We start from the raw sequence: 55,987 nt of genomic DNA, 5'->3' as shown, positions 1-55,987 counted from the left end.
AGATACCCAACCACCTGAGAAAGCAAACTGGCTTCTAAGGCAGTCGTTCCCAGCCTAAGCTCCCTAAATGGCATGGGGATGGACAGTTAGGTGTTTCTTCTGTTTCTAAAAGCCTGATGAAAATCGAACATTTGCCTGCCACAGTGCTGCATAAGCTACTTACAAAAAATCTTCATAAGCTGAAAAACAAAAATACTGTGGTTTGAAAAAAACCCTGGTGGTCCAGTGGTCAAGAATCTGCCTTGCAACAGAGAGGCGTGGGTTTGATCCCTGGTCTGGAAATCAAGATTCCCACATGCCCCAGAGCAGGTTTAGCTAAACCTGTGCCCTATAACTACTGAGCCCTCAAGGATCTCGCGTGCTGCAACTAAGACCCGACACAGCCAAACAAATAAATAAAAGACGTGCACAGTGTAAAAGACTGAACCACACCCCCCAACACACACACACACCCCATTATTCCTATCCACCTCCTTAGAGCAACCAATTTGGTGCATATAGCACCAGACTTTTTTCTAAAAATATGCAAACAAACGTACAGAATTATTAGCTCATATCACTGTTTAAGTATGGCTGTATCATAATTTAACTTCCCTTCTTGATGGATATTTAGATTGTTTCCAATTTGCTCTATTACAAAAATGTTTCATTGGATACCATTGCATATGTATCTTGCTCAAGTGCCTTTGCTTTTTTTGGTATTATAGTAAATTGGTATATTAATTCTAGCTATTTCATGAAAAAGTAAATTAATTCCTGAGCTTATGAATGTCATTTGGCAGAAAAAGTCTTTCAAAACAGTTGCACGGTTTGAAGGGACACAAAGCGGGAAAGGGGCACAAAGAGTGTTCAGGAGCACTCTGTGGTTTCTCTTGGCCCTTTCCTTCTTCACAGCAACTGGAGGTTAGTAGGCAGGAACTTCTCTGTTGTGGAGGTGAGAGGGGAGGGCAAGCAGAGGAGCTGAGTGAAAGCTGAGGGTTAGCATCTTGGACCTTCTTTGAACCTCTCCCCTTCACATTTTCGGAAAAGATTTGTCATTACAGTCTCTCCTTCATTCTCTCACACCTCTGTCTCTCTTGACTTGCCTTTTACCATATCTGATCAAGAACCAAGGATTCAACTTATCATGAATGAGGTTACCAACCTGTAAAAAGAGTTTACCCTAAAGAATCTTTTATATTCTAGTGGCCAAGGTCCAGCCACAAAGTGGCTAAGGCCTGGTCTCAGAAAAGTACAAGTGAAATGTAGAAAAACCTAAATGTACTATGCCTGTTGAAGAGAGAATGCAAAGCAAACGCAAATGATTAACCCAGAGTTTGGAAGAGGGTTATCCAAAGAACAAGAGCAGTGCTCTCCAGAGACTCCAGACCACCCAGCTGGAGCCAGGCCCTGAACCAGATCTCCCCAGAATCCTGCCACCTTGTGAGACCTGTTGGCATGCCTGACAGGCACCCTTCCCCTGCCCCTGCCCCCCCCACCACCCTCCCCCAGCCCCGACTCAGGTCCTCATTCTGTGTCCCTGCAAATGGTCCTAACTCTTCCTCCTCTCATACAACACTGCCAGGTTAATTTTTATGATTCTGATTTGCTATTCACAGGTAGTTCGTGATTTTCACTTCATGTTGTCATTTATCTGTTGAACTATATCAGGTCACCCTGCTGCTGCTGCTGCTGCTAAGTCACTTCAGTCGTGTCCGACTCTGTGTGACCCCAGAGACGGCAGCCCACCAGGCTCCCCCGTCCCTGGGATTCTCCAGGCAAGAACACTGGAGTGGGTTGCCATTTCCTTCTCCAATGCATGAAAGTGAAAAGTGAAAGGGAATTCGCTCAGTCGTGTCTGACTCTCAGCGACTCCATGGACTGCAGCCCACCAGGCTCCTCCGTCCATGGGATTTTCCAGCCAAGAGTACTGGAGTGGGGTGCCATTGCCTTCTCCCTACTGTGCACCAAACATAGCACATGTGGCTGAGCTGGGGATTCAAGCCCTCACGGTGCAGCTCCACTTTGCAAACTTTTCCCACCACACACATTTTCTACTCACCCTAAGCCGCCTCCCCAGTGGGCTTACTCACCCTTCCATGCTTTTCTGTGCTTGCTATGATTCTATCTACCTGGCTGGTTCTATCCTCTGCTGGAAAAATCCTATCATTTTGGAATCTCTAGTTCTGTTTCCCCATTATCATTCCAACTAGAAAAGGTCTCCGTGTCATTTTACATCCGCTTCTTTAAGGTGCCTGTCATCCAGGCCTTGAATTTCATCACCCTATTGGGCAGCATGTTTAATCCTATCTACAATATCAGAGGGCTGCTGGTTGTAAAGCGTGTGTTCTCAGGCTTTGTGGAGTCCTTTACTCTCTATGATTTTTAAGGACACCCAAAGAGATTTTATTTATGTGAAGCTTTATGTATAGATATTTCTGATATTAAAAATTGAGAGACTATCATCAGTCTTTTCCTGAAGGATATCAGGGGAAAAAAATTATTCGGTTTTACTAAACATGGAGGTTTTTTTCAATATAATTCTTTGCTGAGACGGAGTTAGGCAGTATCTGAGCTCTAGTTAGTCACAACTGCTTTGATATTTAAATATGATCTTGATTAGATCTCAGTTTTATAAAAGCAGAACTCAATCCCTGGTGGCAAACATAGAACTGAAAAGTGCTCTATAAAAATTTTTTTTATTGAAGTATATGTTATATTAGTTTCAGGGATACACCACAGTGATTCATATATATATATATATATATATATATATACACATTTTTTTCAGAGTCTTTTTCCTTATATATTATTACAAAATATTAATATTTTGTAATATTACAAAATAGTTTTCTGTACTATACAGTAGGTTCTTGTTGGTTATCTGTTTATCTGGTAGTGTATATATGTGGTATAGTGTATATATCTGGTATATAGTGTATACCAGATACTATATATATCTGGTAGTGTATATATGTTAATCCCAAAGTCCTAATTTATCCCCTCCCCCCTTCTCCACCATAAGTTTATTTTCTGTTTGTAGGTCTATTTCTGTTTTGTAAGTAAGTTCATCTGTATTTTTTTTTAGATTCCACATAAAACGATATCATATATTTGTCTTTCCAAAAGAGCTTTATGAACATGTTACACGGAAGTAGGCAGCAAAGAGGAAGGCTTAAATGGTTTTCCACTATTCCTTAAAATTTTATTTTCCCCTTCCTACTACAGATAAAATGCCACTGAGTAATATCAAGTAAATGAATTAAAAGCCTGTCTTTTTAAAAAATATATTTATTTATTTGGCTGCACTGGGTCTTAGCTGTGGCATGTGCGATCTAGTTCCCTGACTAGAGATCAAACCCTTGCCCGCTGCATTGAGAGTGTGAGTCTTAGCCACTGGACTATCAGGGAAGCCCAGGCCTTAAGAATGGGAACTTTTTATTCAGAAAAAGTTGAAGATAATTGCTGGAAGTTTACCTGAACATTATTTTAAAGACTATTTTAAAGACTGAAGAAACGAATACAATATAGAATGGTTTTAGTTGTCCTTGTTAGAGAAAAGCAAAGAAAAAAATCCAAGTAAATTACATTTGGCTTTGAAATGTGGTTTGACATTTACATGTTGAGATGATGTGTCTGACAGTCCAGACATTCAAAATATTTAAGAAGCTGAATATTTTCCCGATCAAAAAAGGTTTCAAAAACTGAGAAAACATGCACCCCAGTGTTCATTACTGTACTGTTTAAGATAGGCAAGACATGGAAGCAACCTAAACGCCCATCAACAGAGTAATGGATAAAGAAGATGTGGTTCTTTCCAATATCCAGTAATATTAAATGGAAATATTACTCAGCCATTAGGAAGAATGAAATAAATGAAAATATTACTCAGCCATTAAAAAGAATGAAATAATGCCATTTGCAGCAACAGTGGACCTAGAGAGCATCACACTGAGTGAAGTAAGCCAGAGAGAGAAGGAGAATATCCTATGACATCCCTTACATGTGGAATCTAAAAAGAAATTATACAAATGAACTTGCTTACAAAACAGAAACAGATTTCCAGACTTCCAGAAGGAGTTTACAGTTGCAGGGGTGGGCAGGGGTAGAGGATGAGGGGCAGGGATAGTTAGGGAGTTTGGGATGAACATGTACACACGGCTATATTTAGAATGGATGACCAACAAGGACCTACTGTATAGCACATGGAACTCTGCTCATTGTTATGTGGCAGCCTGGATGGGAGGGGAGTTCATGGATACATGTATACATGGCTGAGTCCCTTCACTGTTCACTTGAAAGTATCACAACATTGTTTGTTAATTGGCTATACCTCAGTACGACTGAGCAACTTCACTTTCACTTTTCACTTTCATGCATTGGAGAAGGAAATGGCAACCCACTCCAGTGTTCTTGCCTGGAGAATCCCAGGGATGGAGGAGCCTGGTGGGCTGCCGTCTATGGGGTCTCACAGAGTCGGACACGACTGAAGCGACTTAGCAGTAGCAGGAGTACAAATAAAGTTTTAAAAAAATTAAAAATAAGTAAATAAAGAAAAACTGAAAAAGTTAAAAATTTTTATCAATTCATTTAAAAAATAAGTCCATTGCATGTTAACATTAAATAATACATTTTAATTACAAAACTGTATTTTCCAAATCAAAAAGAATGTATGAGAAGAGTGATATTGTTTTATATTTTTGCAAATCTCCTTGGTATCTGACTTAATAGAAGACAGCTGGATTCTCATATCTGCTTTCTGTTACAATAAGTGGCTCTGACTGAATAAAGTAAGTCAAATCTGGTCTCACACAGACATGGAGGAGATCCTCATACACTTCCTGAAAGAGTCTAAGAGAGCCCCAGGGTCCTTACACCACATTTGGGGAAACACTATATTGTAAAAGAAAAAGCAATGGGGTGAGAGTCAGAAGAAATTGATTCTTATTCTGGCTCTTCCTATATAGCTGAAGCATAACTTTGTTCAAAACACTTAACCTCAGTTTTCTATCTACAAAATGGGTATATTAATTACCCCACAAGAGTATGTCCTGAGCATTAGGTGAGATAATATATTAATATGTAAAGTACCCTGCATGTGGTAGAGCTTAATAAACATTAGTCTGTCCAGAGAAAGACAAATACTGTATAATCTCACTTATAGGTGAAATCTGAAAAGCAAACTCATAGGAAAAGAGATCAGACTTGTGGTTGCCAGAGGTGGACAGTGGGAGAAGGCTGAGTTGGAGGAAGATGACCAAGAGGTACAAACTTCTAGGGGCTTCCCTGGTGGCTCAGTAGAAAAGAATCCAGCTGTCAACGCAAGAGACAGGAATTCGATCCCTAATCCGGGAAAATTCCACATGCCTCGGAGCAACTAAGCCTGTGGGCAATAACTGTTGAGACTGGGCACCCTAGAGCCCATGGTCTGCAAGGAGAGAAACCTCCCCAGTGAGAAGCCTGCACACCACAACTAGACGGCAGCCCCTGCTTATCACAGCTAGGAAAAAGCCTTCGCGGTCCCGAAGACCCAGCACACACAAAAATACATAAATACGATTATATTTTAAAAAAGAGAAAAAAAAAAAGAGGTACAAACTTCCAGTTATAAGTCATTACTAAGGATGTAATATTGGAGAAGGAGATGGCAACCCACTCCAGTGTTCTTGCCTGGAGAATCCCAGGGGCGGGGGCGCCTGGTGGGCTGCTGTCCATGGGGTCACACAGAGTCGGACACGAATGAAGCGACTTAGCAGTAGCAGCAAGGATGTAATGTAGAACATGGTGACTATAGTTAACATTGCTGTATGATGTATAGGAAAAGTTGTTAAGAGAGGAAATCCTAAGAGTTCTCCTCTGAAGGAGAAACATTTTTTCCTTTCTTGTTTCTGTATCTATATAAGGTGATGTTAGCCTAACCTGCTGTGGTAATCATTTCACGAAGTATTTAAAGCAAACCATCATGCTGTGTGCCTTATACAGTGAGGTATGTCAATTATTTCTCAATAAAACTGGAAAAAAAATGAAAAACAACAAATCCAAAAATAGTAGCTTGTGGAGGAGGACTGTTAAGGTATTGCTATGAGAGTGACTGCTGAAGATCGACAGCTAGAGGGTCCTACAGAGGAGAGAGACCTTCGATAGGTCTTCAAAAGAAAGAAGCAGAAAGACCAAGGGAAGATCACAGATTATATACATGTTGAAAAAAATGTTTCCCATATAGTAAGAACATGCTTACTATAGAAAACTTGGAAAATACATTTTCTCTGCACATACTGAAGTTATTCTGTATCATGAACATTTCTCTATATGATTAAATTTTCTCTGACAACATTGATTTTAATGGCTGCTTAAGATTTCATTGCATGGATGATTTATTTGACCATACCCCTATAGGATATCCAAATTGTTTTACATTTTTTGTAATCACAGAAAAATGTCACACTAAGCATTTCTCTTAATGTCTCTGTCCTCAGTTCAGTTCAGTTCAGTTGCTCAGTTGTGTCCGACTCTTTGTGACCCTGTGAATCGCAGCACGCCAGGCCTCCCTGTCCGTCACCAACTCCTGGAGTTTACTCAAACTCATGTCCATCGAGTCAGTGATGCCATCCAGCCATCTCATCCTCTGTCGGCCCCTTCTCCTCCTGCCCCGAATCCCTCCCAGCATCAGAGTCTTTTCCAATGACTCAACTCTTCGCATGAGGTGGCCAAAGTATTGGAGTTTCAGCTTTAGCATCAATCCTTCCAATGAACACCCAGGACTGATCTCCTTGCAGTCCAAGGGACTCTCAAGAGTCTTCTCCAACACCACAGTTCAAAAGCATCGATTCTTTGGTGCTCAGCTTTCTTCACAGTCCAACTCTCACATCCATACATGACCACTGGAAAAACCATAGCCTTGACTAGACAGACCTTTGTTGGCAAAGTAATGTCTCTGCTTTTGAATATGCTATCTAGGTTGGTCATAACTTTCCTTCCAAGGAGTAAGCGTCTTTTAATTTCATGGCTGCAATCACCATCTGCAGTGATTTTGGAGCCCCCAAAAATAAAGTTTGACACTGTTTCCCCATCTATTTGCCATGAATTGATGGGACCAGATGCCATGATCTTAGTTTTCTGAATGTTGAGCTTTAAGCCAACTTTTTCACTCTCCTCTTGCAATTTCATCAAGAGGCTTTTTAGTTCCTCTTCACTTTCTGCCATAAGGGTGGTGTCATCTGCATATCTGAGGTTATTGATATTTGTCCCAACAGTCTTGATTCTAGTTTGTGCTTCATTCAGCCCAGCGTTTCTCGTGATGTACTCTGCATATAAGTTAAATAAGCAGGGTGACAATATACAGCCTTGATGTACTCCTTTTCCTATTTGGAACCAGTCTGTTGTTCCATGTCCAGTTCTAACTGTTGCTTCCTGACCTGCATATAGGTTTCTCAAGAGGCAGGTCAAGTGGTCTGTATTCCCATCTCTTTCAGAATTTTCCACAGTTTATTGTGATCCACACAGTCAAAGGCTTTGGCAGTCAATAAAGCGGAAATAGATGTTTTTCTGGAACTCTCTTGCTTTTTCCATGATCCAGCGGATGTTGGCAATTTGATCTCTGGTTCCTCTGCCTTTTCTAAAACCAGGTTGAACATCTGGAAGTTCACGGTTCACATATTGCTGAAGCCTGGCTTGGAGAATTTTGAGCATTACTTTATTAGCATGTGAGATGAGTGCAACTGTGTGGTAGTTTGAGCATTCTTTGGCATTTCCTTTCTTTGGGGTTGGAGTGAAAACTGACCTTTTCCAGTCCTGTGGCCACTGCTGAGTTTTCCAAATTTGCTGGCATATTGAGTGCAGCACTTTCACAGCATCATCTTTCAGGATTTGAAATAGCTCAACTGGAATTCTATCACCTCCCCTAGCTTTGTTCATAGTGATGCTTTCTAAGGCCCACTTGACTTTGCATTCCAGGATGTCTGGCTCTAGGTGAGTGATCACACCATCGTGATTATCTGGGTCATGAAGATCTTTTTTGTGCAGTTCTGTGTATTCTTGCCACCTCTTCTTAATATCTTCTGCTTCTGTTAGGTCCATACAATTTCTGTCCTTTATCTAGTTTGTGAATATTGTCTAGGATAGCTTTCTAGAAGGAAAATTAGAGATGGTATGTCTTAAGGCTAAGATCAAAGGCTCTGAGTCAGTTGACCTAGGTTTGTACCCCATCTAAACCCCTTCTTAGAGGGGCAAGTCACTTAACTCTCTAAGACTTAGTTTCTTTACCCATAGATTAACATTTCCTACATCACCAGGTTCTTGTGAATGTATAGTGCTTTTCATAGAACCTGACACAAAATAAGGGCTCAATAAATGTTAGCTGTTATTATTATCATCAATTGAATTCATATATTTATTACACATTTATTACACACAAGCAACTGGTCTGTTTCTAGACTATTTAGCCTTTTTACTCTGTCTCTTCTTGTACCCACTGCACATCGTGGCCTTTTACTTATTTATACATTGCTTGTCTCATAGAGGGTATGAAGTAATGGATTAAAAATGTAGAGCAAATTCCCTCTCCTTCCTCCTCTTTAAAAACTTTTTTCTTTGCTTTCTTGTCTGCTTTTTCTTAAAAGAAAAAAACACAAAAGCAACAGCTAAGTTGCTTCACTCGAGTTTTGACTCTTTGCGACCCCGTGGACTATAGCCTACCAGGCTCCCCTGTCTATGGAATTCTCCAGGCAAGAATACTGGAGTAGGTTGCTATTTCTTCCTCCAGGGGATCTTCCCAAACCAAGGATTGAGCGTGCATCTCTTACATCTACTGCATTAGCAGGCAGGTTCTTTATCACTAGCGCCACCTGGGAAACTCATCAGTGAATGGTAGAATCATTTAATAAAGTAAGAAAAGATTCCATTAGAATTGTGATTAAATGTAGAAAAAGTGACAAACTATTAAGAATTGACATCTTTATAAGATTCATTTTTTTCTAAGAACATGGCTTGTCTTTCCATTTTTTCAGTCTCTATCTCTCTCAGCAAAATTTTAGGTTTTCTATATATAGTTTCTTCATATTTTCCACTAAGGTTATAGCTAAGTATTTTATGGTGATATTATTGTTACCTCTGTGAATGGGAAAGAAACTAATCACAATAGCTAATGTATATTGAAAGCTTCCTATGTGCAGAAAGGTTCTAAATGCTTTACAATATTAACTAATTTAATGTTCATCATAGCTTTATAAGATAACTATAATTTACATTTTTGTTTTGTGAATGAAGAAACTGAGGCCAGAGGGGTTAGTTCACATGGTTAGTAAATGGATAAATAGGGCTAACCTCTTACCACATGGCTCTACTGTCTCTGACCTTAACTACCATGTTATTGGGATATTTTTATTAGTTATGTCTTTTAACTGGTTATTCTTAGTTTATAAGAAGGCTAAGGATATGATTTTTATATTTGTCTTGTATCAAGTGGTGTCTCTGAATGCTATTACTAATTCTCATCATTTTTGAATTGGTTCTCATGGATTTTCTATATACACAATCATATCATCTGCAAACAATAAATTTGCCTCTCTCTTTCTAAAAGTTATAACTCCTTTTTAAAACTTTCCAGGCTTACTGTATTGGATTTTTTTAGAATAATATTAAATAACACAGTGATGAGATAAGACATTCTTGTATTATTTTATATTTACATGAATTGTTGACTTCATACACATATATATGTGTTTATATATAAAGAATATTAAGACTATTAAGAATGTCTTAGAGGAACTTCCCTGGTGGTCTAGTGGCTAAGGCTCCACATTCCCAATGCAGAGGGCTGGGGTTCAATCCCTAGTCAGAGAACTAGATCCCACATGTGGCAACCAAGACCCAGCCCATCCAAATAAATAAATCAATAAAAATAATTTTTAAAAAAAGAATGTTTCAGAAAATAGAATTTACTTACCATGTTCTCTTTGATGACTATTACAAATGATCAAGTGTTTTTCTTGTTTATTTTTGACCTATCATATAAATAAATTTCCTAATACCTAACCTGTGTTAGTTCCTGGGATAAATCCTAACTGTTTCTGGTATATTATTATTATGTTAATATACTATTGACATTTATTGTTAATCTCAAATAGTATAGGATTTTTACATTTATATTCCTAAGTTAGGTAAGTCTACAGGTTTGCTCTTTTGGAAAGGTCCTCCTTCTGACAGGTTTTGATATTAAGTATATTCTGGCCTCCTAAACAATTGGGTAGTTTTCCATCTTTTTCTATGTTCCAGAACAGTTTCTACTTTCTATTCATTTTGACAGATAAATACTGTATAATAGAGATGACAAGGAAGAGAATGCAAATTGGCACAGATTATTTTGCCTCAGTAACTCTGCTACTTTCATAGCTGGAGGACAGCCTTGATTGTGAAGAAGCAATTTGGAGCAGTAGGAGGGTCAGACGGGCCATTATTTTGGTGTTGAAGAGTGCGGCTGGCTGGGCAGGCACAGAGGTGAGGGAAGGTGGGCCTGGGGAGGGAGACCAGTGTTGAGGGAGGAGAGCCCATGAGAAAGTGAAAGGAGAGTTTACAATTCACTGGCTGTGTTTAAACAAGGACAGAAAAACAGGAGCAGGTAGAAGGACTGGGCCTGAAGATGAGGAATGCTGGAGGATTATCTGGAAGGTGGGTACTCCTTTCCTTCCAGAAACGTTTCCAGAGCTCTGACCTGTTAGTCACTGGTTCCTGGAGAAAGCAACATTATTTCTCACCTACCAAATATCTGTCTTCCTTCCAGCAAAGGCCTACATGCTATAGCATAACAGTGACTGACATACTTCTGAGCACAAAAGTTCAGCATGGAGAGCAGAGGAGAGGGAAGCAGAGGATAAGACAGAACTGATTAACCCTGACTTTACGCCTAGGGCAAGCCCTTTAAAAGGTTCTTTATTTCTTTTTCATTCATTCCCTTTTGCTCCTCTGTAGCTCATATAGACCCACAGTCTGTGCTGTTCTTTGAGACAAAGCAAAGTGTTGTAGGAGAAGTGGAGAGCAATGTGGTGTGGGATTACCTGGAATCGTTCGGCATCATGCTTGCCACACAGTAGAGACCATTTTGAATGAAAAAACAAAGACATCTCAGATGAATGAAATTCAGCCAGTCTAAACTTACTTTAAGGTCAGTCAGAAATTCTAGGCTCTTTTCAACACAAAACCTTTTGAAAATTATTTTCACTGATGACAAAACTGACATTACGATTTCATAGATTTTCCTCTCTCCTTTTCATCCATGGATGGGTTAGTTAACAATCAACAGAACAGCCACCAGCCAGCCTGACATCAAGAGGAAGATGCCAGGAACACAGATGGTCCACAGCCCAGATAATTAGCTTTTTCTGAAGACGAACATCTCATAAGTCTTCTGTGAATATAGAGTTTGGTTGGGCACAGCTGGGGCAGAGAGCAACAAGCAGGCTTTCCCAACAACTCTTCTTCTTCTTATAATGTCGGCAGAGAATCACCCACTTCCCGTCAACTCCCTACTCATAAGATCTTCAGGGAAGAATTCAAATAAATACTGTAGACACTTCACCTTAAAGGAGGGAAAAATAACTCCCTTCTCCTTAAGTGTGGAATGCACATAGCGACTTCCTTCCAAAGAGTACAGGATGGAAGGGGTTGGGGGGGGGAGTGTAATTTTTCAGTGGAGAAACCTGATAAACACTAGTTCTACCAGGTCATAAAGTTCAATATTAACAGTCAAAAATTATGTTGATGGTATGTACTCTTGATATGATGTGATGAAAATGGTCACTTTACCTCTGTGATCTTCCTCCCCCAAACCCATAACCCCAGTCTAATGAAAAACCCCATCAGACAAATTCCAGGGAAGAGATGTCCTTCAGTATAGCTTCCCTGGTGGCTCAGAGGTAAAAGTGTCTGCCTTCTATCTGGGAAACCTGGGTTCGATCCCTACATCAGGAAGATCAGGAAGATCCCCTGGAGAAGGAAATGGCTTAACCCACTCCAGTATTCTTGCCTGGAGAATCCCATGGACAGAGGAGCCTGGTAGGCTACAGTCCACGGGGTCACAAAGAGTCAGACACGACTGAGTGACTTCGCTTTCGCTTTTCTTTCTTATACCTAACCAGTATTCCTCAAAACTATCAAGGTCATCAAAAATAAGGAGTACCTGAGAAACCGTCACAGCTGAGAAGAGCGTAAGCAGATCTGACAACTATATGTAATACGGTATCCTGGATGGGATGGTGGGACAAAAAGAAGACATTAAGCAAAAACTAAGAAAATCTAAATAAACTATGGACTTTAGTTAATAATAATAATACATCAATTCTGGTCCACCAATAGTAATAAATGTATTATACTAATGTTAAGATGTTAATAATAGAGAAAGCTGTAGGAAGACATGAGAAAGCTGGCTGTACTGTACTACCTGCTCAAGATTTCTATAATTCTAAAACTGTTTTAAGAAATAAAGTCTAGTAATAATAATAATAAGATAGGGATAAAAGTACCTCCAACTCTTAAGCTTCATAGGCATTTTCTCATTTCTTTAGTTTTCTAACCTTTATCTTTTGGGGGCACGCACTAAATACATTGCACCCAGGGCTCCTTATTGCTTATCCTATCCACACCCATTCCGTATTTCTCAGAACTCTGATCCCTCACGGGCTACGTCATCTCATCCAGTTTCGTGGCTAAAGTCACTACCTCTCCTGGCGATTTCCAAATCTTGTCTGGCTCTGATCACTATTCCTCCAACTCTCTATTACACAGCGCCCCCTAGACGTCCAATTCAGCATTTCCAAACCCAAACCCTGATTCTCCCTAAAAGAGCTTCTCATTTCCTGTAGCACGCAAAGAGGCCAAAATCTTGGGCTTCAGCCGCAGACTTCCCTTATCAGGCTTCCTGTCCGTTGGTCACTAAGTTCTGTGACCTCCTGCCTCGGGTCTTTCGTATTGTGTTCTCTATCCATCCTCGCTGCCAGGCCCTCAACACCTCTGGGCGCCCGCCTTCAGGTTCTCTTTCTCCTCCCTATATCTTTCTTTGCTTCGTTCTTTTCCATCCCTGTAGCAGGTGTTCACAAAGAAAAATGTAGAAATTCTCTCGAAAGGAAAATGTTGAGATTCTCTCAGGTCTCCGCCAGGCTGTTCATAACTCCTCTCCACTGTAATTCCTCACCATGAGTTTTTTTTTTCTTTTCCTTCCTATCTTCAGTGTGTGTTTAGATGTTTATTTACTTTTTGTTTGAGATATAGAACAGAAAGGAATTGGTGGCTAAATTGCCACAATCTATTAAAAAATATACTAAGGCCCATAAAAGCCCAATTTAGTCATTACCTCAATTTTCTCAGGATTTTGAAGGACCTAAGTAGAGACACAAGAACCATCTTTGAATTAGGCAATGGAAAAGGCTGACATAAAATGGCTGCAGAACGCAATAAAATTATGAGCTAAAAATGAGGGTAAGAGGAGATCATAGGGAAATTTAGAAAGGGAAGAACGGGATACTTTCAAAATACTGCTTATGACAGTATTGCATGGGATGCAACAAAAACACGCGCGTCTCCCCGAGCCAGCCAGGAGTCGAACCTGGAATCTTCTGATCCGTAGTCAGACGCGTTATCCATTGCGCCACTGGCCCCGAGACGACTTTGCTGGCCCCAATGATGACACTTCAAGCTTATACTGCAGGGCTTCATGGGACGTGTAGTCTCTGCACGGAGTTCTACGAGTACACGAAGCATTATGGGAGATTAAGTTCGTCGAGAATCAGACCCTGAGATTGGTGACTGTTCAGAAGCCTCGCCGTACGTCACTGTGAAGCCCGCGGATTGGCGAGAAGAGCCACTCCCCACCCTTCCTCCTCCAGCTCTAGAGCCGTGGGAGACGCTCTGGTTGTTAAGGTGAAACGTCCCGCCTTCTGGGGGCTTTTTTCCGGCTTTGTGATTGGCTGCTAGCTTCAGGGAATCTCGGCGTGGATTGCGCGAGGGAAAAGATGGCGGCGATGGCGGTCGGTGGTGCCGGTGGAAGCCGCGTGTCCAGCGGGAGGGACCTGAATTGCGTCCCCGAAATAGCTGACACACTGGGGGCTGTGGCCAAGCAGGGGTGAGGGCCTGGATCTCCGCGAGCTGAATGCGGGGTCCGAACTCGGGGACCGAGAGGGACAGACCAGTCATCCCCTAGAGGCAGGGGTGAGGGGGTCGAAGTGGATGAGACCAGGGCGGGAGAAACCATTTAGTCCTTCGGGGGGAGAAGCCTCGGGCCCTGGAGCTTGAGAGGAGGGCGGGAAACTTATTGGGGGCGTGTGGTCACTGAACCCCAAAGTCGGAGGAGTTATCAAGTAAACTCAGAAAGGGGGCGTAGAGACCTCCAGGGCCCCGTATGAGATTGGGAGAAATAGTTAGGAGGTTAGGGAGAGGAGAGCTAAACCATGAGGGGGGATACTTGGGCAGTACTGCTGCCGATCTGGATGTGACAGTCTCGGAAAACCAGTGACAGCAGAGTAGAAAGTCCACGTGGTGTGGATATTCATCTTTTCTCTTAACTCATCTTTTCCATGGCTGTGTCCTGGCGAGAAATTGAGGCACAGTGCAGCGGAAGTGATATGCCCCAAGGTTGGCTGAATTCAGCAGTCTAGTCGGGTCGCTGGTGGCAGCTGAAAGGGTTGTGCAGAATCAAGAGAGCCAGTCCAATTACTTGGATCTCTGGGCACTGCTGCTGTCTTTACATGACGATTCTGGGTCTGTCGCGGTTGTAGGTTTGATTTCCTCTGCATGCCTGTGTTCCACCCGCGTTTCAAGAGGGAATTCACTCAGGAACCTGCTAAGAGTCGGCCGGGCCCCCAGACACGATCAGACCTACTGCTGTCAGGAAGGGGTAGGGAGCATCCCACATGCCCCTTAATTATTAGAGGCAGTAACAACTTATGCTTTATCAGTGCCTTCCTCCTCTTCCTTTCTTCACTTGGATATATTGGTTCGCCCCACGGATATAGATAACTCCTTACCTACCTACTAAAAGCCTTAGTTCCCTATTCTGTCAGGCTCTCCTGTATCTGTGATAGAAAAAGTCTTTGTCTCATCTCTAACTCTATTCCCTGTTAAGAACTAGAAATTGAATGAGTAAAGTGCTGAACCTTATTTAGTCTTTGTCTTTCTTGGGTGGGGGAGTGCAGACTGGAATACACTAATTGTGGGAAAGCTTTCTCCATGGATTCGTCCAGACTCAAAAGTGGAGAAGATACGCAGGAACTCTGAGGCGGTAAGACTGACCTCTTCACTGACTCTAAATATCTGTAAACAAGTTGGGTGGTGAGAGCACTTTTTCCCCACTCTGTAACTTGGTAAATTTGATATAATACAATTAAAGCTATTTGAGTTGCTAGCTCTTAACTTTATCCTTTTAATCTCTATTCCAGGCTATGTTACAGGAGCTGAATTTTGGGGCATATTTGGGTCTTCCAGCTTTTCTGCTGCCCCTAAATCAGGAAGATAACACAAACTTGGCGAGAGTTTTGACCAATCACATCCACACTGGCCACCACTCCTCCATGGTATGGCAAGGGCTTCCTTTCCTGCTGCATATTATGATAGTCAGGCTGTGCTAAGTATCTTCTTGTTCCTAGCCATTCAGTAAAGGGTGCATTTGGGAGAATTGAAATGTCAGTACTGCCTACCCACACTAAGAGTGGTAAGCAAAGTACTATAAAACGTATAGAATATCAGTTATTTCCCGCAACTTACAGAGATAAAAGACAACATATAATCACAAATTGGGAAAAGGATATAAGGGGATTAGCTTGAAATCTGGATCAAGATCTTTTTAATTGAAGGAAGCTTTCTGGACCCTTTGGGTTCAAAACAGTTCTAAATAGGGTGTGGAACCTATTTATTGTTCATGTGCAGTTCTGGATGCGGGTGCCATTGGTGGCACCAGAGGACCTGAGAGATGATATAATTGAGAACGCACCAACTTCTCACACAGAGGAGTACAGTGGAGAGGAGAAGACATGGATGTGGTATGTTTCCTTTTGCCACTGTACCTGGGGTGGAGGGAAGTACAGAGTGGAACCTGTAGGAAGGTCTCCCTGAGGTGTGGTGATTAGTGGGCCATATGTATTTGATGGAGCTTCTCTGGTGGCTCAGACAGCAAATGGTCTGCCTGCAATGCTGGAGACCTGGGTTCAATCCCTAGGTCAGGAAGACCCTCTGGAGAAGGAACTGGCAACCCACTCTAGTATTCTTGCCTGGAAAATTCCATGGACAGAGGAGCCTGGAGGGCTGCAGTCCATGGAGTCACAAAGAGTTGGACATGACTGAGCAACTAACTTCTGTGTTTTAACTCTGCACAGGTGGCACAACTTCCGGACCTTGTGTGATTACAGCAAGAGGATTGCAGTGGGTAAGTCCACAAAGATCCTGGGATAGGTTATCCTTCTCTGAAGTCCTGTGACTAAAAATCAGGAGTCTCATGTATACTTGGCTGCTGGGGCATACTTTCTCCATGCTTTAGTCTGCCTTGCTCTTAAGGAGGAGACAGATCTTGCACAAAAGAGCATGCAAAGATTCTGGCCTATATGATTGACAGGTCTTTGTTTTCCCTTTTGTAGCTCTTGAAATTGGTGCTGACCTCCCATCTAACCATGTCATTGATCGTTGGCTTGGGGAGCCCATCAAAGCAGCCATTCTCCCCACCAGCATTTTCCTGACCAATAAGAAGGGATTTCCTGTTCTTTCTAAGATGCACCAGAGGCTGATCTTCCGACTTCTCAAGGTGTGTAGTGGAAGGGTTCTAAAGGTGTTCCAGTTAATCTTGTTTTACTCACATATGTGTGATGGGATTTTTTTTTTTTTTTTTCTTTGTGGGGCTGATTCTTCCTCTCTAATTTCTGGAGCTCAATTTCAGCAAAGTTGAGGGCCTTGAGAGCAAAAGGACAAATAGCAGTAGAAGCCCCAGAACCATTTCAAAAGGAATCGGGTATCATGAGAACTTTGCCAAAAGTTTGATCTAAGAAGTTCCAGCAATGATTCATGGGATCCCTGGGGCCAGGGTGATGCTTATGTGGTATAGGAGGGCTCTTGTTGCTTTTGTTGGTATTCAGAGGTATTTGGTGATCTGGGCCTTATTTTATGCTGGAGCTCTTTGGCCATAAGCTTCAATAATATCCTCTTGGTTCAAAGACTGTGTCTGATGGCCTACTTATTCTCACAGTTGGAGGTACAGTTCATCATCACAGGCACCAACCACCACTCAGAGAAGGAATTCTGCTCCTACCTCCAATACTTGGAATACCTGAGCCAGAACCGACCTCCACCCAATGCCTACGAGCTCTTTGCCAAGGGTTATGAAGATTACCTGCAGTCCCCACTCCAGGTGGGTCTGGAGTGCACTAAGAGGATGGAGGTTGGGGGAGGAAATGTATCTTGAGAGCAGGTTCCATAAAATCTCACCGGAGCTCAGGAGACAGTGGGAAGGTTTTGGTGTTCTGGTGCATTGTCCTTGCCAAACAGTGGCTAACTTACTCTGTCTTTTTCCTCTCATTCATCAGCCACTGATGGATAACCTGGAATCTCAGACATACGAAGTGTTCGAAAAGGACCCCATCAAATACTCTCAGTACCAGCAGGTACAGTGTGGGTCTCAGTGTCAGGCAAAGGGCTGGGGTGACCTGGGTGAAGATGGCATATAGCCACAGGATCTTCCCTCCTTCCCCTCAGGCCATCTATAAATGTCTGTTAGATCGAGTGCCAGAGGAAGAGAAGGACACCAACATCCAGTGAGTGCTCTCTGCCTGATTCCCAGAGATGTGCATGCCTGCCTCTCCACATGTACAGTCAGCTTGACTGCTCCCTCTGTTTCTTAGAGTGCTGATGGTGCTGGGAGCAGGCCGGGGCCCCCTGGTAAATGCTTCCCTGCGAGCCGCCAAGCAAGCTGACCGGCGGATAAAGCTGTACGCTGTGGAGAAGAACCCAAATGCAGTGGTGACGTGAGTAGCAACCTTGATGCTGGGAAGTTTGGTCCCAGTGCCAGGTTTTCTTTCTTCTCCTGACTCGTTTCATCTGTTTCAGGCTGGAGAACTGGCAGTTTGAAGAATGGGGAAGCCAGGTGACAGTAGTCTCATCGGACATGAGGGAGTGGGTGGCTCCAGAGAAAGCAGATATCATTGTCAGTGAGCTTCTGGGGTCCTTTGCTGACAATGAACTATCACCTGAGTGCCTGGATGGAGCCCAGCACTTCCTAAAAGGTGCCTCCAGGCTGGGGTGTACTGAATAAGGGGATTGGATTATCAACTGGGAAGGCTCAGTGGGGTTGGGGAGGGGTGGGTGTGGCAGCAGCTTAGAAGAGGTTACAGAGTTTAGGGGAGGCAGGGCAGACTCGGGTCAGTGCCCTTAGCAGGTGACACAATCTCCCTGAACCTCGGGTGTGAGTGTTCACATCTGTAAAATGAGGGGAGCGGACCAGAGCAGAAACTTTAAAAAGGTATTTATTTAGTCATTTGTGGCCGTGCTGGGTCTCTGTTGCTGCATGGACTTTTCTCTAGTCGGGGAGAGCGGGGCCTACTCTCCAGCTGCAGTGGAGAGCATACTCTCCAGCATTCCTGGGCTCCTCATCGCAGTGGCTTCTCCTGTTGCAGTGCACAGGCTCTGGAGCGCACGGGCTCAGTTCCTCCTCTGCGTGTGGGATCTTTCCAGATCAGAGATTGAACCCTTGTCTTCTGCATTGGCAGAGGGACTCTTTACCACTGAGCCACCAGGAAAGCCCCCAGAGCAGAGATTCTTAGTCTGAGATCTGTGGATTCCCTGAACTGCCATGACATGTACCTTGGACTTAGCTTTCATCATTAGCTCAAAGGAAAGAGAGTTAAGGACCATTAGATTAGAATACTTTGGGTTCCTTCCGGTTTTACTCTTTTGTGACTCTAAATTAACCAGGAAGTAGAATGCCTTAGGGTATGAGCGGGGGGCAGGGTGGCCTGGGAATGTGACAACATGGAGCTGCCTGGGTCTCTTTTGATGTGGGAGGTCTGGGCCTTCAGTACAGATGCACCATTTCCATCCCCTGGGAAGTAATGTGCCTCTTCTGCTCTGCAGATGATGGCGTGAGCATTCCTGGGGAGTACACCTCCTTTCTAGCTCCCATCTCCTCCTCCAAGCTATACAATGAGGTCCGAGCCTGTCGGGAAAAGGACCGTGACCCTGAGGTAAACAGCCACTCTCTTCTGGCGGTCTCTTCTCTCTTTAATGCTTTTCTTTTTTTCTGTCAGCATAACTGTTTGATTCCACTGGAAGAGATGAAGAGGTGAAGGAGTTGAGGATGTGGGAAAGTGACTGAAGTGAAACTAAGTTTTTGTCTTTGTCTGTGTCCTTAGAGCTTGAGCTGCATTCCCTGAGGAATTAGGTAGCTCTCGCCTGTCTTCTTCAGATATCATTTTCTCTCTCCTGGGACAGGCCCAGTTTGAGATGCCTTATGTGGTACGACTGCACAATTTCCACCAGCTGTCTGCACCCCAGCCCTGTTTTACCTTCAGCCATCCTAATAGAGGTGGGTTCCTGCATGGCTGTCCTCTGACTGAATGGGGAGCTCACCTCCCTGGTTTCTTCCCTTGCTGTCCTGGGTTTATCTGGCCTCTTATCTAGGCTTCCTTTTCTGGTTCCTGCTTATGGTTTACCAAGTTGTCTAGGGTTTCTGGTTCCTCATCACCCACTGAGCTCTTCCCTGACAGATCCTATGATTGACAACAATCGCTACTGTACCTTGGAGTTTCCTGTGGAGGTGAACACAGTGCTACATGGTTTTGCAGGCTACTTTGAGACTGTGCTTTATCAGGACATCACTCTGAGTGAGTGTCTGGGGAAGTGGATGGGGGTTTAAGAGTATGCTACCTGGGCAGCTTATGTATTTAATACATGTTGCATTTATTTATTTATTATTTTTTAATATAAATTTATTTATTTTAATTGGAGGTTAATTACTTTACAATATTGTATTGGTTTTGCCATACATCAACATGAATCCGCCACACGTATACACATGTTCCCCATCCTGAACCCCCCTCCCTCTTCCCTCCCCATACCATCCCTCTGGGTCATCTCAGTACACCAGCCCCAAGCATCCAGTATCATGCATCGAACCTGGACTGGCGATTCGTTTCATATATGATATTATACATGTTTCAATACCATTCTCCCAAATCATCCCACCCTCGCCCTCTCCCACAGAGTCCAAAAGACTGTTCTATACATCTGTGTCTCTTTTGCTGTTTCGCATACAGGGTTATCATTACCATCTTTCTAAATTCCATATATATGCGTTAGTATACTGTATTGGTGTTTTTCTTTCTGGCTTACTTCACTCTGTATAATAGGCTCCAGTTTCATCCACCTCATTAGAACTGATTCAAATGTATTCTTTTTAATGGCTGTGTAATACTCCATTGTGTATATGTACCACAGCTTTTTTATCCATTCATCTGCTGATGGACATCTAGGTTGCTTCCATGTCCTGGCTATTATAAACAGTGCTGCATTGAACACTGGGGTACACGTGTCTCTTTCAATTCTGGTTTCCTTGGTGTGTATGCCCAGCAGTGGGATTGCTGGATCATAAGGCAGTTCTCTTTCCAGTTTTTTAAGGAATCTCCACACTGTTCTCCATAGTGGCTGTACTAGTTTGCATTCCCACCAACAGTGTAAAAGGGTTCCATTTTCTCCACACCCTCTTCAGCATTTATTGCTTGTAGACTTTTGGATCGCAGCCTACATGTTGCATTTAGAGTCAAAAGGAACCGAGCAGTCAGTGAATGGAGATCTTTGATGACTTGTTTCCATGTTTACAGATGAGACTGTCCTCAACCTAGGCAAAAAACAGTGTCATGGAGACCTCATTTTTTTTTTGAATATAGTTAAAACAATGTTGTGTTAGTTTCAGGTGTACAGCAATCAGTTATTCTCAATTTTTATCATTATTTTGTCCACTTAGGTATCCGTCCAGAGACTCACTCTCCTGGGATGTTTTCATGGTTCCCCATCCTCTTCCCCATTAAGGTAGGTATCACCTTAAGGCTCCTTGGGTTAAAAAGTAACTTATGGCATTGATGTTCTGCCCCTTTCCTTCTCCCAGGATAATGCTTGGCTGTGACCCTTGTTCTGTTCTCACATGCATTTGTAGATGTTGGGATATTTGCAGTGGCCTTCCACCTGGCTTCCCACATCTACTTAGGCTATTCTTCTGTTCATTCTGTACCTGGAGCAAGAGTCATCTTATAAAAGCACAAATATGATCCTATCTCTGTCTCCTGCTTCTAAAACCCTTCAATATCTTTCTAGTTCCCTTAGGATAAAGTCTGTTTTGTTATTGGCCTTGGCACATGGCATGTGGGATCTTAGTTCCCTGACCAGGGATTGAACCCACGCTCCACACAGTGGAAGTGCAAAGTCTTAACCACTGGACTGCCAGAGAAGTCCCAGGATAAAGTCTTAAATCTTCCTTAGACTTGGTGTGGTCTAGTTTTCACCTGCCCTTTCAGCTGCTGTCCTTTGTTTACATCGCTTCAGTCCTTGGACCTTCTTTTGTTTCCTCTAATACCCCATGTTCTTTCCTGCCTCAGGGTTTCACACCTTTGTCCTCTGCCTATAAAGTTCTTGGCTCATTTTCTGACCCAGGTGACTTTATCTTCCAGGTCTTACTAGACATTCTTATTGTCAGATAATTTTCCCTGACCTCGTAGACTAGGTTAGCATTACTTTTCATAGGTACTGTCCCTGTTTACAGCATTCATCCTACTTTTGATTATTTGTTCAGTGTCAGATTGTTCAGTTCTGATTATTTGTTCTGATAGACTTCAAACCTCATGAGGGTTGGAATGTTATATTTGATCATTATCTCCACACTTAGCTTAGTACCTTGCCACATAAAAGTCAGTAGCTCCACCCTGAACTTCCCTCTTTCTTCTTACAGCAGCCCATTACTGTGCGTGAAGGCCAGACCATCTGTGTGCGTTTCTGGCGATGCAGCAACTCTAAGAAGGTGTGGTATGAGTGGGCTGTGACGGCACCGGTCTGCTCTGCTATTCACAACCCGACAGGCCGCTCTTACACCATCGGCCTCTAGCCCTGCCTGCAAGTGTCTGGAGCCTTGGAAGCAGCTGCAGGTTCTGTTCCTGTGGCACAGAAGGTGCAGAACACCATGGGCTCTGATTCGCCATGCCCATCAGAGAGGAACATTTCAGCCTGCTTTCCTACCTTATGTCAAGATGGCAAAGGAGGAGAATTGTGGGGCTCACGCTACCAATCTGTGAAGACTTCAGGCTTGAGCATGAGGAATTCATGTTGGATCTGTGGCTACTCCAACGGGCACTCAGCCTCAAGGGCTCCCTGGGATAGCTCTGAGAACATGTGAATTGAACAAATTTTCAGCCCTCCTCCCTGTCCGTCTCTGTTCCTATTTTGATGGTTTTGTGTAAGGAGGAAATACAAATAAAATGAGGTTATGGTCTTTCCTGCTCTAACTCTGCTGCCTCCTGCCTCTGCTTCTTCAACTATTACTTACACATATTCAGATCTATGCTCTTATCCAATACTTCAAGGGGCCTAGGTTTATTTCCTATTTAAGAAGCTTAGTGGTGACTCTTGGACTCCCAGGTACAAGTCTTTCTGAGCAGCTACAGAGAGGTCTTGTCCTTTAGGACCTGATTAGGTTGTTTTCTGGGGAGGAGGCATGGAGTTTGCTGCCATGGAGAGAGATGGGGTAGTGAGTGAAGCCAGCTTCCCTTCCACCTTCCTGAGCTGCTGCACTACCAGCTCCTCTGTTACCTCTTGGGAGCGTTAACTGGAAGTCATCCACACTTCTCCAGCAATAAGCCATTTATTTTGTTAGGGTAAAATCACAGGATTAGAGTTTGAAGTCCTAAAAGGTAATCTAGATCAAGTCTACATTTTTACAGGAAAGGAACTGGTATAATGATAAAAAGTTAATATTCAAATCAGTACTCAAATGGTTCCTGTGAGTTCATGGCCGTCTCCCATGTTTTAAGCAGCTACGTTTTTGGCAGCTGTATTAGGCAGTTGAAGTCTCTGGGAGTTCTGGAAGCTCCTGGAATGTGAGGGTGGACGTCAGATAGACGGCTGAGTACAGCTGCACCCAGTCACCTGAGAAACTGCCTGAAGTTTACCCTTGCAGTGGGAGCTGTAGGGGGCACTGATTTCGACTGAAAAGCGTGTGAGATGTGGAAGAAGATAAACCTGTCACAGACTTGTGAGGTCCAAGCGCTGAGCGCAGGAGGCAGCGGTTGGGAAAGTTGTACGGACAGAATGGGGATGTGGAGCTCAACACCCCTCCCCTAGGGAAGCAAGTGCAGTTGCCCTCCACAATGCTGTTCTGGATACGCCCGACTTGAGCTCTTTGGCAAATCAGTAAGGATGGCCAAGGACCTCAACTGCACCTCATTACCTCGCGGTGTTGGCCCAGACTACCACTGTGCTGGGAGCTGGGTAGGAGGGTTCTATCTCAGTTCTCGGACCGCTTTCCCCGCTTTCTGCAAATCGTTTAACCAATGAGAGCGATAGGTGGCTACCTAAGGACCCTTCTGCTTTCCTTCAGTCCCGGCAAGGTTAACCAATCAATGGGAACTTGGCTGTTGCCAAGAGACCATTGAGTTTGGCTCCACCCATACTTAGGATTTTAGCCAATGAAAATCTGTACTTTGGTCTGTTGCCGCGAAACCCGTGAGATAAATTCCAGCGGCTGAATGTTTCGGCGCCTGCGCAGATTGGGGAAGGTTCTGGAAGGCAGTGGTGCTGCCGCCATTTTGCGGGAAGAGGAGTAGCTCCGGCTCTAGTGCTGCTTTTATTGCCGAGTTTCTGGAAGATAGCGGTGGTTCGTGTCCCCCGCCACACCCAAAGGAACAGGGGGAACCGGGACCCCCGCTGCGGGGACCCGGAACTGGTAAGAAACCCCGAAACCGGGTTCCCCCTGCAACGTCACCTATGCGTGACGTTGCCGCGCGGCCCCTCCCCTCCACGTCACAGGCAGAAAATGGAGTCGAGAGCAGAGTCAGGCAAACTTTTAAAATTAAAAAAAAGAAAAAAAAGTTTTTGTTTATTTTGACCTGGAAGTGTTCGCTGCCTAACTAATCACTGGCACGATTTTAGGGATCGGCACCCTCGTGGCTGTATCCTTCAGCGATGAAGATGTTTCAAGGATCCGAATGACTGGTCTCTTGGTCCCTATAACCTTGACGTTCAGGGTGTCCCACACTGTGGAGGGAGCATCGACCTACCGTGGTCTCAGAGGATTCGTGGGATCCGTTTTCAACCCCTAGTGGCGCCAGAGAGAGATGAGGAAATTGAGGTTTCTTCCTCAGTCTTCCTTATGTGGAAGACTTATGTTCATTATGTTGGCGGCTCTGCCCACATACTCCGTGGCGGTAGAGGAGCATAGTGGGGCCACATAGGAGGTTTTAGCATCGGGACGCTGGCCCTCACAGAGATGCTGCCAGTTACTTACTTGCAGGACCGTTTTTTGAAGCGTGGCCTTGGTTTGTTACACATGGGAATGTTTTTGTCTTTCTCATTGTTCTTGTTCTTAATTTGTTTGGAGATATTTGTGCCCAGCTCAGTGACCAGACCCAGGAGGTGGCGCTGCCCATCACCCCTGGGACTCCAGCGTTTGGTGAATGAATTCTGTCTGATTGGGGCTGACAGTGTATTTTCGCTCTCCTGTGGCCCGGCTGCAGTGGGGCTTAAGTGCTGACTTGGGTCTAGTCTGTGTTATGACAAGGTCCGCGCCATACCATGATGGTGGGTCCCTAATGCAATTTTTGGAGCGGGGTTGGGAGAAAGCAGTATAATGTTTCAATGTATGGTGTTGAATGGACTTTAACCCATAAGTTAGAACTTAAAGAGTTCGAAAACTCCCTACCTGAAAGCATATAAGTGTTTGGGACTTTTCTGCTATTTAGGACATCTAGAAGATAGACTAAACCCAGCAAGATTCCAAGTTTCAGAGTGTGCTAGTGTTTTATATATGTGTGTTTCTAAATATATCCATTCATTTGTTTCTTAGGTCTGACAACTTTATTCCACAGGTAGGGGTTCCTTTGTCAACGTATGTGAAAGTTGTTGCATATCTTAAGTTATCCCTGCACTGGACTAGCACTCAACAAAGAGCAGTTCTTGAAACTAGAAGCATTTCATTTGGAGAATTAAAGGCAGGCTATAAAAAACGAAGAGCAGTGTTATGACACTTAGAAATTTTGTATAGACTTGGCAGTCAGATGACTGAAAGGAACGGAGTTTGTAGATCAAAAACTTACTTATAGAACCATTTTTTCCCCCCACCATAGGTTAGATAGCATATATTAAAATCAGTCTGGTTCCTAGTATTTTGAAGCATATACTGTATGTTTTTTTTTTTTTTTGAAGCATATACTATTGCAAACTGGTTATCTCTATAAGCCACACAATAAGATATGACTAATGAGACTGATTCTTTTCATATACCTATGAGGACATTAATTCTCCAGATGAGTGTATATTTAAAAATAGACATCTTGGTATGCTGTGTACTTTTCTTTTTTAAGGAATTTCCTTTTAAGTTTAAGTTACAAACCACATGAGAGAGTGGTAACCTGAACATTAGAGTCAGAAGACTTCTGATCAAGGATCAGCTCCTCCATTTGAGCTTTGTGACTTTGGGCTGTTCACAGAACCTCCGTTTTTTCATCTGTGCATTAGATCCAATATTGCCTATGTTACCATTGATTACTAAATAAATGTAAGATAAGAGATTGAGTTCACTGGTTTTTGGACACCTATTTGATTTTGGTTTGGTTTCCATTTTAAGCCTTAAATTTGGGTCCAACTAAGTTTTATTGTTGGCTGCTTCCAAGAATCTTATCTTTGTAACATGTTTAGCACAGTGCCCAGCAATGTCAGGTACTACAAATGATAAATATGATTACTTTTATTAAATCATCAAAATAGGCTGTGCACTCTGTCTCCAGTCAAGACAGCATGATTGGATGATGCATTAGCTGCTTTAAAGAGGACGAAGCTCTTGTGTATATGGAAAGTCTTAATTATAATTAGTCTCTCTGCATAGAAGTTCTTCAGATTAGTTTTTTTCAGTTTTATTAGGATATCAGTGACATAGAATAAAACTATACATGTTAAGGTGTACACTCTGGTGGGTTTTGTTATGTACTAACACCCATGAAACCATCACCTCCCCAAATTCCAAAATGTTCTTTTATAATCTTTTCATCCTGGCCCCTCCCCACCTGTTCCTATCCTTAGGTAACCACTGACCTGCTTTCTGTCACTACAGGTTAGTTTGTATTTTCTAAAATTTTATGTAAATGTACATCATACAGTATGTACTTTTTTTTTGATAACCTCTTTCAGTGTAATTATTTTGAGATTTATCTGTGTTACATATTTTGATAATTTGGAGTAGTAATCTTTGAATAATTTATCCTGTTGATTTCATTTGGTATGTTCTGTGTTTATTATTTGACAGACCTGTGACAAAACAGACTTGAGAAAGACCATGGCTAAATATGAAAGCTTGGGGTAGGCAAGGAGTCCTACTGTATGTCCCTAGACAGAAATGCTTCAGACTGGGGCTGGTTAAGCTGATTAAGAAATCATAGTTTTTCTGAATTACTCAAACTCTAGTTGGTGTTGTACAGAAAATGCTTAATGATGAATCCCCTCATTTGTGTGTGTTTGGGTCAGGGGTGTGGGGAAAACCTTAGGACAAATTACTTTGTCTTAGGTATTACTTTGTATTGCTTTTAATTTTTATTCTTGTAGTCTTACCTTTTTAATGGAATATGTGCCAATTTAAGTTTAAAGCAGTTATTTATTCAGAATTTTGAATAGTAGAATGGAGGCCAAGTGCCCACTATAAATAGTAAGTTTGAGTACCTGCATTTTCTTTTAACAGGAACAGGACTGTATTATATTTTGTCTCTCCCTCGACATCTAATTTTCTTCTAGACCCTGACCGTTTATAAGCCACAAAGCAGAACTAGTTCAGATCTGTAAGGTGCAAAAATAAATGTAGGGTAAGCAACAGCTGGTAAGATACCTTTGGAGTTCGAGAAACAAAACTGTATGTTCTGGTGTCTGTTTTCTTCAAAGGGAGAGGGAATGTGGGGTGCCGGAAGGGGAGGAAAAATATAAATGAGGTTCTTATGTATCTACTATATCTTTTCCCCAGATCTGCTACAATGGCATCTGATGACTTTGATATAGTGATTGAGGCCATGCTGGAGGCTCCCTATAAAAAAGAGGAGGTAATATTCCCCATCTCACTCTTGGAATTGGGTTAGTAAGAAAAAGCAGTTGTGGCTCATCAGTTTCAGTGTTTTAGGAATTTTCTTTCCCTGTTCATTTATTATGTACAGTGGCTGTTCATGAAAGGTATAATCTTTTAGTAGTCACTGCTAGAGACCAGTACTCAAAGGCCATGCTTGCAGAAAGGGCCCAGAAAACTGGGGGTGAGGGGGCAACATAAAGTTGGGATGGGAACCCTTTGCTTACAGCTGTCAGTGACACAGAAGAAAGTTGCTATATCTCAGACATAACTCATTTCTCACTCTCCTGGGAGATAGATGTTACTGGAACATATGTCGGATAGCTAATGTTTGACTTTAAAATCTCATCTCTTCTTTTTGGGTAGTTTCCATCCTTCTCTTACTCTCTTTGTTAGGAGATCTAGGTGCTCAGAAACTGTTAAGGTAATTGAGAGTTTTGATTTCATGAGCTTTCTTCCTTGTCCACTTTGTTCTTGCCTTGCCCAATGGAATCTGTGTGTCTGTCACCTGATGCCTTGTGTTGTTTTCCTGGTGAACCCCTTAGGATGGGCAGCAAAGGAAAGAGGGTAAAAAGGACAGTCCCAGCAACACGACCAACAGCACCAGCAGCATTGACACCAGTGGCTGTGGTACTGGTGGGAGCAATGTCACTGATGGGACCGGCGCCACCAGTGGAAACGGCACGAGTGGGGAGGCAAGCACGTGAGTGTGGCATGAGGAAGGGGGTTGGCCGCTTGGGGACGGAAAACAGCTTTGTCCATTATAGGAACAGCTGGAACGGAGAGGTGGTGGTTCATAAGGCTTCCTACTTTAGTAATGGCTCCACTGGGTCATGGGAATAATGGTGATTTGCTGTAATGATCTTCCAGTGTAGGCTTGTGGATCAGTCCTAGTTTTGATGTATTTCATTTGAATAAAATAACAGGAGGATCTCTGATTTGAAAACACCAGATACTGTTCCATTCCCTGGTGGGGAAATGGCCATTTCATATGCCTGACAGTGTTCAGGGCTGTGTGTAACCTGATGTCGTACCGTTGTCATGAACTCCTGCCATACTGTCTTCTAGATTTTGGTCTTTTGCTGGTTTCTGTTTCATCCTAGCCTCACTGTCATTTGGTTTCCTTGGGAGAGATAATGAAACCTCTGTAATAAGAGTTGATACTCTCTCACAGGAAGAAGAGTCGGAGCCATAGTAAAAGCAGGGAGAGAAAACGCAGGTCAGTCATGCTGGGGACACTTGGGTTTTGAGAGTTATAAATGGAAAGATACCAGGGAAAGCTATACATGAAAGGCCAGAGGAGGTTGGTTTGTTCTTTAAGAAACTTAATAGTCATTTTTATCCATAGTCGTAGTCGAGACCGGGATCGTCACAGGCAGAAAAATAGTCGGAGCCGAAGTCGAGATCGGCAGCGTCGCCACCGCAGCCGTAGCTGGGATCGTCGACATAGTAATGAGTCACGAAGTCGAGACTGGCGTCGTGAGGATCTTGTACACTACAGGAGTCCACTGCTTGCCACTGGGTATCACCTTTTGCTAATAAGATCACCTTTGTATTCTGGGTAAAACCAAGTGCACCGTAGTCCCTGCCTAAGGGTGCTTGTATCCTGTTGTTGGGATGGGCAGGAGACCCGGTTACTGGAGGGGTGGTACTCAGAACTTGCATGTGTGATGAGGTGCTATAATCTTTTTTTCTCGTGGTGGAAGACTCAGCACTGGGCCAAGTGTGAATAGAGGTGGTTTTCAGTTTTCTTGTTCTCTGTTCTGTAGGCGTAGGTATGGACACAGTAAGAGTCCTCATTTCAGAGAGAAGAGCCCAGTCAGGTGAGTTGATAATGAGCCCTCTTTCAGGGACTGTGAATTATGAGTGAAAAGTGGTTTGAGGCAAACCAGAGGAATGTGTAGTTCTCGAGGGCAGCTGAAGAACAATGCCCAGGTATTGGGAGGGAAGGTGTCAACAGCTGTGCTCTGCAGGGAGCCCGTTGACAACCTGAGTCCGGAGGAGCGGGACGCCCGCACAGTGTTCTGCATGCAGTTGGCTGCCCGCATTCGGCCTCGAGACCTGGAGGACTTTTTCTCTGCTGTTGGCAAGGTAACCCTCTTCTCCCTCTTCGTTGGCTTGGGGTAGCCTGTCTTCTATCCATCCCCCTTTATGCCCAACTCAGGATTTCCCTCCTGCCCTGGATAGGTTCGAGACGTCCGTATCATCTCAGACCGGAACTCACGTCGGTCTAAAGGCATTGCCTATGTAGAATTCTGTGAGATCCAGTCTGTGCCGCTGGCCATTGGGCTGACTGGGCAGCGGCTGCTAGGAGTGCCAATCATTGTACAGGCCTCACAGGTGAGCAGCCTGAGAAATGGACTTGAGAAGATGGAGTTGAATGTGGTAGGTGTGAGCGTGACCTATCATTTCCTCCTTCCGCAGGCTGAGAAAAACCGCCTGGCAGCCATGGCCAGTAACCTGCAGAAGGGCAGTGGTGGACCAATGCGCCTTTATGTGGGCTCCCTACACTTCAATATCACTGAGGACATGCTCCGGGGCATCTTTGAACCCTTTGGCAAAGTGAGTAGAAAGAGAGGGGAACCACTGAAGGGAGTTGGGAACAGTGGGGAGGGTGAGTGTACCTCATCTGTCTGATCATGGTTAACCCAATGCATGTTTCATAAGGGCCATGTGGGTCCCTCCTGGGAAAGTTGGCTCCATCTCTGCATTCTTAATGCTCAGGAGATAAATTAGGCACTGTGAAATCAAATAGTGGGGTCCAGATTAAGTAAGATGAGTCAGCAAAAGTATTTTGGAAAAAAATGGTTTTTGTCTCTCTTTTTAAAACGATTTGGAGAGATAATAGGTTGGTTAGAAAGATAGAGGTATTTAAAACAATCTAAGTAGGGGACTTTCCTGGTGGCTCAGTTGTTAAGACTCTGTGCTCCCACTGCACGGGGCACAGATGACAGATTCCATCCCTCGTGGAGGAACTAAGGTCCTTTGTGGCACATGCTATGCATGGCACATGCTATGCATAGCACAGCTGAACAAAGCAGTCTGGGTAGGAAAGGTCAAAGGTGTGGCTTAGCCGGAAGATCGTTATTTCTCTTTATTTTGCAGATTGATAATATTGTCTTGATGAAGGACTCAGAAACAGGCCGCTCCAAAGGTTATGGTTTTATTACGGTGAGTCTCCAGTCTTTAACTTTTGATTTTAGTTTAGGTTTGTCCACTTGTCTGATTTTGTAGCTCAGCTTCATCCTCCTCCCGTAGGAACGGTCTTAATGACCCGTAAACCCTGCTGCCTGAAGCTTGGACTAGCCTTCTGCCCCTTGAGATGAATGCATTGCTTGAGATCTTGGCTTTGCTCCCACACTCTGTCAGTGGCACTGGTATGAGGTGTCCAGGAGTTCAACCAGCCTCCCTGGTGCTACAACTTGCTGTTTGGGTAATAGTAATAATTCCAGGATGCAGCTGAGGTTGGGGGATGAGGGAGGTCAGGTATGGGCTTTATTGCAGATGTATGTTATAGATTTGGTATATTTTCATGATGGGGTGGGAATAAGAAGTTATATACTTTCCTCTGCTGCCCTGTTTGAAGCAGTTTCTCCACTGAGAAATACTTTCATATTTAAATACTATTGTAGGGAAAATAGTGAGGCCACCTAATAGTGGGCAAGTCTCACCTTTTCCTGACACTCCAACAAAATTGTCTCCCATAACTGGTTCTTCCATGTGACTCCAGGCTGAGGACTGGTTGCCAGCCACAAAGTCTGATAGAAGCTGCTATTTTCTGGGCTCAATCCAGGCAGCCTACACCCCCACAGTTGCCTGCAGGGCAGAGGGGAGGTAGGTTATGTTCTACCATGGGAATTGCTCATCACAGAAGTATCCAGTCAAAGCAAGCCACCTACATACACCACCTGCCTAGGAACTGTCATTACCACGTGCCAGGCCCTAGGGCAGGTAATACCAGAGTAAATAAAGCCAGCTATGGGGTTTATGGTGGCAAGTACCTTCTTTAGCTCCCCATGTGACTCAGATTCAGAAAGGTTCCTCTGGCGTCTTTCTGCCCTTGTGTTACTGCCTTTTAGGTCAACACCCTTGACACATAAACAGCAGACTAGGAATCCTCATTATGTCAGGCTGCTGCTGAAAGGGACTGGAGAGTTAGAGGCCCTGTGGCCAGTAGGCCAGAGAGGTGGGGTGGGACTGGGGATGCAATCTTGCTTTCAGTACCAGGCTTGTGCCCTCCTGAGGCTGTGCCTTTCCTAGTTCTTGACTAAGGACTGAAACTTACTAGTCCTGAGGGCTGAAATGAAACTCAGGAGCCTTGGATCTCAGCCTGTATTACTTCCATCTGATATACCCATTTGTGAAACAGCCAGTCAGGTGAGGCTCCCTACAGATAACGCACTGTTAGGTTCTTAGTGGAGCTGGAAGATTGAAAAGTGATTGCCCTTGAGTCAGCTGGAAAGGGTTCTTTTCAGAGAACCATTTGGGAGGATGGGATCCTAGGTGACATTCCTTGGGGGAAAGCAAAGTCTGAGCCACAGTGAGCATGCGATTTTCTTGGGACAGTAGGACTAGGGAGTGTTTGTGGGGCTTTGAGAGCATGTCTGTGGCCAAGAGATACCTGATACGCCCTGGGTTTCTTGTAGTTCTCTGACTCAGAGTGTGCCCGACGGGCCTTGGAACAGTTGAATGGCTTTGAGCTTGCTGGTCGACCTATGAGGATTGGCCACGTGACCGAGCGACCGGATGGTGGCACAGACATCACTTTTCCTGATGGAGACCAGGAGCTAGACCTGGGATCAGCGGGTGGGCGTTTGCAGCTCGTGGCCAAATTGGCAGAAGGTAGGTTTCCTTGTGGAGTGAAGAACGTGGGGTTGAGTTTTACACTAAGGGTTAGGACTTAACCCCACCTCTTCTTTCCCTCTGAGGCTCTGGAATCCAGCTGCCAACCAGCACTGCTGCTGCCGCTGCTGTGGCCCAAGCTGCTGCTGCTCAAGCTGCTGCCCTGCAATTGAATGGAGCAGTTCCCCTGGGCGCCCTGAACCCAGCGGCTCTGACTGGTAGACTTGAACTTGGGGAAGGGAGAGAAGGGTTAGGCCTGGAAGGCAGGAGTACTCTGCTAACTCTCCGTGCCTCTCTTTGTTCTAGCTCTGAGTCCGGCCCTGAACCTTGCCTCCCAGGCAATCGCCTCCCAGTGCTTCCAGCTTTCCAGCCTCTTTACCCCCCAAACCATGTGAGTCACAAGGCCCAACTCGCGTCAGTGTTCATAGTTATTTTCTTTCCTTCAGCTTCCTATTTACATCTCCTCCTTGCCACAGGTAAATTAGTGGCTCGGTCCACTGCCTCCCTGTGCCTCTGGGTCTTGCCACTCCCTGCTCCACATCTACCCTTCCACGGCCCCTTCTCTCCGTTTTGTGGACCAAGCCATTTTGAGGGCGTGAACACTGACGGTGGGGGAACTGGGGCCCCCCTTAGACACCAAGAAGGGCTCCTACCCACAACAGCCCCAGTGGAAATAGACTCTGCTGATCAAAGCCGCTGGTCGAAGAGAATAGCATCTTCACTTGTGTTGAACATCTGTTTCTCTGTGTTCGTCATCTCCTGGGATGACCTTCATTGTCCTTCCCAACCACCTGTTACTGATTCTTCGATTCCTACCCCTTTGGGAAAGCGATAGGGCATTAACTGAAGGAACTAATTGCTCTCTTCCTGTACCTTTATCCTGCAATCTGTCACAGAAATCCCCTGAAACCTCTGGTCTGGGAGGACTTTGGAGTGTGAGGGGTTGAACCTTGCTGCTACAGGGCCCTGGAAGGTAGTGTGGACGTGTGCATTGGGAAGCCTGCCTTAGACCTCACCTTGGGGCCAGAACTGCTTCTGTGAGCTCAGGATCTTGCTGGGAGGTGTGGGAATAATCTGCCAGCCATTTTGGATGTCTTTGGGGTATTCAGGAGTTTAATGAAAGGTAGGGTACCTTTCTGGTACCATCCAGCTTTGTGTAGTTGTCTTTTCCTTTGGTCCAGGGTGGGAATATGGAGGGGAGACTGCTGCTCTCCACCACTTCCCTGTGCCTCTGGAGACTGGGCTCAGGCCCAGCTGTTAAAGCTACTCTTGTCCCCTTGCTGGACACATGAGCCCTTCTCACTGGATTTTATACCCTGTGTCTGTGTACATAAATATATATATATATATATATATATAAACTTTGTACAAAAGGTATGTCCCACTGTTGTGGTGGCCGCTGCCCATATGTGTGTGGTCTCAGTCCCTTAGTGTGTCTGTCTGATGTTAACTTCAGAGCCAACACCACGAATGGTTCTTGGGATATAAAGTATTTATAATGTCATTGTGTTTTATTTCCTTAATTTTTAAAAAATCTGATCTTTTGGAAGAAAAACAGACAAGACACACACCCTGTCTGTATCTGCTTTATAGTCCCATGGTCTTCATGCCCTGTGATCTCCACCTCTGTCTTTATCTTAATTATCTCTTAACACACTGCCCATTGGACAGACTCTGCCGCTCTGGCTCTACCTGGGGACAGATCTTGTCTTTCCACCAGATGGCAGTGTGACAGTAGCACATTCTGCACCTTTTCCTGGGGGTGGGGGGTGGGTGGGGGTTGTGATCCTGAGAAGCTTAAGTACTAAGGAAGCCTCCTCAGCTCACCATTCTTACCCTCTTGATCTCTGTGGCCTGCCTTTGGACCTCTTTGTGTAGAAATCCAGTCTAGTATCCAAAGGGGTTTGGGCATTATACATCAGGGCTCCCCTAGGCCTGAGGTCTGTAATTGTTCATCCTTTCAGTCCCTTCAACTCTTGATTCCCGTATGGCTCAGCCTGGGACAACACAGGCCTGGGCTGATCCATGCATTCCAGGGAGTTGAGTATTCTAGGCATGGCCTTAACAAAGGTGAGGCATACCTTCCTCTGCCTGCTTTATAAGGCTTAGGACGGGGCCAGCCCAGAGCCTTGGTCACCAACTGCGGACCAGCCAAGAGAAGGTCTGAGGTTCCAGGGACACAGCTGAACCTCAGACCTGTCTTCCTCCTGTGGGCCTCCTCCATTCTTTACTGGTCTCTATGGCAACAATGTTAAGGCTTTATTGTCATGCTAAAAATATGGATAATTGCTGCTAGGTTTTTTAATTTGTCAGTTAAGGCTTCTAAGCAGAGTGCTAGTTTTTTGGTGGTGAGCTTCTGAGGTTGCTCTTGACACCGAAGTGTTAAGTACATGAAACCTACTTGTGGCACAGAATGCCACTGGGACTCCGGAGGGATTTCTAGGCTGCTGCCACCTCACCCACTGTCACCCCTACCCCTTCCTTATCCTTGTTTGCTCTCTCGACCTGAAGAAGGGAAGGAGGCTGCATTATTTTTAGGTAGGAGCAGCTGGCTGTGGCCCAGTCCCCATGTAGTTATTGATTGGGATGCTAATGCATCCTGAGCTCAGTACAGACTGTATACATCATCCTAAGGCTGTGGACCAGGCCTCCTCGTGGCAGTCTCGAATGCCTTCAGACTACAAGTACCCACAGGCCTTGCCTCCTGCCTCAGGTGGGCCCCATCACTACTCAGTTTCCTTATATTTCCATGCCTGGCTGCTTTGCCTTCCTGCACTGTGGGTCCTTCCACCTCAGTTCTTCCTTGCTCTCAGATCCTGACATAACATTTTGCGGGAGAAAGACAAGGATGGAAGTAAGGGGATGTCTAAGACAACTTCTGTTCTAGCGCTAACCCACATAAGGTGACAGCATCTAATGGATGACAGTGTCACTGCCTGTGACTCAAGGCCGCCTTATCACTCATAACACTGTAGGGGGTGGTTGGAGTGTAGAGAAGGGGCAGTAGGTAACCCCTTAGCTCAGCCTAATGTGAAGAAGCCTCACTCAGCCTCCTGCATGAGCGTGGTGGCCAAGCTGAGAGGAGAGAGGAGACTGTGAATCCGTTCCCAGTGCAGTCGCAGGCTCCCCACCAGTCCTCAGCTCTAAAGGGTTTTCACCTGACTTTTGGCTTACAGCTTCTGCTTTTGTCTTCTGTGAGGCAGCCCTGTTTTTTAAACTCCTGTATTCTTGACACTGGGATTCGTCCTATTTCCTTCTTAGACTCTAACCACCCCCAGATGTGAGCTACCATGGAAGCTGGGCTGTGACTTACGAACCTTTAGTCTTTGCATTTTGCACTTACGAAAAAGGGAAATGAACTAAAAACTTGAAGATACTCTGTCATAGCCCCTCTTTTCTCTTAAAGTCTGGTGTGAATCAGGAAGTGTTACTTGGACAGTGAGAAGAGGCTATCCTGGCTCCGAAAAGTGAGTGGTGGGAGGTGCTTAACAATAATGAGAATTTACGCAGCATTTATTGTGGGTTAGGCATCGCTGTAATCATTTTATGTGTATTGTCATTTAATCCTCACAGTGACTCTCTGAAGTAGATTCTTTTATCATCTTCACTTTGTCACTGAGGAAACTGACACCCAAAAGGTTAACTAACTTGTCCCTCGATTATGTAATTAACAAGTTTGGGATCCCAGTCCAGACAGTCTAGCTTCAGATCCATGATCTTAACCTGCTTCTCAGCATCCCTGTGAAAGCCAAAGCCTTGGAGTCATGGGGAAGTGTCACTTTTTCTGTCTCTGTGTCCATACTTCTCAGTATATGTTGAATTTTTCCAATTCCATGTCTGCTGTTGTTTCTTGTCTTGTACTGTCTTATTCTTTCTGCTGGTCAAAAATCCTGTTCTTTAAGATTCTGATGCTTTCCTAGTTGAAGTTTATTTTCCTTTCAGTATTCTTGGTACTATTACAGTTCTTATTCCAGCTTTATTAACAGTTCTTTGTAAACTCTGTTACTCGGTGGTTATATCTTGATGAAGTCAACCATAGATGTGTTATTTTCATTATTGTTGTCTTTGCACATATTTTATATCTGTTGAGTTCAATTAATCCCCTCTCAGTTCAAGTCAGACCTAGGCTTTCCAAAAGCTCTCTCTCCTGTAGCCTGCTTAGCTCAGCAGCCTCTTCCATTTCTTCCTCACCCTTCCAAAAGAGAAGGCGACTTTACTTTTTTGGGGGTTACCATGGTAGCTTGTGATGCTTTCTGTCTAAAGTGCTGCTACCACCATCAGAGACTGATGTTTCCATGGCAACCAGGTGAAGTCAGTAGGCATGAGCTGAAGGCAGGAAAGGAACTTTGGTCTGAGAACTTGTGTATCTGAATTTTCTGGCTTCAGTTACCCCCTCTTCCCTCCCAACTTTTATACTGTATATCCAGAACTGATTGCTCTCAAAATGTGTTCTTGATTGAAAGAGCTCTGTGTGAGGTGAAGCAGACCAATTAACTCAGGTCATGTGGGGAGGTGGAGGCAAGAAAAGATCTGATCAAAGATCACTTTTAAAAGTTGGATGAGTTTTCTTGGCTTTCCCAGATGATCTGCTCTCAAGAGCCCTTAAGGAACTGGCTGGAGTTACTGGAGACCCATTAAGCAGTTATTTTTGAGGCCAGTGGGTGGATGAGATGCATGAAGATTGTAGAGGAGCCAGTCAGTGCTGGATTGCAAAAGGGGGAAACAATGACCTTGGAAATCAGAGAACTTATCCGATTTGCCAGTGTTCCATAAAGAATGGGAACTTCAATCAGCTTTCAAGCATCTTGAAACCTGCTTGTTTAAAATGAGTGGTGCTGAGAATCCGCCTCCTTCTCCCACCTCCTAGGCCCAACCAAGACAGGGGACCTCCACCCTGCAGCAGAAATATCATACCGTTCAACAACACCGTGTGGTTTAGATCTCTTTTCTGCCACAAACCAGCTGAGTAAGCTTGGGTGTTACTTCACTTCTGCAACTCAGACTCCTCACCTGTAAAAAGGAAATGATTATAAAGTTCCCGTCGCAGGCATGTCCTGAGGATTCAGTGAAATGATACATGGGAGGGCTTAGAACTGGTTGGTTTGTCCTCATTCCTGTTCCTGGGAATGCCTTCACACTTGACTTTCTACCTGACCTAATTCTTCCCAGCCTTAGAGAATGCCCGAGATGTACAGGGGGATGATGAAAATAAACCTGGATTGTTCCTGGGCTTAAATACCAGGCTCACAAGGCCCTGGGTCATCCACAGTCAGGGTAGCTTTCAGGAAAACCAGTCATCCCACTGGCCCAATCTCCTTTTATACTTGAAACTCTATAATGGGATTACAACCAGATGACTTTGGAAAATCAAGGTGAGCCCCTCAGGTACTTTCAGGATACCTAGCGCCCTCTGCTTGGTCTGGCTTGGGAAAATCCCAGAGCATTCTCTGTTACTGTCCTTTGCAAACTGCCCTCCTAATCTCCCCCAAGCATTCCTATAGCACCTGTCTTGTCTTGATTTCCAGAGCCTAACTGCACCTACTCTGGCAGTTCAGAGTAAGTATTTTAAATCAGCATTGGTCCTCTGCCTAAGGTTATAATTTGAACAGAAAAATGGGAAACTGTAGTATAAGACCATCCTTAGGCTTCAGTTGCCAATCTTCCCCTCAATACTCCCCAAGCAAGAAATCCGATAATGGGTCTCATGAGTCCTGTGGGAGGTATGTTGGACTCTGTGGACCGCAACTTAAATGTGTATGCCCAGAGCAGGGCTATGCTTTGAGAGATTCGAAAATTACATGGTGCCTGAATAAGGGGCTGGACACAAGTTGCCAAAAAACATTACTTCCCTATACTCCAATAAAAATTTTAAATAATAATGAATTTTTTTAAAAAAAGCATAACTTCCACTGTTCACTTGTTTAATTATGAAGATATTTGCATTTTATCTAGTCTTCTTCACATCTTGTAGGATGTGGGATCTTAGTTCCCTGGCCAGGGATTGAACCCATGCACCCTGCAGTGAGAGTGTGGAGTTTTAACCACTGAACCACCCTTAGCCTTATTTTAAATTGGGAGAGCTGAGGTTCAGAAAGACGAGAGGTTAATAGTGACTTTCTCCATAGACTTCTATCCTGAGTGCCAGCTAAAAAGGCTTGCATAGCCCCATCGAATTTGTATTCATTCACATGTTGAGTTTACATGGCCTCTACGTTGTAAAGGCATGACATCAAGACTCAAATTCCTTGAGTATATCCATCTGAGAGCCCCCGGATGATAGAGGACAGAGAAGCAGGATGCTGTTAATCTGGCTTTGGGGCCCTTTACAACTTGGATGCACCATCCTCCCAAATTGTGCTCTGTTCTATACAATGAGGGTCTTTACCTCATCATGTGGCAGGCTGCCCACCATTTCTTTTGTACATTTTTGCCACAAGGCATTTCTTTTCCTCCTTTCCCCCTTCTGTCTACAGCCTATGTATAACCTTCAAGGCCAGTTCCTAATATATGTCTTCCAAATGTTCTGTTTCTTTCATTCAGACTTCTTAGAGCACTTGTTACAGCTTGCAGTTAGAATGTGGTGTAGTTTGCTGCTGCTCTGGCCGTGTCAGTGCTTCCTCCACCTGGTCCCTGCTCTCCAGCACGATTGTAAGCTGCCTGCGGGCAGGGATAGCGTCTTGTTTCCTCCATAGGGCCCACCGCAGTGACTTGGCGTATTCAGTACTTGAGTGGAACAAGTATTTGTAGATGAAAGATGAAAAAGTCTAGGAAAATTTTACTTAGACTGATGCGGATTGGAGTAATGTTCGATAAGTTAAAAGATGTATGTGTGGGTGGACTTTGTGGGAGTGAGGATTTAACCCAGAAGACTTGTGGAGTGTCCTTCCAGGGCTCTGGTGGCCTTTCAGTAGATGAGAGCGCTTGCTCCAGTCTCTAGAGGAAGGTTAGATGTAGCAGGGCAGAACTGTAAGCACAGGCCTAGAGCTCTTGGCCAATGAGGAGGCCTTGTGGGCCAGGGGGGCGTGGGGTTCGTAGAGGTTGGGCAGGGGCTGGGCTCAGGGAGCAAAGACCCCAAGATAAGATCACAGTGATTAAGAGGATATGAGGGCAGAGAGGAACTTACCTGGCTCAGGCAGCTCGGCTCCAGGCCCCTTTGCTGGTCTCACAGTAGCCCAGGTCAGCAGCCTGGTCTTACTTCGCCTTGATCAGAGAGAGGATGAAGAGTTGGCCAGGCTGTCAGAGAAGACCCCATCTCTCCGAAGTCTGGCAGGAGTGGGGCTTCAGTTTCCGTCTGTTCTGAGCTCTTCCTGTAGGCGTTTGGAGGGAACACACAGATGGGTCGGGCTGATGGAACTGGCTGAGTTGGGGGGAGGGAATCTTGTAGCGTGTGTGGCTCCCCTCGTGGGGGATGTCCTGCCATCATCATCTTTAGAATTCTGCCACATGAAAGACACTGGGCCTTTCAGTTCCTCACCTTCTCCAGTGACATTTGACCATTGGTGATCCGCTTCCTATAGGAAACCCTTCTCCCTGGGCGGTGGCCACTACTTCTTTGGCAGCTACATCCCCCCTGTGCTTCATCTGCCTGTCCTCAGGACACTCTCTTTGGTCCCTCTTTTTTGTAACAACGAAGCTTTGTTTTGTTTAAAATTATTTAGCTTATTTAGCCATAGGTAAAAACTCAAAAGGTAGAGAAAAGAGCTTACAATGAAAAGTAAACCTCCGAACCTGTCCTGCCCCTGCCCATTTCCCCTTCTCGGTAGTAATCAGTACCATCCTGGCTGGTGATTTGTTCTCACAGACTGACCCCTTTGGAAATCTGATGAAATTCATGAACCTGTTCTCAGATGAATGCGTGACTGCACAAACACATCAGATTGCACCATTTCACAAGAATCACAGACCCCTAAAGCCCATGTGTGGTTTGAGGCTAAGGATCCCAGCCTGTATTATACCCTCTTTCTTAGTATCTCTGTTAGTGGGTTCTTTACAAAATGAAAATGGGTTCCTTCTTCAAGGAGCCTTGTTTAGGGACAGCAGAGCATTAAACTGAGCATGGGGCCTTGTGTGATTGCCCTGCGACGCCTCCTTTCCTTGGGCTTTACTACTACTATCGTTAGGGCAGTTATTCTCATATCTGTGTCTCTTGTCCTGACTTGTTCTGAATTTCAGACTCAGCTATCTGGGGAGCAGTTGAAACTCTCCATATGGATGTATTTCTGAGCATCTCAAACTCTAGAGTCTCCAAAATGGAGCCATTTACTGGCTACCACCTCTGTCCCCTAACTGCCAGTTCCTCACCATCCTCCCATCACCTGCAACTCCTCCCTTGCTTTATACCCAGCCACTCAGTTGCCAGGTCCCACAGATTCTGCCTCTGAATTCCATGCCACCTCTCCTTTCCCATTGCTATCGCCCTCAGGATGCTTCTTCATTACTCTCCATGTATATTACTGTGATTGTCCCCTAAACTCAGCTCCCTAGGCCTTGCTTCAGCTGCTCCAGTCCACGAACACCTGTCCCCGCCTCCTCTTCCCAAAGGACCAGCCCCATCATGTCACTTACACACTCAGAGCCCTTCAGTGACTCTCACTGCCTTCCAAGTTGGGCACAAACTCCTTTGCCTGGCATTTAAGGTCCTTTGCAGTAGAGTTCCCAACCTTCTTTTCAGTGCTCATCTCTTACCCCTCCTCTTCATGTCCCGGAGGTTTCAACCCAACTGTAGAACCATCTGGTCCCTTAATGGGCCCAGTGTGTTTTCCTGCATTTTGCAATTAGAACTGCCTCTGTCCCTGGTCCCGAGTTTAGTGCTGGTTTACTCCACTATAGCCGTGTAATTTCTCTGGCCCGTTTACCACAGCCACTGCCCATGGCTCTGCCCATAGTGTCCCCTGCATTTCTTCTACAGTTCCTCTCCCTCTTCCCCTCGTCCTCACCAGAAGTGGAGCCTCAGGTGCAAAGTTTGATACAGTCACCATTAAATATCAAGCAGACATGAGTGGAATCCCAGTTCTCTTGCTTATTAACCTCAGGCAAGTAAAAGAAGTAGTAACACCTTATAGTCATTCAAGAATTGAGATAAAGTGAATAAAGTCCTAAGGACAGTGTTACTATTCTTATCATCATCTCACCACCCTGCTGGGCTGGTTCCCCTTGGCTCCTCCTCAGCTGCAGGGACTCAGGAGACATCCTTCTTCCCATCGAGCTCTGGGAATCTGGGTAGGGTGGAGTGGAGGCCTGGCCCCCAGGTGCTCAGGTAGCCGTATCCTCTGTGTAGGCATGAGGGGAGTTGGTGCCTCTGCTCTTTGTTCAAACTCATGGCTGAGGCAGCAGCAGGCGTGGGTGTCCCCAGAGGAGGCACTGACAGCTTCAGTACTCACATGGGCCTTCCAGGTGACAGCTGGGGTGGTGGGGCCCTGCCAGGGAAGGTGCAGGACGACCCCCATTAAACCCCAGCTGATGGGCCTCCCTGTTGGAGGTGGGCCCCACCTTGAACCATCCCAGGTCACAGCTGAGAGTAGTTCTGGGCACAAAATGTAGCCTCCAGCCTGCTCCTTGCAGGATTAAGGGGTAAGGAGATGGGGACTTGATCACCGAGTTACCGAGTTATTCTAGCAGGACCCTGCTCCTCCCCAGGCCTGTTTTTTCATTGGCAAAGGGACAAGTTGCACTCTGTTCTCTAGGGACCTTTTTCGACTTGTCATGGACTACTCAGACTAAGTTTCGGAGCCTCCCTAGAACTGTAAGACGAAGGCTTATAGGTGCAGGGAACCTAAATCCATCCATCCCTTTCTTGGGAGCTTTGAGAACAGAGAGTCAAAGTGAGCAAGTGCAGTAAAAAAATTCTTTATTGAAAAGAGGTGGTCCCCTTAGTGTTGCCTCCTGGGTCCTGGCCAAAGGCAGGTTGCCACCCCTCAAATCTTCAGGCAAAAGTCTCTGCGCGCCTTACCTTTAATAACCTTAAAGGGGAATTGCCGTGGTGCCGCGGTAAGTGCCAGAATCTGAAGAACACCGCTTCCAGGCCCTGCCTTTAAGAACTTAAGGGCAAAGTGGACAAGTGCACCAGATCAGAGACGGGACGCTGTAGGAGTCTCAAAGAAGAGGCTCTGTGACTTTAAGAATCTCTTACGATGAGGCATGTTCGCGCTGAGTACAAACGTGGGAAACTGTAAAGAAGTCTAGAAAGCTGTCTTCCAGTTCTTGCTTTTAGCATCTCTTTACAGGAGAGGTGGTCAAGCGCGAATTAATAAAAAAAAATCCCTTGCAGAGCTACTTTCCTCCCCGCCCTCCAGAAGCCGCCCCGCCCAGCGGCCGCAGCGCGCCCTCCACGGGTTCGCGTCCTCTCTTGCCAGGAGCCTAGAGGCCGGGAGGTAAAAGGAGAGCGCATGAAGCGGGTGGGGCGACGCCCGCCGGGGTCTGGGGGCGGGGGCCCAGCCTCACGCGGTCACAGCAAGGTGTCCCGGGAGTGTTTGGTTTCCTAGACGGTCTTTATGGAGGAAGCCGAGCGAGGGCGGGGCGGGGCGGGGTTAGGGGGCGGGTAGAGAGCGCGGTGACCATGGCGACCACGGCTCAGAGCACGGAGAGGTCGTGGCACGATCTGGAGCGCTGCTTAAAGAACTTGGCGTTGCGCGGCACCAGGTTGGCAAGGAAGCGCTTGGCCTTCTTGGTGAGGCTCTCGCGACGCGCGGGCGGAGCGGGGCCCTCGGGGCTGCCCCACTCCGGCCGCGGGCCCCCGGCGCCATTCCGGCCCCGCCGCAGCCGGATCTGGCGCACCGCTCCTTCGAAGAGCTCCCTCGTGTTGTGGTGCAGCGCGGCCGACGTCTCGATGTGCTTGCAGCTCAGTGTCCCTGCCAGATGGCGGCCCTCTACGAGAAGGGACCTCTTCAGGCTCCGCCCGCCCACTGGGCTGCGCTAGGCCCGGGATAGGGCGAGGCTGGACCTGGGGGCTCCAGGGCGTGCAGTGAAAAGGGATTGGGGCAAGTCAATCTCTTGCACAGAGGGAACAAGCAAGGATCAATTGGAGGGCGGTGGTGATGGGGAAGGGGAGGGAGAAAAGGGCCTTCAGAAGAGGTGAGGGGGAGTGAAGAGAGGGTCTCAAGCCCTAGGCGTGGGCATTGAAAGTCTGCCCTTAACCTGGGGCCAATTGCAATTTTGTGCACCTAGGAGGGTAAAGGCCTTATGGAGAAGAGATGACCTAGAAAGGAGAGAATCCTCTGAGATTGCAAATATGGATGAGGGTCAGGGTACTCACCCTCCAGTGAGACCTCCCGGGAACGGGCCAGGTCACTCTTGTTTCCAACAAGGATGACAGGAAGGTCGTGGTGGGGCCTCCCAGCCCTGAGCCGAAGTAGGGTCTCTGGAACTTTGGAGAAGCTTCGTCGGTCGGTGACTGAGAAGACGATGAGAAAGGCATCCCCCATCTGAAGGCAGTGGTCCCGCAGCCACCCCCCTGCATCCCCCTGCAGATGGGCAGAAAGTTGTGGGATGTCAGGGCTGGGGGCACGGAAGAACCTGCCCAGCACCTGCACCTCAGGGATGAGGGACCAGGATGTGAGGGCAAAGCCACCTGCTTAGGACACAGCATTCTGCCAAACACATCTAATACTCAGAGTGTGTTTGTGGAGGGGGGAGAAGTTTGTAATGTGAGCCCCACAGGGGCAAATGGGGGACATAGGATCCTAGACTAGGGTAGTCCATCCTACTTTCTTATGCCTAAGCTCTTCGAAAATGAATGCTATTCAAGTGTATGCAATCTGGCCTCTCATTTCTGCATAGTAATCATTTATGTCCATATAGTCACAGGGCCTCACTTTTTTTTTCCTTCCCTGACATTACAAAGCCCTGAGCTCCTGTCCTGTCAGATCAGTCTCTTCTAGGCTAAAAAATGTACAGAGTGGGTCTATTTCAGGGTTTCCAGCCTGGCTTCCAGCTGCAGAGTTTGTCAAATTCAGATCCTAACATTCCTCTGGGTCAGAAGATCCTGAAAACCAAACAGCAGTTCTCAATGCAATGGTGTATACATGGGTGTCAGCCTTTGTTCTCTGAGACCATGTATATGAAGGGTCAGGTTCCATTACTGTTAAAACCAGGGTACCAGCCTTCAGTCTTCAGCCAAGACTTTGCCCCTCCTCGGTTCTCCCAGGTTTCATCATCTGCTTGCAGCCACATCTTAGTTCTTACCTGTTCCCAGATGTCATAAACAACTAGAGTCACTTCCTCCTTATCCACCATGATGCGTCTCTCATAGGTGTCCTCTGTTGGGAAATAGAGCCAAGGAAGAGAGCCCATTAGGAGGCTCCCCAACACCTGTAAGACCTGGTAAACAGGGACCCCCTCCAGAGAGGTTGCCACAGAAAGCACTGGAACAGTTTCTAAGTTCTGGCCTCCGGGACTGCACATGCCTTGAGCTCTTCCATCCCTTACTAGGGCTCCAGAGGTGCCTTCAACCCTTGCAGGGCTCCCCCAAATACCTGGGTTCTCCAGCTCGTGAGCACTGTCTCCTTGGAGACCACCGAAAGTGCCTGCTAGGGTGCTCTTGCCCACGCCGCTCTCCCCCACCAGCATGACCTTGAAGATGCCATCCTTTTGGGTGGGGGCTGCCTCCCCTGAGCCCAGGGAGTCAGAGGAGCCAGAGGATGAGGCTTGAGGTGGCCAGTCAAGTTCATCTATAGCCTGGGCCCGCCGCAGCTGGTGCTTGTAGGGGACAGGCATACTGCCTCTTCGTCTGGGGGCCCCTGGGGCAGGGGGTGGCCCGCCCCGGTCCAACCCTGCCAACAGTTTCTCTGGTTTCTTCAGCAGTGTGGCATCTGCTTCTGGGGGGACAAAGAGAAGGAAGCTAATGAGTGGGGTAGGCCTAGTCATCTGCAGCAGGCTCAGTTCTGGCTGTTCCAGCCTCAGAAGCCCCGTCGATGACCCTGACCCAGAAGGAGCTGATAATTTTTGTCTGACCTCTTCCATAGAACACCAGAAGCCTGAACTGGTGGGGCTCCCAGGAGCTGACCTGAAGGCTTGCCCAGCGTGGTTCCAGCCACAACCTGTTCAAAACATGCCTCATGCAGGGGAGGCACCTGTGCGCAGGCTCACACTCCCACACACACTTCACACTGACACACAGTCACACCCCCAGACTAGGCCTCTGGCCGGGTTGGGGAGAGGGGCTGCCACTCCTTCCAGTGAGAGGCCCTGCCCTCTCCTGCTTCCTGCACCGGCTGATCTCCACACTGGGGAGGGGCCCAGGGGATGGGAAATGAGCTACTGCCCCGGTTTTGGGGCTGGGTACTGACAGAGTCAAAAACTTTGTGGGGAGCTGCTTCCCAGGGAAGGGCCTTTTCTCAGATGTGTGTGTGGGGTCTCCATGGGTGTGTGGAAGGGGCTGCCTCTTCCCATGGCCCTGTAGGGACGTCCTGCAGTGCATGGCTATGTGTGAGTCCTACTGCACCCCTGGCTGTCCCTGTGAGTCCCAGACAATATTCTGTTCACGGCTGGGTGGAGGGAGGGAGAGAGAAATAGCGAGAGAGCGGGAGCAGGGAGAGTGACAGTGCACGGGTCAGGGTAACTGGAGGAGGAAGGAGACACAACAAAGGGGGACGCAGAGAGGCTGGAAATAGCCCAGGATCAATACTTGACTGGCAGCCAGGGCCTCCAGGAGCCAGAGAAACCCTTACAACAGGTCCCCAGGGTAGCCCCCTGCCCGTGATTCCCAGGCTTGTGGGCTGCCCCTTGTCTTTCCCCTTTCCTTCCAGCCCATCCCAACCTCTCAGGAATGAGGCAGACCTAGGGGCTAAGTACCAGTTTCTCCAGCAAAACCCTGGGTGATGGATGAAGGGACATTTAGGCAGCCCCGCTCTGACCCCCCTACTTAGCCCAGCCCTGGTGTTGGCAGGTGGCTCCCTCATTTCTCCAGTGGCTCTTCCCTTCTTGTTGGGTTCAAGCTCCTTCAACCCCTAATTCTGACCTCCCCACCAAAGCTTCAGCTCCCACCCGCATGGCTTCAGCCAGAACCTGTCAGCTTAGCTCTCACCTGGTGTGGGTGTCTCTGGAGGAGAGGCCCGGTGGCTGCTGGAGGGGCAGAGTGCTGTGGTTTCCGTGTCGGTGTCCATGTCGGTGTCGAAGTCCGTATGCATCGTTGTGCGTGTGCAGCCCGGCAGCTTGCAGCACCCGCTCGCTCACTCGGCAGCACTGTCAGCTTTTCCCTTTAAATACCAAACCCCGGCCAATGCTCGCCACCCCCCACACCTGGGGAGATAGCCCCGCCCCCTGATGAGGTCACATATGCTAATAAACTGTGATGTCAGCGGGATTCCCTCCTTTCTGTCCCCCCGCCCCCCAATCCCCCGTCCTTTGTGTCGCTTTCTTCTGGGGCACACCCACAGCGGAGTCTGGTTAACATGTGAACAGAACAAAGTCAGAGGGGCAGAAGAGACAGGTTCAGAGAAGTGGGGCGAGAGGTCATGGGTAAGGGAGCTGAGGATGGGAGGAATCAAGGATCCAGGACTTTGGTGGTCTTCCTCCAGGAGCTAGGACTATGTGTCATATGTCTGCGTATCCTAACCCCTTAGCCCAACGTTCAGCCCCGAGTGGGTGCCCAGTAGCTAGATGGAGGGGCTGAAGGAAGAAACCAAAAAAGACAGGGACAGGAGGACCGCCACCCTGCCACCAAGCTTTCCTGTCGCCCCCTCCTTCTGCCTGTAGCCCCTTCTGGGCTAAGACCCACAGAAGTACCCATTTCCCAGCCTGGCCTCTAGGCAGATGGGGGCTTTGAGGAGGGAGACATGGCGCTTTGTTTGGGCAGCTTCGTTTTTTCACTTGGTTCAGATAGGTACAAACCACTGTGGAGACTTCCTACCTGTCCCTTCGTCCCAGGCCCACCAACCTCGTGTTAATCAGAGCAGGAAAAAGGGGAGGGGCAGCTAGCCATCTGGAAGTTCCCAGCGCGCAGGCTGCAGGCGGGTAAGCCCCCTCTGGTGCTCTCTGGAGCAGCCCCGGGCCTTCTGGGCTATACCGGCAGTGACACCCACCTCTCTGGGGAAAGCCAAGGTAGAGGCACTGCTCTACTGCATCTTTTCTGCCAGGGCCCTTCCACTCTGGGCTCCCACTCTTGTCTTCCTGACATCCTCAAGGACCCAAACACGCATCTCGATTTACTGGCCCCTTCTCACCCCAGTTTTGTCAGATGCTGTACTAAGCACCTTCCTGAATTATCTCCTTTCATCCTCATGACCCTGAGGCTCAGAGTGATAGGTGAGTGGCCTGTCCTCCAGATCAATCATGCAGCTGGAAAATGGGGACACCATGATTCCCACCCAGATCCTTCCAGTGCCAGAGACTATCTTTCATCTGTCTTTGTCTTAAATATTCCAGCTGTCTCCTATTATTGGGAACAATCTTTATTGCCATCTTCAGTGGATTTTTCCAATTGAAGCAAATAGTGATCTGGGGATTACTAGTGCAGTATGTGGACGGAGGTCAGTTACAGGGCAACAGTGTAGGGTCTAGCAGAAGAACTATTAAACAGCTACAATCCTTGTGTGCTTCACCGGACAGACTTACAGTCCTCAATCACAGCCTACTTGTCCTTAACTTTATTCACAATTTTAATGTTCCACCTATGTTCCTGTACTTGAAGATTAGAAGTACATCTATAGCAGCTAGTGACCTCTACAGTAGCTAACTGTAAGAGAAACATCACAGAAAACTTTTAAAGCAGTCCTAACATTTAAAAAGTGGTCTAAGGTCATCTGGCATTAAGGCGAATAGCTTTTCTGACACTGTTCACAGCTTCTGAAGACATTGCTGCAGAGTTCTTTGGTTGCTGAGTGATCCTCAGCTATCCAGAAGGATTTATGTTATATTGCAGATGTGCTGGAGATGAGTGTAATGTTTTAGAATGACTTCTTCCCAAAATGAGTTTTTTTTAAGTTTTAAATTATAAAGGGGTGAGCTTTATATATCTGGAAAGCGCATTTAGATGGTAGAATTCATTTCTATGATACTAGGTAAGAGTGCCAGCGTCTGCAGAGCCCAGCGAGGACTCTTGACCATGACTTCTGCGGGCTCTCAATCTAGCCTCAGGCCACAGATGCAGGCTGGGTTTCATCTTGAACCATCATCTCTCTCATCCCACTGGTAAGTGGCTGTGCACTTGCCCGGCTTGAGGCTCCCTCAGGAATTGGAGGTTCTTTATAATAATGGGACAGACTGAGATTTACTGGACCAGTCTTGTAATTCTTCTGAAGCTGCTGTGAGCCTGTGAATTGGGTCTGTGGTATCCATGGCACAGCTTTGTTGTGAGGGTTAGCTACACCTGATAAAGGGTCTGATATGCAGCAGGTTCCCCTGCCATTTCATGCTCCACAGCCTCAGGCAGTGTGGCTGGGTATCCCTCTCCCCTCCCAGCACGGCCTGGAGCTTGCTTTAGGTCCAGATTCTGCTCCTCAAGAACCAAATTCCGGTATCTGCTCAGATTGTCTGATTCTCAGGCTGATTCTCATAACTTAGATCATCTCCCTCCTTCCCACCAAGAGCCTTTGCTTGAGTCCCATGCTGGGTACTGGGTGTCCTATCTTGACAGGATTTGGAGTCACCTCGTTTCTTTTGCCTTGAGCCATGGTGAAAATAAACTTGGGCGATAGCCCCCCCGTGTCCCACCCTTACCTGGATATGACGCTCCGTCTTCATATCCCATTATGCCGGTAAAAGGTCAACCCTCTCTCCCTGCCACTGGGGCTTCCCTAGGTTCCTGCTTGCTGGGAGGAAATCCTGAACAATTAGTGCTGGGTGTGAGGACACTGACAGGGTGTAAGCAACAGGGCCCCTCCAGCAGAGGGGTGGGGATATGCCAGGCCAGGCAGGAAGGGGAAAATGAACCTAAGGGGGAGCCCATTTCTCTGGGGACTGATTCTGTTAGGGAATGCCTCAGCTCTGCTTCTGTAGGCATCACACCCACTTCCATAGGCTCTTTCTAAATCCTTTTAATCCATTAATTTTCCTTTTAAACTCTGGGACAGCTCTGTCACCTTGCTTACCACACACTGGTAAGCAAGCATATGTCCCAGCAGTTTTCACTGATCGTTCCCTCCATTACCCTCTCCAGCTCTTGGGGTCCCTCCTACAGCCCTAGCCCTCACTGTCTGCTTAGTTTGCTTATCCTGTGGCCTCTCACCTTGCCTAAAATTTACAACTCTTTTCCAACTACTGACAGCATTCTTTAGGATCTAGTTTGGACCCTCTTCCAGGAAGACCTCTTGGATTTGGCCAAGGTGATGCTAGCATCTTCATACCCTGAATGATGATGATTTTTCTCAGGATGCATCTTTGTCTGCTTTGGGGCATGCTGGATGAGAGTTCATCTGTCTTGCTTAGGACAGACTGAAATGCTTGGTGGGGTGGAGGATGGGGGGCAGAGTGCTCCACCAGGGACAGTCTGCTTCTGTGATAAGTGCTCTGAGAGTCCTCCAAAAATGGGAAGTTTCCCAGCTGCAGGGCCCCACTGGCTCATGACTTCTGAGAGCCTGGCAGTAAGGAGGCTTGGTGCTCACTGCTGGTGTCAGGCACTATAGAGATGGGCCCCTGGCAGTAAGTGGAGATGGAGAGACTTATTCTTGGGGTTCCTAGAATTTTCTTACCCTCTGAGTGGTATAAAAACTAAGGATGGGTGATCTGAAGATAAACAGGAAAAGGGCAGGAGGTGAGGGCAGAGAAAAGGCCTTCATAGCGACGAGCAAGGTGAGGGGAGCATAAGCTGAGCTAGATAGAGAGGCGGGGCCCAGGAGCACAGCTCACTTACAGTCTGAAGTTTCTGATTCCTTTATTTTCAACCTTGGCTTCCTGGGCAACAACCTAGCTATGGGACAGGAGCATTTGTTGTGCTCTTCTTATGAGCCAGGCCTTGTAGCAGGGATCACTGTTGGCAAAACCTCAGGCCCTGCCCAAATCCTCCCTTGGGGGCTGGAGGTCTCCAGCCAGTTGGCATTCTGGTGCATAAGGCCACTTTTGGGTGGGTTTGGCAAGGATGGAGTGTCCAGGCCCATGACTTTTAAGAACTTTACTTTTTAAAAACAGCCACTAACTGGTGGCAATGTGGGGAGAGGGTGGTGGTAGACTGTGGCCTCTGGCCATGTGGAGAGGGGGCTCTGTGAGGGCCCTCTCCCTGTCTGAGGGACACCTAACTTGATAGAAGCTACCTGGGATCAACGGAAGGCCCATCAAGTCCCCTCAGACTGAGGGACAGGGAGGGAAGTAGTGGATGGGAAGCTGAGCTGCCCTCTATAGGGTTGCTGTCTCTGTGAACAGAGTGCCCAAGGGAGCTAGGTCACCTCAGGCCAGCAGTGGCTCATCCTCCGCTTCGACCACCCAGACCCCAGGTTCAGCCAATGGCACCAGCAGCACATCGTCCTCATCCTCTGGGGACAGGACTGTTGTGTGGGGCCCAGGTGGCGCCCGGGTTGGTCCAGGGGGCCGCAGGCTGGGCAGAAGGCGGCCTCGCAGGGCCTGTACCACTCCAGACAGCAGTGATGGCTCCAAGGGCACTGCAGGCAGTGGCCCTGGGGCTTCAGGGACAGTAGGGAAGGCTGGGGATGTGCTGGAAGGTGGCAGTGGAGCCTTGACAGGCAGCGGAGGTGCCTGTTCCCCATCTTGCCCACCCACTGCCCCGCCCTCATGGGCTGGACCTGTGCTGCCATCTAAGGTCTCAGGAGGAGCAGCAGATGGTGTGACCTGGGATCTGGTTTCAGGGGTCCGGGCTGGGGGGTTGGTTCGGGGAAGCAAGCCCCAGCGGCGAAGACGGCGCACCAGGCGGCGCATAGAGCGGCCCCGCTGGCGGCGGCGGGCACCGGAGGTGCTCCCTGGAGTCATGTCCTGGCGCAGGATCTGTAGCAGAGAACGCAGATTGCCCAGAACAGAGTTCTGCAAGGAGAGGAGAAAGACGTCAGAGTCGGAAGGGGTGGGGACAGCCACAGGGGGCTGGAGTGGCAGGTGGTCTGGTTGGGGAGGGTGACTTACATCATTAGGGTTCTCTGTAGGGAAGTCCTCTACAGGGGGGATGGCGCCCTGGGCAATGAGCTGCCCATAGGAGGGAGGTGCCTGCTGCTGCACAATCTCAGCCTCCATCCGGGAGAGGGGGGCGAAGATGCTGGAAGGCATGAGGGCTGCTCAGTCACAGGTGCCGGTGACCAGAGCTGCCTGTCCCAACCCAGACAGGCCTCTACTCCACACCCAGGCCAGGATACCTGGCATTATGCCCTGGCTCTCCAAAGTCATCTGAGATCTCCCTCCTTCCTTGAGGTGGCTTTCGAGATCTAGATGTGTCCCTCCCTCAGGGGAGCACACCTGTCCCCAAGTGACATAGCCCCAGGAGTGCAGCCAGCAGCTGGCCACAGAGCCTGTCCCCCATGTGCATACCCTCAGACCTCCTGTGGCCACACAGGCCCTGCCCCGCCCTCAGGGCCCCCTCCTCTACCGCCAGCTGCACTCCCACTGACCTGTACTCCTGGGTGCGAATGGCATAGAGCTTGCAGGTGCAGCCCAGGGCGATGACCAGCAGCAAGCCGCACACGAGGCTGCCAATGACGGCGGCGGTAATGACCTTGCGGGGCAGGGCGTAGGAGCAGTCCCACTCGTCACTGCCATCAGCACAGTCCGGCTGCCCGTCGCACACCCACGTCTCATACACGCACTTCTCATCCCGGCACCGGAAGTTGCCCGGCTGGCAGTGGCGACAGCGTCTCTCATCTGCTCCATCGGCACAGAAGGTCTGGTAGTTACAGCGGTCAGCGGGCAGGTAGCAGGCTGTGGCCCCAGGGGTGCCAGCAGCCCCACAGGGGTAGTGTCCAGGTGGGCAGCTGGGACAGTTCTCCTCGTCCGTGCCATCCGCACAGTCCCATGAGCCGTCGCAGCGCTGTGCCTCGCTGTAGCAGCGCTCGCCGAGGCCTTCGCTAGCCCCCAAGCCAGAGCTTAAGCCGCACGGTCGGTCCCAAGGCAGGCAGTAGCCCCGCACGTGGTAGGTGGCATTGAAGCCCCGACCAGTGCTCCAAGGGACTGTGCGGTAGTCCACTGTGGCCTGGCCAGACAGTGTCTCCACAGTGACAGCCTTGCCATTACTGAAGTGGGTGAGACTTCGCAGCAGCCGGAGGGTCTCGAGGGGCCCCGCGCCATCATATACACGCACTGCATCCTCGTAGCCTAGATCCAGGGCCGTGAAGCGCACTGCCAGGCGCCGGCCATCGCGTGGGTCCAGCAGCCAGCGGCAAGACTGGGGCTGGGAGACTGAGGCCAGGTGTGAGTATCCGAGGGAGGAGAAGACCCCATAGAAGTCCTCTAAGGTGTGATTGCAGGGTGGGGTGAGGACAGGGGCTAGGTCCAAGTCAGGGAATGGGTCTGAGCTGCAACCTGCCTCATCAGAGCCGTCGCCACAGGCGTCGACCCCATCACAGCGCTGGAACAGGGGCACGCAGCGGTGGTTCAGGCACTGGAACTCCTCCTGCAGGCACATCAGCCAATCTGTAGAGGCACCACGGAGAGGGGCTGTGAAGCACTGGGGCGGGCAGGATCCTTCCCTCCTCCCAGGGGCTTCTATTGCCTGTTCTAAGAGCTACAAGAGCCCTGTCCAGCCCACCTTGGCTGTAAGAGAGCAGGAAGCCCTGGCCCATGGGAGCTCTGGCCCCGACATAGCTGTAGGTGATGGTGACGTTGCCTCCAGGCAGTTGCAGAGGGCTGGCAGGTGCCTCACACAGGGAGATCTGCGGCTGGATGGGGGAGCGCAGGGTTAAGCGCTCTGAGCCACAGGCCAGATGCAGTTTTTGGAACCTACAGGGGTGAAGGAGAGCAGGACGTAAGATATTCCTGACCGCTGCTGGCTTCTTCCTCCCCCAACAGTTGTCAAGCCTCTTCTTCCCCAAGCAGCACAAACACCTGCTTATCCACAGTCCAAACGGTCAGATGAAAATGGAGTTAGCCAAATTCCTTTGTAATCAAGGCAACAGCCCTAACAGAGGCCCGTGGTACCTGAGACCATGAGAACATCTTAGAGCCTCTTGGAAAAACTGCCTTGTGTTCTGGACTGAGTTAGACTGATTGCTTTCCTGTTGTTGCAGCACTGTCACCCAAGTATGGTGCTGGCAACTACCGTAAGCTTAACCAGAACTCACCATCCCCTCCCAGTGCCCAGTGGTGAGACCTGAGATCACTGTAGCATTCTGATCCCTCTGCTCCAACAAGCTCTCCCCAGACGGCCTCTCTTTTCACCTATCCTTTTCTGGGTAAATTCATGGGAAGTGACCTGTGTGAAGCAAACAGCCAGGTACTTAACATGGGCCCCAACCCCACAGCCCAAAGTTGGAGGAGCCCAGGGAGACCTGGACTGTTTAAAAGATCTGAGGAGGCTGAGGAAGGTTCTGGAGTGACTGTTGTCCTTCAGAGATGACAGGACCCAAGCTAGATGTCCACTCCAGTCCACCTGCAATTTATTGTGTCTGGCCCCAAACAAGCCAGGCTTTTAGGGCAGATGACGCCATATCTAACTCTCCTCTTTCCCGTTGACAGGATGGAAGCTCCATGGAGAAGTGCTCCCCGGAGGCTTCTCCCTGGTAGAGGAGGGGGAGTGGGGGAAAGGTATAGGGTTGTGCCTGCACTCACCTGACCGTTACCGTCTGCTCCTTCCTGCCCAGGATGAGCCAGGTACAGTTGGCAGGGGAGCTGCGGCTGTCCCGGCCCACAGGCCTCTGTAAGGTGCCTTGCACTTCCAAGAGCACCGCTGGTGGGTCCTCACAGGCTAGAGAAAGAGAGGAATGTCGGGGCATCAGTCGAGAGCCCCTTACCATCACACCCCTGCCCAGGCTTGAGGTCTTCGAGGGCCTGGGCTCTTCGGAAGGAGCACAGACACTCCCCCGCTCCAGCCACACACTCACTACAGGCATAGTCTTCAGGCAGCCTCCTCCTCTCCTCCCTCATAATAATTCCACTTTACATATCAACACCACAAACAACATGAGGTCTGCTTTGTGCCAGCCACTGGGCCAGGAGGAACAGGAAATACTGTTTCTATCCTCAGGGAGACTACATTTTGGCTAGGCAGATTAAGGATGGATATTTGGGGGAAAAGGAAAAAGTACATAACTACCAGCTGAGGGCTTACGCTGGGTCTCAGTTTCTTCATCTGTTAAAAAAAAAAAAAGGTGGATGACGTCCACTCTAAAACTATGGTAGGTACTAGAGGAATTCAAGGAAGAGAAAGTTTTGAGTTCTCATTACCTACCAAGGCCATGGGACCCCTGGGGCATCCTCTACTCACCAGGATTCGGGAAAATGATCCTATCTGGGTGGGCCACAGTGCCTCCTAGAGGAAGAGCGAGAAAGGGCAAGAGTCATGCTTCCGAGTTTCCTTCACCTGAGCAACTCAAGGAGGAACGAGAGCCATTTGCGGCTTCCGGGTAGTTTACGGGAAGGGGTGGTGGAGCAGAGGAAGACAGTGGTGTGTGACCTCGAAGGAAGGTCTGGCAGCACGGCCTATGGGTTGGGTACAGTGATTTACAGAAGTCAGAGACTGAGGGAACGGCTGGAGATTTCCCCGGGGCTGGGCAGGCAGTGCCGGGGCGGCGGCAGGGGGTGGAGGGCACGAGCGGGCAGGTTCAGGTGAGGAGCCGTGTAGCGGGAAAGGAGCTAGAGCCCTATGGGCCCGGTGAGAGCCCCGGGAGCGGGGTGCTGGGCGAGTAGTCCCGTTTCGGTTTCTTACCCAGGAAGAGGAGAAGGATGGCCGGCAGCATCGTGAGCCGTCCGGAGGTGCAGGAACAGTCCCGGAGCTTCCGTCGTTTATTCAGTGGGGAGGCGGCGCCGCTCCGGGCGTCCTGGCTCCCCGGTGCCGCCTCCCCGAGGGGGCTCCATGGCCCAGGCTCCCCGACCGATGCTCTAGATGCCAGGGCTGGGGACGGGTCGGGGGCGGCAGCGGCCCGGGTGCAGGGGCGGTGCCTCTAGCCAACTTCTGAGTTGTTTTCCCCGGCCGCCGCCGCTCTCTCTCCGAGGCCAGTCCCCGAAGCCCCGGAAATCGGCTCGAAGCCTGACGCTGGGGCGCGCCCTCGCCTAGAGCCCGCCCGCAGGCCGCGAGCGCTCAGGTCCAGGCCTGGCCGCCACCTGCCGGGGCTTGAGGCCACTTCCTCTTTGGGCCAAACTTTACCGACTGTCAGCCCCCAGGGCTGGCCCGGGCGCTGCTCAACTTCTCCAGCGCGTCCAACCCGCGGAACGCGGCAGAGGAGTGGGGGAGGGGTCAGGCGACTCGGTCCAGCGCCCAGCCCCTTGCCCAGACGGTACCCCAGCCGGCCCCAGGGTTGGAGAAGCCCGGGCGGAGGAGGGGGCGGGAGACGAGCATAGCCACACCTCTGCCAATCAACGCGCGCCCCGCCCGCCGGCCCGTCTTAACCCTTTTCCGGTTCTGCCGAGTCTTGTCACGCTGGCTTTTAAGGCGTTCACCCCTACTTTTAACTCTGCTTTGTTTAGTCCTTTCCGTGTAACGTTAGTTACAGGACACGTTTGTCGGAGGACCACTGCTTATTCTGTAACTGTCATGTCTTTCCTTTGGACCCTTAAGCTCTCAGTACTTCTCTCGTCCCAATGTCTGGGATCAGGTAGCACTTTTTTTTTTGTGAGCCTCTATTACAGCAATTACCACACTGTGTTATAACTATTTGTTTACTCTTTCCTGACCCCGCCCCCGCCCCGCCCCTTCTGTGGAAACTGAAACTTCCTGTAGGTTGGGGCCTAGACTGTTTACCTTTGTACCCACAATGCTTCTCGCCTGCTGAGACACAGTAATTCAACAAACGAATAAATGGTGCCTTCTCTACTTGCTGTCTCTGT

The 55,987-nt window shown here is 47.6% G+C and overlaps 4 protein-coding genes and 1 non-coding gene across 12 annotated transcripts; 2 read left to right on the top strand and 3 right to left on the bottom strand.

The window, feature by feature from the left end:
• Window positions 1–13,552: 13,552 nt before the first annotated feature.
• On the bottom strand, window positions 13,553–13,625 carry TRNAR-ACG (transfer RNA arginine (anticodon ACG)). Its single transcript has one exon. It is a non-coding gene; the product is annotated as a tRNA-Arg (tRNA).
• Window positions 13,626–13,976: 351 nt separating this feature from the next.
• PRMT5 (protein arginine methyltransferase 5) lies at window positions 13,977–22,450 on the top strand. 3 transcript variants are annotated; one of them, XM_068963878.1, is made up of 17 exons: window positions 13,977–14,089; window positions 14,742–14,860; window positions 15,159–15,244; window positions 15,402–15,536; window positions 15,889–16,001; window positions 16,335–16,384; window positions 16,593–16,756; window positions 17,195–17,356; window positions 17,532–17,609; window positions 17,701–17,759; window positions 17,847–17,969; window positions 18,052–18,227; window positions 19,075–19,184; window positions 19,432–19,525; window positions 19,707–19,823; window positions 20,963–21,027; window positions 21,941–22,450. In XM_068963878.1, the coding sequence occupies exons 1-17, from the start codon at window positions 13,980–13,982 to the stop codon at window positions 22,091–22,093; spliced, it is 1,914 nt and encodes a 637-aa protein (XP_068819979.1). In that variant the 5' UTR covers window positions 13,977–13,979; the 3' UTR covers window positions 22,094–22,450. The 3 variants fall into 3 exon arrangements, with proteins under 3 accessions (XP_068819979.1, XP_068819980.1, XP_068819981.1); XM_068963879.1 differs by lacking the exon at window positions 15,159–15,244 and having other exon boundaries at window positions 15,448–15,536; XM_068963880.1 differs by lacking the exon at window positions 19,075–19,184 and having other exon boundaries at window positions 18,052–18,088.
• Window positions 22,451–23,774: 1,324 nt separating this feature from the next.
• RBM23 (RNA binding motif protein 23) lies at window positions 23,775–33,454 on the top strand. Of its 6 annotated transcripts, none has more exons than XM_068962287.1 (13): window positions 23,775–23,926; window positions 27,206–27,281; window positions 27,847–28,004; window positions 28,476–28,520; window positions 28,650–28,823; window positions 29,071–29,124; window positions 29,275–29,392; window positions 29,489–29,641; window positions 29,726–29,863; window positions 30,407–30,472; window positions 31,948–32,143; window positions 32,230–32,361; window positions 32,450–33,454. In XM_068962287.1, exons 2-13 carry the CDS (start codon window positions 27,216–27,218, stop codon window positions 32,536–32,538), a joined length of 1,389 nt encoding a protein of 462 aa, XP_068818388.1. In that variant the 5' UTR covers window positions 23,775–23,926; window positions 27,206–27,215; the 3' UTR covers window positions 32,539–33,454. The 6 variants fall into 6 exon arrangements, with proteins under 6 accessions (XP_068818388.1, XP_068818406.1, XP_068818414.1 ...); XM_068962296.1 differs by lacking the exon at window positions 23,775–23,926 and adding an exon at window positions 26,034–27,097; XM_068962279.1 differs by lacking the exon at window positions 23,775–23,926 and having other exon boundaries at window positions 26,034–27,281; window positions 32,450–32,534; window positions 32,620–33,454.
• A 9,258-nt stretch (window positions 33,455–42,712) lies between these two features.
• On the bottom strand, window positions 42,713–46,266 carry REM2 (RRAD and GEM like GTPase 2). The gene is made up of 5 exons (XM_068966525.1): window positions 46,164–46,266; window positions 44,614–44,955; window positions 44,324–44,397; window positions 43,395–43,602; window positions 42,713–43,008 (listed from the first exon to the last, which is right to left on the bottom strand). The coding sequence occupies exons 1-5, from the start codon at window positions 46,264–46,266 to the stop codon at window positions 42,713–42,715; spliced, it is 1,023 nt and encodes a 340-aa protein (XP_068822626.1).
• Window positions 46,267–49,939: 3,673 nt separating this feature from the next.
• On the bottom strand, window positions 49,940–55,449 carry LRP10 (LDL receptor related protein 10). Its single transcript, XM_068963885.1, has 7 exons — window positions 54,870–55,449; window positions 54,429–54,473; window positions 53,774–53,909; window positions 52,755–52,945; window positions 51,622–52,639; window positions 51,143–51,272; window positions 49,940–51,046 (listed from the first exon to the last, which is right to left on the bottom strand). Exons 1-7 carry the CDS (start codon window positions 54,898–54,900, stop codon window positions 50,459–50,461), a joined length of 2,139 nt encoding a protein of 712 aa, XP_068819986.1. The 5' UTR covers window positions 54,901–55,449; the 3' UTR covers window positions 49,940–50,458.
• Window positions 55,450–55,987: the final 538 nt, after the last annotated feature.

Source organism: Capricornis sumatraensis, chromosome 2, assembly GCF_032405125.1.
Source record: "Capricornis sumatraensis isolate serow.1 chromosome 2, serow.2, whole genome shotgun sequence".
NCBI classification, from domain to species: Eukaryota; Metazoa; Chordata; class Mammalia; order Artiodactyla; family Bovidae; genus Capricornis; species Capricornis sumatraensis.
This window is presented reverse-complemented; position numbering and strand designations above follow the sequence as displayed.

Bases quoted from the DNA above. Each gene is read 5' to 3' on its own strand.
- PRMT5 (XM_068963878.1), top strand. From the start codon at position 13,980: ATGGCGGCGATGGCGGTCGGTGGTGCCGGTGGAAGCCGCGTGTCCAGC. The intron at 17,357-17,531 runs GTGGGTCTGGAG...CTCATTCATCAG, and splicing joins ACCTGCAGTCCCCACTCCAG to CCACTGATGGATAACCTGGA. The intron at 18,228-19,074 runs GTGCCTCCAGGC...TCTGCTCTGCAG, and splicing joins AGCCCAGCACTTCCTAAAAG to ATGATGGCGTGAGCATTCCT.
- RBM23 (XM_068962279.1), top strand. From the start codon at position 27,180: ATGTATCTACTATATCTTTTCCCCAGATCTGCTACAATGGCATCTGAT. The intron at 29,125-29,274 runs GTGAGTTGATAA...TGTGCTCTGCAG, and splicing joins AGAGAGAAGAGCCCAGTCAG to GGAGCCCGTTGACAACCTGA. The intron at 32,144-32,229 runs GTAGGTTTCCTT...TTTCCCTCTGAG, and splicing joins CGTGGCCAAATTGGCAGAAG to GCTCTGGAATCCAGCTGCCA.
- REM2 (XM_068966525.1), bottom strand. From the start codon at position 46,266: ATGCATACGGACTTCGACACCGACATGGACACCGACACGGAAACCACA. The intron at 44,398-44,613 runs GTATTTGGGGGA...ATTTCCCAACAG, and splicing joins TCACGAGCTGGAGAACCCAG to AGGACACCTATGAGAGACGC. The intron at 43,603-44,323 runs GTAAGAACTAAG...GCCCATCTGCAG, and splicing joins TTTATGACATCTGGGAACAG to GGGGATGCAGGGGGGTGGCT.
- LRP10 (XM_068963885.1), bottom strand. From the start codon at position 54,900: ATGCTGCCGGCCATCCTTCTCCTCTTCCTGG. The intron at 54,474-54,869 runs GTAAGAAACCGA...CTCTTCCTCTAG, and splicing joins CATCCTTCTCCTCTTCCTGG to GAGGCACTGTGGCCCACCCA. The intron at 52,640-52,754 runs GTGGGCTGGACA...GTGCCTCTACAG, and splicing joins CCTGCTCTCTTACAGCCAAG to ATTGGCTGATGTGCCTGCAG.